The 67,901-nt window shown below is 41.0% G+C and overlaps 10 protein-coding genes across 16 annotated transcripts in view; 5 read left to right on the forward strand and 5 right to left on the reverse strand.

Moving 5' to 3' along the window:
- kitb (KIT proto-oncogene, receptor tyrosine kinase b) overlaps nucleotides 1-1,578 on the reverse strand; it is an 18,134-nt gene extending 16,556 nt beyond the window's left edge. For both annotated transcript variants that reach the window (XM_053417829.1, XM_053417828.1), the window contains exon 1: nucleotides 1,341-1,578. In XM_053417829.1, coding sequence (XP_053273804.1) covers nucleotides 1,341-1,395 — 55 coding nt within the window. In that variant the 5' untranslated portion in view covers nucleotides 1,396-1,578. The remainder of the gene's footprint in view (nucleotides 1-1,340) is intronic.
- Nucleotides 1,579-9,877: 8,299 nt separating this feature from the next.
- fip1l1b (FIP1 like 1b (S. cerevisiae)) lies at nucleotides 9,878-18,005 on the forward strand. 4 transcript variants are annotated; one of them, XM_053419231.1, is made up of 17 exons: nucleotides 9,878-10,157; nucleotides 10,413-10,467; nucleotides 11,312-11,378; nucleotides 11,485-11,597; nucleotides 11,951-12,015; nucleotides 12,096-12,206; nucleotides 12,382-12,512; nucleotides 13,189-13,307; nucleotides 13,581-13,631; nucleotides 13,723-13,776; nucleotides 14,259-14,355; nucleotides 14,715-14,871; nucleotides 14,993-15,074; nucleotides 15,447-15,502; nucleotides 15,938-16,127; nucleotides 16,875-17,024; nucleotides 17,359-18,005. In XM_053419231.1, the coding sequence occupies exons 1-17, from the start codon at nucleotides 10,079-10,081 to the stop codon at nucleotides 17,501-17,503; spliced, it is 1,722 nt and encodes a 573-aa protein (XP_053275206.1). In that variant the 5' UTR covers nucleotides 9,878-10,078; the 3' UTR covers nucleotides 17,504-18,005. The 4 variants fall into 4 exon arrangements, with proteins under 4 accessions (XP_053275206.1, XP_053275207.1, XP_053275208.1 ...); XM_053419232.1 differs by having other exon boundaries at nucleotides 17,362-18,005; XM_053419233.1 differs by lacking the exon at nucleotides 13,581-13,631.
- Nucleotides 18,006-19,726: 1,721 nt separating this feature from the next.
- On the forward strand, nucleotides 19,727-22,278 carry LOC128436826 (uncharacterized). The gene is made up of 6 exons (XM_053418713.1): nucleotides 19,727-20,010; nucleotides 20,484-20,626; nucleotides 21,412-21,473; nucleotides 21,562-21,675; nucleotides 21,838-21,936; nucleotides 22,041-22,278. The coding sequence occupies exons 1-6, from the start codon at nucleotides 19,903-19,905 to the stop codon at nucleotides 22,163-22,165; spliced, it is 651 nt and encodes a 216-aa protein (XP_053274688.1). The 5' UTR covers nucleotides 19,727-19,902; the 3' UTR covers nucleotides 22,166-22,278.
- A 3,512-nt stretch (nucleotides 22,279-25,790) lies between these two features.
- On the forward strand, nucleotides 25,791-29,371 carry LOC128432777 (uncharacterized). Of its 2 annotated transcripts, XR_008335538.1 has the most exons (7): nucleotides 25,791-26,020; nucleotides 26,147-26,292; nucleotides 26,464-26,525; nucleotides 26,637-26,747; nucleotides 27,898-27,996; nucleotides 28,110-28,343; nucleotides 29,154-29,371. XR_008335538.1 is itself a non-coding variant. In XM_053417733.1 (6 exons), exons 1-6 carry the CDS (start codon nucleotides 25,898-25,900, stop codon nucleotides 28,259-28,261), a joined length of 693 nt encoding a protein of 230 aa, XP_053273708.1. In that variant the 5' UTR covers nucleotides 25,791-25,897; the 3' UTR covers nucleotides 28,262-28,358. The 2 variants fall into 2 exon arrangements, 1 of the variants encoding a protein (XP_053273708.1); XM_053417733.1 differs by lacking the exon at nucleotides 29,154-29,371 and having other exon boundaries at nucleotides 28,110-28,358.
- On the reverse strand, nucleotides 28,559-37,098 carry chic2 (cysteine-rich hydrophobic domain 2). 2 transcript variants are annotated; one of them, XM_053417735.1, is made up of 7 exons: nucleotides 36,870-37,098; nucleotides 35,215-35,504; nucleotides 33,662-33,716; nucleotides 33,264-33,419; nucleotides 33,087-33,143; nucleotides 32,939-32,998; nucleotides 28,559-31,805 (listed from the first exon to the last, which is right to left on the reverse strand). In XM_053417735.1, the coding sequence occupies exons 2-7, from the start codon at nucleotides 35,343-35,345 to the stop codon at nucleotides 31,755-31,757; spliced, it is 510 nt and encodes a 169-aa protein (XP_053273710.1). In that variant the 5' UTR covers nucleotides 35,346-35,504; nucleotides 36,870-37,098; the 3' UTR covers nucleotides 28,559-31,754. The 2 variants fall into 2 exon arrangements, with proteins under 2 accessions (XP_053273710.1, XP_053273709.1); XM_053417734.1 differs by having other exon boundaries at nucleotides 36,812-37,098.
- Nucleotides 35,415-38,010, forward strand: rhbdd2 (rhomboid domain containing 2). The gene has a single exon (XM_053417731.1). It carries the CDS (start codon nucleotides 36,756-36,758, stop codon nucleotides 37,716-37,718), a length of 963 nt encoding a protein of 320 aa, XP_053273706.1. The 5' UTR covers nucleotides 35,415-36,755; the 3' UTR covers nucleotides 37,719-38,010.
- A 618-nt stretch (nucleotides 38,011-38,628) lies between these two features.
- On the reverse strand, nucleotides 38,629-41,154 carry LOC128432761 (OCIA domain-containing protein 1). The gene is made up of 8 exons (XM_053417732.1): nucleotides 40,956-41,154; nucleotides 40,675-40,759; nucleotides 39,930-39,983; nucleotides 39,782-39,829; nucleotides 39,460-39,589; nucleotides 39,219-39,379; nucleotides 38,920-39,087; nucleotides 38,629-38,800 (listed from the first exon to the last, which is right to left on the reverse strand). Exons 1-8 carry the CDS (start codon nucleotides 41,007-41,009, stop codon nucleotides 38,763-38,765), a joined length of 738 nt encoding a protein of 245 aa, XP_053273707.1. The 5' UTR covers nucleotides 41,010-41,154; the 3' UTR covers nucleotides 38,629-38,762.
- A 2,859-nt stretch (nucleotides 41,155-44,013) lies between these two features.
- On the forward strand, nucleotides 44,014-53,067 carry slc34a2a (solute carrier family 34 member 2a). The gene is made up of 13 exons (XM_053417555.1): nucleotides 44,014-44,037; nucleotides 44,890-44,947; nucleotides 45,064-45,171; nucleotides 46,476-46,604; nucleotides 49,047-49,190; nucleotides 49,308-49,419; nucleotides 49,970-50,162; nucleotides 50,649-50,744; nucleotides 50,981-51,101; nucleotides 51,641-51,808; nucleotides 51,915-52,031; nucleotides 52,124-52,248; nucleotides 52,501-53,067. The coding sequence occupies exons 1-13, from the start codon at nucleotides 44,014-44,016 to the stop codon at nucleotides 53,065-53,067; spliced, it is 1,962 nt and encodes a 653-aa protein (XP_053273530.1).
- Nucleotides 53,068-56,842: 3,775 nt separating this feature from the next.
- On the reverse strand, nucleotides 56,843-58,322 carry bglapl (bone gamma-carboxyglutamate (gla) protein, like). The gene is made up of 4 exons (XM_053419239.1): nucleotides 58,199-58,322; nucleotides 57,748-58,092; nucleotides 57,562-57,652; nucleotides 56,843-57,440 (listed from the first exon to the last, which is right to left on the reverse strand). The coding sequence occupies exons 1-4, from the start codon at nucleotides 58,257-58,259 to the stop codon at nucleotides 57,338-57,340; spliced, it is 600 nt and encodes a 199-aa protein (XP_053275214.1). The 5' UTR covers nucleotides 58,260-58,322; the 3' UTR covers nucleotides 56,843-57,337.
- A 5,222-nt stretch (nucleotides 58,323-63,544) lies between these two features.
- Nucleotides 63,545-67,901, reverse strand: part of LOC128437509 (endoplasmic reticulum resident protein 27) — a 4,645-nt gene continuing 288 nt past the window's right edge. The window contains exons 2-7 of the mRNA XM_053419693.1: nucleotides 67,186-67,271; nucleotides 65,927-66,064; nucleotides 65,717-65,833; nucleotides 65,153-65,278; nucleotides 64,493-64,690; nucleotides 63,545-63,646 (exon numbers count right to left, since the gene is read on the reverse strand). Of these exons, the coding sequence (XP_053275668.1) occupies nucleotides 63,605-63,646; nucleotides 64,493-64,690; nucleotides 65,153-65,278; nucleotides 65,717-65,833; nucleotides 65,927-66,064; nucleotides 67,186-67,271 (707 nt within the window). The 3' untranslated portion in view covers nucleotides 63,545-63,604. The remainder of the gene's footprint in view (nucleotides 63,647-64,492; nucleotides 64,691-65,152; nucleotides 65,279-65,716; nucleotides 65,834-65,926; nucleotides 66,065-67,185; nucleotides 67,272-67,901) is intronic.

A 67,901-nucleotide genomic window follows, 5' to 3' on the forward strand; every position in this document is an offset into this window, starting at 1 on the left:
TTTTAAGCTCGATCGACTCAATTGACTAATCCCATGAATTCTACAATGTGTACAAAAGCGACTAATGCGACGGTTAAATAGGATGGTTTGATTTGCCCAGAGCCCCTTAAGACAGGGTGCCATCTAACCACCACAGCTCAATTGCATGATCAATAATTATGAGCTGTCCATCCGCTGAGTAATCACACAATACTCAAGGCCCCTAGATTCCATTTGCTTAAGCTGAGTAAACTAAACTAACATTTTCAACCCCCCCCCAAGGTTTCCTTTCTTTTTTGTTGCAGGTTTCCACATGATAGGCCCCATTTCAAGATCGGGATTTTCATGTGACTGTTGTGCCTTCAGGCCTGGCAGGGGCTGGGAAAGCAGCAGGGCGAAAGGCATGTGGAGGCAAAGAGGCTCCCCCTCTATTCTAATACCTGTGGGTTTACAGGCGGTAACGTTTTAAAGATGATATCTGAAAGCCTGTTTTGAGGGCAATAACGGGATTTGTCTCAGTAGGAAAATAAAGGTTTTAGCACAGAACCTGAGGCTGTTACATGACTAAACAAATAGTTTTCATGGCAGTTGCCAAAGCTGGTAGATGTCAGGCTGCTGCAGGGTGTGTGTGTTTGTGTTTAAAGATGTGGCTCATCTTTCGTTCTGTCTTCTTTTCCCGGCTGCCGAGCTCAGGCCACACAACCTTTTCCTCTTTTATTTTGGTCGGATAAATAATGCATTAATTACACACACACACAATCACACACACACACACACACACACACACACACACACACACACACACACACACACACACACACACACACACACACACACACACACACACACACACACACACACACCTGTTGAGGCATCTCCTCCTCCAGCACCTCCAGACAGTTGTTATGCAAATGGATCCTGATATGATCAGTAAACTTGAGCCAGCAGATTGCGCCGTTAAACCACAACGTAAACCTCAACCACATTAAACAAAGAACACTGTATTTATGAGCTGCAGTAAAGTGAAATAGTTGAATTAATGGACTTCAAACATTGTCAGTGCTAAAACGTGATATAGTGATTTCTGTATCCTGGTTTAAAGACAGACTCCAGAGACAAATGTGGTGGAAAGACAAAATTGCCTCATCATAACAGGTGATGAGCGCATAAAGAATAATTTATTCACAAACTCTCTACTAGAGGCATGTCATACTTCCATGTCCCTGTCATAACGGCAGTAAAATACAATTATTTGTGAGATAAAGAGATAAAATAATGTCATTAATTTGAAGGCAGAGCGACGAAATCAACATTTTGGCATCATCACATTGATTTCTCTAATTTTGGAGCGGTTTTCTTACCTTCTAGTGGCAGCCAAAGAAGATGCGAGGCAAAAACAACCCAGTGGCACCTCATGATCGGGTGGTTTGTGAAGCCGTTCACTCTCTTCCAAGCGCCCCAACTGCAACAACAACCATCCTATGTGCTCTCAAAATAAAGAAAAGAAACAAACGGAAGACACGCCAGATCCCGTCCACTGTAATAACACGAGTCCCAAGTCCCGCCTGCGTAAAGCGCGCACTATAACACAATGGTCAGGCTGAGCGCGTCTCCAGACCCCCCCCCCTCCGCACCTCCCTGCTGGATTTCACTGGAGCTTAAAGACACAGCAGCAGCGCCTCCTCTCCCCCTCATGGCCCTGCCTGCACGGATCCCTGCTGCTGCCACTCCTTGCTGCCCCGCATCGGCTGGAGACTGGCCAAGGTGATGACTCGGATATTACCAGGAAAAACAAAAACAAAACACAACGCACGGCTCTCTCGCTCCAAGCCACCTTCAACGCCTTTTACGCAGCCATTACGCACAACCAAATAGTAAGGAGGTGTGAAGAGCTGATCCAATATGAACAACAACAAACAAAAGGGCACGATTTGAGGATTTTGTGAGATCAATGTAAATATGATACAGCTCACACACACTGTGATAAAGCAGTCAACAGGCCTCTTGTCGCATCTCCTGGGCTGCTGCTGCTGCTGCGGCTGTTGTGACGATGATGATGGTGATGATGGTGATGATGATGATGATAGCAGCTCGCACTTGGCAGGAGTTTCCCTCATGCAGAGGCTCCTTCACTTTCTGATGCACTTCACGGTCTCATGTTTCCGAACCAACTCTCTAATCAGCATCGTCTCAGTGGTCTCACTTTGCCCATGTTTACATCCTATAGGAGTCAATTAAACACTCACAGTGTGGTGGTGTGCCGTGCGCAGCCCCAAGCCTGTTTCCAAGCATGCAGGATTTGATAACCACAACGACCGCACTGGAGATTGAAGGTTCATGGTTTTACAATCACATCAAGTTAATACTGTCATAAAACTATAGTCAAATGTCGGTATGTAAATAGAAACAGGTTTTGCTCGCTGTAATCATTCCTGAGTGTTTTAAACATCCCTTCCCACAGGGCTCGCAATGTGAGCCATTGAAAAAAAAAAAAACTAAAGCTCTAATTCAGCTTCAGATAAATGCTTCAGGGAAAGTTAGTCAACTGGTTTAATTAACAAAGAGGTTTGTTTGTTGGTCGGTTGGTTTGTCAGCAGCTCAACACAAAGCTACTGAACAGATTTCCATGAAACTCGGCTCGAGTGTGTGACATTGGCCAAGAAATACCCCATTCAATTTTGGCACATTCGTAAGAACTGTTGGATCCGGGAAATATATGTTCACTTTCTTTTACATCCTGATGGAGAAATTCAGGCATAGTTAGGGAGCTGATATCTATGAGTGGGTGAACTTCCATGCATCTTGATTTAATGACTGTTAGGCCTAGGTGATGGAATGGTCTTTACTGAGTGCAATTCTACTTTATTTTTTAACGATCAGTACAGGCTGAAGATTTGGGCATGGGCATCGGACCATTGTGTTTAAACAGACTTTTAAAACGTGTGAAACTATCCTTTGCCAAAATGACAACATGCATGGTTCTAAATAGAAATTGAAGATTTGCTATAGTTCCCCCCCCCCCCCCCCCCCCCATGAAAATGAAAAAAAGTTGGTAAGCTCTTCATCAAGAAACCAAATGTATTATGGTGCAACTAAAGCCCTACGTTTTGATGAGGTATTTTTAAAACCACAAACTTTGCTGTTTATTCAATTGCTGTTTATGCACTTCATCAGGTTAGATATGGGTTGCACTAATGGATATTACAGATCTTTGAATACTGTAATTAAATCCAAAACAACTTTCTAGATTCTACAAGTAGTTGACTCTTTGCGGAGCCTCCTGGTGGATAATGGAGCCAAAGAGGCCATTTCATTTGCTTTGTCTTGTGTCAATGCTACAAATGTGGGTATTTGCACTGTTTTGGTTTTGTGATGGTTTTGTGTGCGTCTCATTTCTTGCTCTATGTGTGTGTCTTCTGTTAGTCGAGTTGAAAATGTAAAAAAAAATAAGAGTACACTGGGGTCATTGTGTGTGTGTGTGTTTTTTTCCCGTGGACACATGATTAATCTCGACCTCACTGCATTGCCCTACAGCCTTTCTCAGCACATGATAGAAGGACGAGGCTAAACAAACTCGAGTGGAGGCAGAACATCACATTAATTGATTTCTTTTGTACTAAATTAATTTGTTTATCCAGCCCGATTTTCTGGAAACATGCGAATAGTGATGGTTCCCTCCTCGACAGAGATATAACTGTAGGGGGAAACTCATTCGTTCTGCTGATCAACTTTGTCCTAGTTTTTGTTAACAAAGATAAGTGGGGCTACAGTCCAAATAGACACATCCATGTTTTTTGTTGCTGAAAATAGACTTTAAGTATGAGTAGCCTCAATATGGACCCTTTGTGGAGTGCATGAGGATAAATGGGGTGGAGTTAACGTAGTGAAAGAGGGGGCAGTAGAAACCAAGCACGAGCTTGAGGAAAGATGTTTAGGCCATCAGCGATGCTCTGAGGGGTTTTACATATTTGCGCCACAGAAAAGGTTTTAGGGTCAACTTTGTAATGTGGTCACACGCCTGATGTAAAAGATCATATAAGGATCATATAAGTAACACAGTGTTCTGTACTCGTCTGGGTCTTAGTCAAATTAAAATTACATTAATAGGCCGTATTCACAAAGAGGCCATTTTCCGACCTTCTCATTAGTTCACTGCCAGAGAATGAGTAAGAGTAATTCCCAGAATAACAAACTGCACTGCCAGATCAGATAAACTCTTCACCTTCACCTGGCGGTTAAATATTCAGCGTTCAGACAAAGGAGACCTGCACCTCAGGGTGTCAAAGTTCTCACACACACCTGTCCACCAGCGCACGGTCCAGCTGCCCATATGCTCTGTGAAGATGTCACCGCGTGTGTTTGTGCGTCCGTCAGGATGGTCCATATGTCCACCCTCCACTGGGCTTTACATGTCATCTGAGCAGTTTCTTTGGCTATTACATTATTCATTACTGAGGTGAGTGTCTATAGCAGCAGATCTGAGCTGACTCACTATGACTGTGTGAGTGTGTGTGTGTGTGTGTGTGTGTCTGTGTGGACCCACACCATGACTCACTCAGTGCTTTTAGACAGATGAGGACAGCGGTCTCACAAAGGGCAACGGAGGTTTTATTCTTGAAAAATAGCCACTTAGATCTGATTACGTAAGGAAAAACATATCTCTCTCACTCTTCTTCCCTCTCTTCCCTCTCTCTCTTCCTCCCTCGTTTCCCTCTCTCTTTTCCCTCTCTCTCTGTCCTCTTTTATGCCTTTACAGTGACGCACACACACATCCTGATTCAGTCACCTAATAAATGAAGCTGTATTTACGCTCCCAGGCCTTTCGTACATACACCTTCTTTGCCTGTTGGCGCCAAACCAAACACCAAACACACACACACACACACACAAACACACACACACACTAACACACACACACACACACACACATACACACACACACACACACACACACACACACAAATTTGTACTTCTAGATTAGTGAGGACATGGACATTCCCTAGCCCCTTACCCAAACCTTAACCATCACAACTAAATATTGTTTATGAACCCTGACCCTAAACCTTATTCTAACCCTAACCCTAAAACCAAGTCTTAACCCTCAAACAGTCTGTTGAAAAGTGAGGACCGGCCAAAGGGTCCTCACTTTCCAAAAATGTCCTCACTCTGTAGGGTCTATACTTAAAATGGTCCTCACAAAGGTATAAGTACAGGAACACACACACAATTCATCGGAAAGAAGACCTCATCCTTTCTGCTTGCGATGCTCAGCATGACCTTTTTTCCTGATGCAATCCAACACTTATCTCTCAGTCTGCTGACTGGGTTTATTATAAACCTGATATCTGCGTCCATTTATCTCCCCCATTTATCGTTCCTCTCCTTTAACCCAGTCATTGTAGTCAGGATTCTTTCTTTGACCCACTCGGTGTGGTTGTTAAGTGTCGTTCCTGGGTTCAGTTGTGGTGTTTCACATATCAATTATGAGCCACTGAACAGACTGGACTAAGAGCTCGGTTAGAAAAACAACACACTTCTCCAGGGGGGAGCAAAGTAAGGAATCAGATTCACTTTGATGTAATTTACTTTGACTGGATGTAGTCCAGTGTTGCAGCTCAGGCCATTTTCCTTAGTTGCGGTCTTGAAGGAATAGTTTTGGGAACCACGCTATTCTGCCTTCACATGTAGAATAAGAAAAGACTGATACCTCTCTCGTGTCTGTTTGGTTTTGTTTTCTGTTGAAAGAGTGCAAACAGGACACGTTACTCTTTTTGGGGGGGTGAACTATTTCTTGGCCAGACAGTAACTTCCTGGAGTCTCTTCTGGTTGCCTAGCAACTGTTCAGAGCCAAGAAGTAGTAAGGCGAATACCACCCCATAAACCACGTCTATTTTTACTCTTTGGTTTTTGTTCAGATTAAATAAATGAGATAGAATGTGTTCATTCGTGAGCTTTAGACTCTGGTGGACTTCTTTAAACACAGAGTATAATGCAGGCGCTATTTCCCTCTGTTTCCGGTCTTTATGGTGAGTTAAGATAAATACGCTGCAGACTAGAGCTTCATATTAACTGACAAACGGGTCAAATATGATGCTATAGCCAACAGCACTGGCTTTAGTACCATGTACTGTGGTGTACCATAGCACGTCATAACCAGGTTAATACAATTTATAGACTAAATGATTATCATATGCCATGGAATATGTACAGTGGTACAGCAGTATGTGTCCTGGCTATGTCTGAAGTACTGTTGTTGTATCTGATATGCCATGTTATGTACAACAGTACAGCAGTATGTGTGAAAAACCTGAGATACAGGGTAGGTTGCATGAATAACCTTGACCCCTAGGCAATCCTGGTCAAACTGAAGGCTAATTTAATCTAGGGTTAAGCTTACCTGGACTCCAGGGATTTACTGTCTGGACAATAAATATTATTGTATTTGAGGTACTGTGGTATGTACCAATGTAATGTCTGAGGTACACCATGGTAGGCTATGTGCTTGGGTTATATCTGTGGTACTGTTGTATGTTGTATCTGAGGATCCGGTACTATCTGAGGTACACAGTACCACGGTACTGTAGTTTGCCATGGTAACATTTATTATGGGCATAGATTCAAGTGATGCGTGAATCTCCCCACCTACCTCCTCACTGTCTCTTCAAATGTAATGTTTTTGTTTTAAACATTATCATACTCGGAAATCATATGTAGCTGTGTAAAAAAATGTTTTGGGTTCTTTCGAAAAATGTCAGAGCATTTATTTCAGTGCAGTCTCTCAGTTTAGTCCTTCATTGTCCTGCTGGGGGGAATAAATTCTGAATAAATAAAATCAATAAAAAAACAAATTTTTAAAGAAGTTCAATATGAGATAAAAATCTTGAGGTGCTAAAGTGTGTAGTGTCTTAAATAATAACCTGTCATGTAAATTGAGCAAGACATTTTTACTTTCTCTAAACACGTTTGTAACAATTAGCCCACACATCTGAATTATGAGCATGTTTCTCTCCACAACAGATGGATCTTTGTCTTGCAAAACAATCCATTACAGTTAAGCCGTCAAGTATGGCATCACACGGTTGAGATAAACATATGTTTGATCCAAAGACATGATGTGGATTGAAAATGTGCCAAGGCCCGTACAGTAGCTATCTGAGTAAGCTAATATCAGCGTGTGTAATTACCGATAGCCCAATGATCGCGCTCTGTCTGGATAAACCTGATTAGCATCGACTAGGCTGTAAACCGTCTTAATCCAGCGTAAGGCGAGAAGGATGGATGCAGGTACAGAGGGAGGGTGCCAACAAGAGATAATAAAAAAAAACATGGGAAGTAAGGATTACAAAGAAGAGGGTGGAAGAGGAGGAAAAGTCATGGAAAGAGAAGAAGCAAAATATGTCAGAGCAGGAAACAGCCTGAGGGAAAACGAGAGGAACAAACATGTAGCTGAACTGAGCTTTCATATCTGACTCCTTTAGATCTTTATTTATCCCTGTTCATGTATAGTCCTCGTCTTTATCTTTATATCAACTATTTCATGATATGCAATTGTTTAATATTCTCTTAATTTACTTTCACAAAATTGTTCCCAAAAACAGTGAATATACATAGAATTGTGTGTGTGGTGTTATTTATTTTTGTAAACAATGTATCTTTAAAAATAATATTTTCATTATGAGCAAGACTGTCCTGTGTGCAGCTTCAGATAATCCAGTACATATATAATCGTTTATTGTATTTCAATATGTAGAGTATGCATTTTAATCTTTCAGTTCATTTGAAAAATCTGTACATTTGGAGATAATTGATTTTTCAAGACAATGGTACTGCAATCTGAACCTTTGTGTTATATAGTCAGTTGTTTGTTCCTCTAATTGTATAACTTCTATAACATGCTATAGCAATACTGTTTGTTGTTATGGACATGCCAATAAAGCCTCTCTCGAGTAGGGAGGGAAGAGATATTGCGGGGATTTATCAGAGAAATGGAGAGGAAAAAAGCTTCACCTGGAGCAAAAAGGTGAGGGAATGTGATTAGTTTGACCAAAAGACAGAAAGGGGTAACAGAGATTGGAGGAGTGATGTGGTGGAGGGGAGACAGAGGGAATGAAATAAATGCAATTTGCAAGATCAGTTTATCTGAGAGACCATTAGCATCCCTCTCTCTACTGCTTCCCTTTGTATGTGTGTGTGTTTTTGTGTGTGTGTCCGGTGTGTGTGTGTGTGTGTGTGTGTGTGTGTGTTTGTGTGTGTGTGTGTGTGTGTGTGTGTGTGTGTGTGTGTGTGTGTGTGTGTGTGTGTGTGTGTGTAAGTGTGAGTGAGTATATCAATATATATCTTTGAACATATCGAGATCCACACTAAACCTCACACGTATGATGGGATACAGTAGATATGAACCCTGTGCTTCGCTCATATATGAACCAAAATCATCATTTTTTGATTCATTGACCCCCCCCCCCCCCCCTCCCCACCCTGTCAGCACATACATATTTAATCTCAGCATCAGATACACCTGTGTAGTAGCACAGTTAATATGTGATAACAGCTTAGGAGGTGGGAAATGGAGAGAATCCACCAGTTTCCGCGTCTATTACGCTAAAGTGGCTCCACTTAACTGGTCAATGGCCATAAATGCATTAATAATCCTCTTTGCTTTCACTGGAAACTTCTTCTGCAAACACAACCACAACAGCAATCACAAGGACTCACTTCAATGATGATGAGTCTGCAGCTGCTGTCTATTTCATTATATAAGGATGCACAGTCGTGGACAGTAACCACACATCTTCTCAAGTACTGGGCTTATGTACAATTTTTGGGGTACTTGTACTTGATTTATACTTCTACTCCTACACTTCTCAGAGGAGATTTGTTGTACATCATATTACACTACATTTGTGTGTGTTTTACTTGCTGGGTTTATATTATTAACACCAAATATAATGACTTCTGTATTATTTTAGATAAATGTATCCAGCAGTTTATCAAATGCCTTATATCTGCATGGTGAAAGTGATACTTACAAATGTAACTGTATTTGAGTACAGTAGTTGAACAAATGCACCTATTTACTCCACCCTTTAAGACTTTTATTATGTAGAGAATTGCACGGTAGTGCAGTGGTCCGCACTACCGCCTCACATGAAGAAGGTTCCAGTTTCCTGCATGGGTATTCTATGGGTTCTCCGGGCACAGTCCACGGGGGCTAGGTTGATTGAAGACTGGCCAAAGATTTGAATGTGAGAGTGAATGGTTGTTTGAGGATACTTTCGAAAGAGACCTGTTAAAATCCTCAGGATTTGATTGGTTCAAGTTGACAGGAAGACAAAATAATAGAAACCTTTTCAATCTATGGATGCGTGATCTCCAAGTGGAGATCCATACATTGTAATGAACCCTACACTAATGCACCTTACAGTGTATTACTATCATTATACATTGTAAGCGGAATAGCTAATGGATGGATGGACCGCCAGATCAGTAATGGGTGGAGTGTATTTCTTGGCATGCTTGGGATCTGTTTATTGGATATTGCACTTCTCAAATTTTCTGTTATGTTTTTATTAAGAGAAATAGTATTTAGACACTATAAGACCCACAATATGTAAACACAGCATTACATAAACTAAACAGCCGATTGGTTGAACTCCATCCAGCATCTTCTATCCGTTGTTTCCAAGCCTCTGTTTGGTTTATCTCACCATTTGTCCATCTCTTACAAACACACAAATAAAAGCAAAATCACATATTTTAATATAAGGGGAATCTGCAGTGATCACAGCACATGCATGTCCAAACCATACACTGTAAATAAACTGCACATTAATAAATACACTGTGATCCGAACCTGAACGACTAGACAAGTGCGTTGGCTGTCCTCCGGGGGGCGCTGTGTTCGCCGCAGCCACACGTTGACCCTAGCGGGACAACCAACAATCTCTTCCGGTCCCAGGCTGACTCGCATTATTTTTGGTTTGTAGTCGCTTTTCCGCGCCGAAGAGAAGAATTGCGCGTGTGTATAAACATCCCGGAGCTTTCTTAGTTACCCATCTGTTCGCAGCTGCAGCCGGTCCACGGCTCCGTGTGTTAGCCGAACATGTCTGCGGAGGAGGCGGACAAAACAACCACCACTGATGCCAGCGCCGGAGACGAGGAGGAGGAATGGCTGTATGGAGGTAAAACACCCAACTGCCCTGAAACCTCCTGTCCGACGGGGACGTGAACCAGGATATCACCTGCTCTCAGTATCCGCCGTCTCCCTTTAGCGTGAAGGGCTTAAGCCGGAGTTAGCCTGGAAGCTAAGCTAGCAGCTAGCACCTAGCCGCTTTGGAGCTTTAGGACTTCTGGGTGTTTGTGTCACGTTTGAGTGTTGAACCCCGGGAATAAAGGTGAGAAACAAAGATGCAATGATGCACTTCGTTCTGTTTCAGATGAGTCTGAGAGCAAAGACGAGGATGAAGAGGCCAAGCTGAACGCAGCAGTCAGGTGATTTCCGTCCACACTCATAACACATGTTCACTTCAACTTGTGACAACTGTCAGGGAATACAACACACTCCTCAGAACACACAATCAAAGATCGACTGAACGGAACCCTTCAGTTTGACATGTTTTAATTGTTACTATAGCTTTTACATGATACTTTATAGTATTTCATTCTCAGTGTTTTTAATGGTTTTGTCTTTATTCTTTGCTCATTAATCAGTTGTTAAGAACTTTGAATTGCACTAATCTGTATGAAAAGTGCTATACAAATGCATGTATCCAAATGTTTGCACTCGTTTCTTTCATATCATGTATTTTACCTTTTCATGAAACAGTTTATGTAAAACTGCAGTTTTACACTTTTTAATTTCAACTAATATATGATTGATTTAGCAATATAGCGATATACATGGCTGCCAGAAAAGCACACCAAAAAAAACAATAGTCGTTCAATTAAATGGATTTTACTGAATAATGAAAAATGAGCTTTATTTGTATCTCTCAACTAACTAAATGAAATTGGAGGCATGCTTTGCTGTGTTTACAGATGGAAGCAAGGACCAGAATTCGGATTCAGTTCGGATGTCAGGCTGTAGCTTCTATTGAGTTATTTAAAGAGAAATAACTTTGCTTGCTAAAAGTGGAAACGACTGGACTTGATACAGAGCAGGGGGGGAAATATAGGAGCTATAACCTAACATGCAGCATATCACTACCAGTGACTGAATGCTTCTTAAACACTTATGTATATATATATATACTGATATGTACTTGCTGTTGCCTGAGGATGTCTGCTGTTTGCAGCTTGAAGGAACTTTATATCTATTACTTCATTGTATCCACAGTGCACCTGCTGATGCTTCCATAGAGGATGCTGCTGAACACGCAACAGGAAATGGAGTGGCCTCTGAGGTAGGTCGCTTTCACGCACTCTTACTGCACAAGTTGCAAAGTGGTCTTCCTCCCTTTTTTTATTTGTAATCACACCCATACTTACCTCCCACCTTTGGGATCCCAGGCCACAGGTGAAGCAGCAGCTGAAGACGTGGACAGTGATAGTGACAGCGATGATGACGACGATGACGTCCGAGTCACCATCGGAGACATTAAAACCGGAGCACCACAATACACGTAGGTTTAATTTAAGATTCATTTAAGATTGTAGATTATAGGTCCAATTACTGGTTATTTGAATGAGCTACTAGTCAGATGGAATTTCACTGCAGCTACTGATTTGTAGTCTAACTCAATATGCTAAAAACAAAAGAAATAAGGTCTTTCATATAGTTTTCACACGTAATCTCAGGAAATCATCAAGCCACCTTATTCTACATCATTATGAACTTTACTTTGGTAATACATTTACGTGATAGTCTTCCTAGATAACTTTTCTTGAACATTCAAAAGACACATGATGTTAAAGTTTTGTTATGAAAGTTTTATTAAGAGTGAGCTTTGAACAAGATACTGTTTGTCCATTCTAGAACTTATGGAGCTACTCCTGTAAATCTCAACATAAAGACAACAGGCTCCCGACCTTATGGACAAGGTATGAGTTAAGACTTTACACAGAGAATATGCTGTATGTGATGTTCATGTCCAGTAACATATTGTGTTGTTTGATTTTAGTGAACTCAAAGATGAAGGGAGTGGATCTTGATGCTCCTGGAAGCATCAATGGGGTTGCAGTGGTGGAGGCGGACATGGAGTCATTTGAAGAGAAACCCTGGAGAAAGCCAGGTCTGTGTTTCTGCTTGTCACTCAATTTTTCAAACCAAACGAATAGAAACAGTAATATAGTAATATCATCATATCAGTCATGTCCGTTTACTGTAACTAAGTTGGTACTGATGAAGAAATCGAATATCTAGCGTGTATAATATATCACAGGATTCTTTTTTCTGTGTGTATGTAGGAGCGGATCTGTCCGACTACTTTAACTATGGCTTCAATGAAGACACGTGGAAGGCGTACTGTGAAAAACAGAAGAGGCTGCGTATGGGTCTGGAGGTCTCTACAGTCAGTTCAGGGACGAGCAAGATCACAGTAAGAAAATCCGATTCTCACATCGTCCCTTTTCTCCTAATACTCCGTACATTTCACCAGATTTCTGTTTTCTTTCGAAGTCTCTCAATCGTATTAGGTTGTTGAAATATCAGCAGATTACATCTTCATGATTGCAACCTTTGAGCCAAATGAGCCGCGAAAATGTAAAAGTAAATCTTCATTTCACATGTCTTATATATTCAGGGTTGCTGCAGGGTCCTTAACTCTAAAATTGTCTAAAGTCTAAACTGAATTTCTGGCCTTAAAGTCTTAAATATGTTAAAACTTTACATACTAGGTCTTAAATATGTTTTGGTAGGTCTTCATTATTTTTAACATTCACTTAACCCTACTTCTCTCAACTTATAAAAGTAGTTTTTAGGGGAAAGAGATTTTTTTTCAATTCATATTTTTAGAGGGGTTATAAAACTAAAGATTATGAGTATTTCCCATTTTGTGTTCTAGTTCTTTATCAATGATCCACATAATAGTACGTTAAATAATAATGATGTATGTGACTTTTGTTATTTTCTTTACACTTTGTGAATTTCATATTGTTTGTTTGTTAATAACTTTATTTGTTCAGCAGTTTTCAGTGTAAAGTGCTTCTCAAATAAAGTAATTTTTCTTATAATCAACATATCTATTATGATAAACTAATCTGGCTCGTTCTTAGGTTCAGCAAGGCAGGACAGGCAACGACAAAGACATATCCAGTTTGCCTGTTCATACCTCGAAGCCAGACTTCACATCTCCCATCAACATGTATAAGAATACCATCAGTCAGGTCACCAGGTAAGTCTTCCACTTTCTTCTACACTTGTAAAAATATCTGGGAATAAAATGCACACATCCAGGTTCCACTAGAATTGTCCAGTAAAGCTGATCCACCAGGGATATGTATGAGCAGTGGAGGGCTGGATGAAGATTAGCACTACATAGAGTTAACTTAAGAAGATAGAGTTTTAGTCATGAATGGTCTGTGTCAGTATGAGTTGATTATTTTAGAGGAAACCACACTGCAAAAAGATGACCTGTTTATTTTTCTAATTCAATTTTCTCTCACAGAAATACACCTGGACACCTCCAGGATTACCAGATTCCGCGTGGTGAAAATAGGTCACCATCCAATGGGCTGTGTGTTTCTTTGTGTTAAGGCCAATGTTTCTGTCATCTCCTTTACCCTCTGCCTTTTGTTTCAAAATGATAGGATCTCTCCCCCTCAGTGGACCGGCCCGCCTGTTCCGGACATGTCCTATTATACGTAAGTTGGCAGTGCTTAGTCCCTACAAGGGGAAATTGGCCTGACTGGAAATATGTGCAGATGTTAGAAACAGCAGGGCCCGGTGATTTTCCAAGGCTCCAACAGATGTTTTCTTTTTCACCCTGTTATGGGGTTCAGTGGCTGATGTGTACTTTAGTAGGAAAATGTCAAACTCGGTTGGAGATCAGTTACACATAGTTTCAGAATTACACAGGGGAGTTAATTTGTACATTGTAAAATGTAAGTATTTATATTGGATACTATTAAAAAGAACAAATCAGACAATATTGCTATTCAGTAGCAGCCTCAAGAGTCCAGTATCATTAGTAGCTGTAATTGTCATCACGTTAGATATTTAATTTATATATAGAAATGATGTTGGTTACTGTGTGTGTGGTAACAGACAGTGTGTCAATGTGATTGTGTCATTTGTATTGGATTGTGGTCAGTTCCTTAATTATTATTTTTTTCTCCATTACCAGGAAGAGCGGTGTCATAGATGTGATTGGTGGACAGACGGCCACCATCAGCCGGGTGGAAGGACGACGCAGACACAACCTGGAGGGCAACAATATCACGGTAAGCTGAAGCGATGGTGTGTTTTTCATACCACGGCGCCTTTAATTAAACACACAAAAAAATAGTATATTAGTACAGCATTCACTTGTGTTGATGTACGTAGCAGCGAACCTGGAGTCAGGTTTGGTTCAATTCCCCAGACTTTCACAGTTGGATTTCTAAGGGGGCATTGTAGATGTAATTTCCAACCTGGAAATTCCGATTTCCTAGTTCAGTTTGAATCTAACCCTTTTTTTTTTTCTGTGTGTTTTTTGTTTCTTTTGCTCTGGGGAAATATTTACTACTCGCATTGAGTTACAGTGAAATGAAATAGTTCAGACTCTGTGTGTTCTCATCCCGACCTCTCTGTCTGTGTGCAGGTGATCTCTGAACACTCCACGTCGGATGCTGAGCCCACTCCAGCTAAGATTCCCACCTTCTTCCCTCCAGGACCTCTTCCTCCGAACATACCCCCACCTCCATTTCTCCCTCCGCCACCAAATGTCAGCACTGCACCCCCACTCATCCCCCCACCCAGTAGGTTCACCTTTCTCTGCTCCTCTCTCTGTGTTTTTTTTTTGTATTTCCATAATTCCGTTTTATGTGTCGAAAACTGACTATTCAATTTGTATCTTCTTCCCCTCTTTCACCCTCGCAGGGTTACCCATTACTGTCCCTCCCCCTGGTTTTCCTCCTCCACCTAGTGGGCCCCCCCCTGCAATCATCCCCAATATGGACAGGTAACAAATCTTCACACAAGAAAACTAGAGCTCCAACTACAGATCACTTTAAAATTCAACATAACTACATGAAATAAATAGTGAAGATAAGGGGATTTTTAGAATGGTATCATCAATTTCTGACTTGGATTGAATATTGTACAACCACATTTACATATAAACAATGTTTTCCATTGCGAAATATTATTTTTAAGAGTGTCCTATAGACTTAAAAAGCACACAGGTCTGATCCAAGAGGTAAAAGTCCTGTTTAGCTGCTTAACTTAATTGCATATGGAAAAATAAACCTTCCAAAGCTAGACTTATTGTGTAAACAGAAACACACACTCTCATGTACGACAGCAACATGTAGTCTTTTCTCTGTTTCTACAGTGGCCACCCTGGAGGTTATGATGGACGCCCTGTTCCTCCGTATCCGTTCCCTCAAGGTGAAAAGCTTTGCTGCATAATCTGATTTTCTAACCCCAGCAACACAACAAATGCCACAACTTGATCTGTGTATATATTTTTGGAAAATATTTACAAAACGTCTGTATATCTTGTTAGTCACATACAGTTGAGACCACTTATAGCGATCAAAAAGCTTGGGACAGAATCGTTCCTATACAAATGTTGCTTGTTATCTGCTTACAGTGTTAATTTTAGTTCTTTATACATGCAGTGTATAGAGTATGGAGTGCACAATGTTACCTTTCACTTTAGTTCCTGGAATATTATACAGAAGCTAGACAATTTGTTTATACTAATTAACTCTTGGCCTGGGACATGTTCACCATAAGCGGTTTCCACTGTAATTGGGTTTATTATTCCTAAAGATTAAACGTGCATGTGCAGTGACAACCATGTCCCTTCCCTTTCCTCAGGTGCTTACCCTCCACCTATGACTGGAGGTGTGCCTCCTCCATGGCCCCCAATGATGGACAACTCGAAACCCTGGGATTATTATCCCCGCCGAGAAGAAAAGAGAGAGAAGGAAAGAGAGAGGCCCAGGGAGAGGACGCATGAGCGGGAAAGAGAACGGGAGCACAGTCCTTCAGCTATGAGCTACACTAGGTGAGACAGACATGCACCAGGACTTACTGGATATACTCTCTATGCTGGAGTGTGAGTTTACAAAGACACCAAATATGATAAACAAGGTGATGCTCAATGTTTCATGAATTTTGAGGTTGGATGTGATCTGAATCACCAGATAAGTACGCCACTGATCCAGGTCTTATTTAGTGAATAAAGTTTCTTACTTGACATGATGTAGTTACATTAAAAAGTTCTTTATCTGCTTCATTTTGAAATTCTTTTTCTACTATTAGTTGCATTAATTCAATCACAACCTGCTGCCAACTGTTTTTTTAATGCCATAGGAATCCCTGACCTCATGTTACACGGCATAAATATGATTCTAATAAGTTTCACCCTATGAAGTTTATATTAGAAAATACACTGCTTTCAGACCAGCCCTGAAGTCTGGACATTTTCCCGTATGTGACGCTAATGTCAGAGTCAGTTGATCTGGACATTTTCTGGAACTTTTCCCGCCAGCCCCAGAGGAAGCATTCAACACGCGCGTTTTGTGCCACCTCTTGCCTCAATGTTCTTGAAAGGGTACTGTTGTTGTGAAAGCATCTGACCAAGCCAATCTCCTGCTGGGTTCATGTATGATAGCAGCTATACTCACCAACACAAGAAGATAAAATATCTGTGGATTTTCTGTAAAATTCCACCATGTGAATGTGATTCTTTGCTACACATGCAATAACAATGCATTAAAAGGGAAATCTCTTGTTCTTTCAATTTCCACAGCGACGAGGAGCGTTATCGTTACCGTGAGTACCAGGAGCGTGGTGGTTACGTAGAGCGCCATCGTGAACGGACGAGTCGAGAGAAAGAGGAAAGACACAGAGAGAGGCGGCACCGAGAGAAAGAGGAGGGACGCCACAAGTCCTCTCGCAGGTTATTTAACACACAAATTCAAATGATAATTTGTTAAACCACTACCCCAAATAATAACTCAATGAAAAGATGCTCGACAAACTTTATATTTCTGGAACCGTACACCAAAATGTTTTCTGTCTTTGTTTTGTCTCTTTCCACTTTGACCCAACCTTTGTGTCCTGTCAAACACCTGTTCCTTTTGTTACTGGCACCACACTGTCTCTGTTATTCTCCTTTCCCTTGTGTCCCCTCTCCATTTCACTTCACCTTTTATTTTCTCCTCACCCATTGATCTTCTTGCCTTCCCTCCTCATCTGCTCCTCTCACCCTCTAATCCTTCCCCTTCTGTTAGCAGCAGCAGCAGGAGGAGGCACGACAGCGAGGAGGGCGACAGCCACCGGAGGCACAAACACAAGAAGAGCAAGAGAAGCAAGGAGGGCAAAGAGCCGGGCGAGGAGATCAGCGCAGACCAAGAGAACCAGGAGGCCATGGAGTAGTGATGCCTCTACACGTCTTTACTCTCTCTCTGTCTCCCTCTTTCCATCCATTCCCCCACCAAGATGAGAGAGAGAGAAGGAAAACGAGAAGATGAGGGCCGACCAACAAAACCAGAAAGTTGCAGAGTGATCAGTGTGTCCTGTCACTCCCCTCTCCATCAGTCTCCATCCTCCCCCGCTGTCGTTCATCCTCACCATCACTTCAAACAGAGAATTGATGAACCTCGGGGAGGTGTTGAAGGAGGGATGTTTGTCCTCTTTTCATCCATCTCTCCTTCTTTAGCTGACATCAATCTTCACCCACCACGTTTCTCTCCCAGATCTTTTCTCCCAGCGCCGCTGTAACAACTGTCCTGCTCACAGATTTCACTGTGTAGTCAGGAAGATCAGAGGAATTTTCTCTTTTCTTGTCATTTGGTTTGTTTGTTGTCCTTTCGTTCTTGTATAAAGACACCGTTAGAGAGCTGTCAGTCTAAGTTCAAGTAAAAACATTTTTGATAAATTGGCTTTTTGTGGCTTTTTTTGAATAAATACTCCAATAATCCTTCAGTTTCCCAGTAATGATTAATATTAATCGTTTACAGGCATTAAGTAAATGTAGTGTTCTTACTATGCATTGAAGAAATATCTTAATATCATCCCCTACTCAAATATGACTTTATATTTTTGCTATGTCTCTTGGATGATGGACCTTTCCAGTGCAGAAGTCGAGTCAATGTTTATAATGTAGCCTGTTGAACACAACCATAGTTCCACCGAAGTGCTGAACAGGCAGAAAATACAAAAATATCAACAAAAAGCAGAGAATAAATAGATGATACAAAAAGCAATAAAATGTTAAACATCTTATACATGTTTTTGAGAATTAAAATATTGCACATTATCAGGATATTGTATCTGCAGGTTCTAATTAACTCCATCAGCTAAGTGTCCATCATTTAGACCTCCAAAAATGTAAAGATTGACTTTATCATAAACTCTGCACCTTATTTAGGAAAATCGATTTTTTTGTCACACGGTGTGACTGTGGCGTGGCGTCAAACTTTGATTAAACGCCATCAAAACACGAGGTTCTGTATCTCGGACATATTTGGTCCAATCGAGTCCAAACTAGACATGTAAGACAAGAGTCCCGGCCTGATGACATCTACATAGAAATCCTGACTTAAAATCACAGCGCACCCTGGTGGCAACAGGAAATGTCTTCTTTTTTTTACGTCTTACACTTGGATGTATTCCTCTTCATCCATTGACCTCAACCATGTCAAACTGTATCAAATGGCTCTCAAGACATTGATAATGAAGAAATAAGATTACTGTGACTGTTCGTCAAACGCCATATTAATGGCGTGGCATCAAAGTTCATCAACTCGCCGTGACACACGAAATTGCTTTAACTTCCGTGTTAATGGGTCAAACTACATTTGTGTAATCGAAGACATTCAGATGGTTTTAAGGAATGGGCGTGGCAAAATAACTGACCCCCTATAGGGCAGCCCCGGCACCACGATTGTCCGACATGTACAAAAATCTATTGGGACATGTGTCTTTTCATAACAAACAATTAAGTCTATTGGATAGATATATCCTAGACGAAACAGGAAGCCCGCCATTTTGGCTTTTGTGGCCATTTTGGTAATATTTTCATTCGATGTTTTATTAATTTATTTAATAAATATTGACAGTGGGGGTATTTATTTGTTTTACCTTACATCGCCTCCCTAATACTTTTCCTTAACATTATTTAAAACATATTATGTATAAAGTTACTGTTGAAAACTTTGTCTTTATATACTTAGATACTTACCTTTACTATTTTCCACATCGTGACACTTAAATTTAACCCTTTTTTTGAGGCATTTATAAGTAATGCATTTAAATTAGGTAAATGAGTTTGATGTTTTATCACGACCTCCACTTTATGTATGGTTGCACACATTAACAAATTAAAACACACTAATGCTCACATCTTCACATCTAATGTATCACAGGGTTGTTTACCATGGAAATTGCACAATTAAAAAATATATTAATTAAATGAAAGCTTGAGAATTGGTTTAAACTTTTCTTATACTGATTGCGTGTGTTCATTAGTCTCATTGCACGATCAGAGAGGATTATGGGAGATTTAATAGAGGCCATTAACATATATACAGTGTACAGCAACAACAAAGCTCCTTGTTGTATGCGGTTGGATCAAAATTCCTCCCACAGGGTCAAAGTCTCCCTTCCCTCTCCCCCCCTGGTGCTGTTTGCTCTGGTTACATGAGCTCACACAGAAGAGAGTTAGAGGCCGTGGATGAAGACATTTACCTGGAGACGACAAAAATAAAAAGGGCCTCAACGCACACGAGCCGCGGAAGAAAATCCTGAGGAGAAAAGAGAGTAGAGCTATCTAGATGATGAAGTGTGTTGTTGTGTTGCTGAGCCTCCTCTCTGTGGGACGCTCGGCTCCTGAGAGCGGCTGCGACCGTCTGGTTCAACCAATCACCATCAGCAATGAACAGGTATGTGCTCAACTTTGCATCTTATATTTTTCATTTCAGTCCATAAAAAAAATGCAATATTGATAATTATCTCCTTAATAGTAAGAAACAAACATGAAACTTAGAATGAACCTGATCCTTCATATCAACGAGTGGATCCTCTTCCATGCTGCAACACCATGTTTCCATGGCCGCCAGCAGGATTTGATGAAACCCTATAGTTTCTTCTACGCACTTGGAAAGATTACAGGAGGATTGGTTTATTGTTTGCCATCTGCAACCTCAACATGAGATTTAGCTTATTGTTGCACAATGGTCCTTTAAAGATAGGGTTGGTAATCCTGGAAAAATCCATAGCAGGCTTCACCTTGACAAAATGCAACCACATGTATACATATGGCTATAAGAACATTAATGGGATTTCAACAAATAAGATTAAGAAAAGAGGTTGAGAAACACTGACAAATATGCCGTGCTCTCTCCGTGCGCTCCAGATGCTTGGTAGGTGGCTGTACATCGGGGGGAGCACTGACCTCCCGGGAAGCCGCTCTCTGGGCCACCTGCTGACCAGTGTCTGGTTGGACATCGCTGCCACTTCCCAGAGCAACATCCTGAACATCATCCAGACTCAGAGAATGTAAACCCCCTCCCACACTGACACCACAGCACTGTTATAAGCACCTCCGTCCGATAAGCACACCATGGGATTTTAAATTGAGTGGACCTCAGAGCAACTTGTAGCTGCAATCGTGAAAAATAAACAAGGAGGAAATATATTTGTTCTAACTTTATATTTTATCATTCCAAAAGTTCAGTCTGGCCCAAGCAAAATGGATTTGCTTGGGCCAGACTGACAGCTTTTAATTGTGTGCATATAAACATGTGTCATCGTTGCCAGTTTGTAGAGCCTCAGTTTCCGTCTAGTATTTAACATGTTTGTCGACAGATGTTTGCATGTATGTAAAGACATTGTCAGCCATAAACTGGAAAATCTCTGGACCCAATTTTCTGGACTTTTTCAATACTTTGCCAATTGCCTCTCATATGTGTAGAGCTCAGAAGTGTCCACAACAGCAGGACATAATGTATAAAATCGTTTGCGGAGACAACGTGTTTTTGTTGACATCACATCGACACCAGCGTTGGCCCTTATCACACAGAGTTCTTGAATCTCGTTGTCTTTCCAACTTGACATCTTTGCTGGCATCCTAGGAAATTTGTGCTCTTGCAGTTTCGCGTACGTTAGAAACGTCATCAACATGACCTCGGTTTCCCTGCTGAATTCTAACACGGTCTCACTAAGACATTTTCTGGACAAGTTACTCGAGGGCTGGCAGGGAAAGTTCCATAAAGTGCATCAGAATACAGTCGACTCTCTTGTGGTATTAACTTCTGATGCCGCTTTTATTTTCTTCCTCACAGATACGGTGATTGTTCGAGCTTAACCTACAACGTGACCTTTGAGAACAGCACGATGTTAATAGGTTAGTGATGAACAGCCATCATGTGGGTAAGATTCTTTCACCTGCATTAAAATATATTCAATCTCCTGAAGTGTGCGTGTTTTTACAGAGCAACCTTTCCACCTGAAGGAAGTCTATCTGCCGACTGATTGCTCCGACTGTCTGGTCGTCTATGAAGAAGTTATCTCTGGAACAGACACGTTTACCAGTCTTCTGCTTTTCAGTAAGAAATACTCGGCTCTAAAACTCAGAATTAACTCTTTTTGTACACAATAGTTTTCTGATGAAATCACTCTACACCAGGCAGCTATTATTTGGGAAACCTGATAGAGGATTAACAGCTTTTGTAAGAAATACAGATAAAAAAAAAGTATTTATTTTCCAGGCAGAAGAAAGAGTGTCTCTGCCGTCCCTCAGGAGATGCTCATGAGACAGGCACAATGTCTCCGCATGCAGTCGCCCATAATGATAAACCCCAACTATGGTGAGATTTTTTAATGTCATATTTTTGTCTTTCTCTGCTGGGCCTTTATAATATGACTCAGAGATGTTTGCTTTGCGACTTATTATTGTTTTTAACGTGCACAGAAATCTGTCCGGACAACATCCTGCCGGAGGAGGGACTCAGCGCCTTCAACTCCTTGTTTGAAGCCAAGATGGGACATCGAGTTGCGAGACTTCTGGACAGTTTTTTTGATATGTTTGTGAACTGATTTATAATTAGAGTCGATTTGTGTCATGAGTCATTTTGAATGAGTAAACATACATTTTTACTGATTGAGAGTAACAGAATGTAATAAATACAATAAATAATTGGTCAAATGTAGTAGCTGCTTTATTTTCTTCTCATTATTGTAACTTAATAATGAATGGATACAAAGATTTCATGTTTGAATATATCCAAATGTCACAAGTAAATTTCCATACAGTTAAAATGATGTTGTACTCTAATCTCTAATACTCTAATAGCGCCTTTATATTATATCAATAATATAAAGGCGCTATATTATTAAGGCCCTTAATAATATATCGCCTTTTTACCTTAAAGAGCTGTTACTACCTTATAAACCCAGTAGAGCACTCTGCTCCCAGAGTTTAGGCCTACTTGTCGTCCCTAAAGTCTCTAAAAGTAGAGTAGGAGCCAGAGCTTTTAGCCATCAAGCTCCTCTGCTGTGGAATAAACTACCACTTTCAGTTCGGGAGGCAGATACCATCTTTTCATTTAAGAGTAGGCTCAAACCTTCCTTTTTGATAAAGCTTATAATTAGAGCTAATTAGTGCGGCAGAACGTTACTTGTTCTATTTTATGACACATGACACACGGAGCTTCTTTTTCCAGCTTCTCCTTCCTCTTCTCCATCCCTATCCCCCTTCCCCGGAATCCCTTTGCTTTATCACCCGCAGATCCAGGGCCTCTGTGGCCGCACCATGGATTGCGGTTTGTTGATCGCGCGGCTCGTGGTGGGTGGCGGTGGACGGTGACTGAGGACTGGAGTGGCGTCTGGTCTGGATGGTGGATCGTGGTCCTGCTGGTTGATGACCATGGACTGTGATTGCAGCGGAACTGCTTGGCATGTCATGTTGGGGTTGTCCTTCCGGATGTTTACCCTCATCAAATGCTGCTAGAGACTTTAATCTTTAATCTTGAAGACTTTAATCTTGATGATGTTTTCCTGCACGTGGCATCTATTGCACTTCTGTCCGTCCTGGGAGAGGGATCCCTCACATGTGGCTCTATCTGAGGTTTCTACGTATTTTTACCCTGTTAAAAGGGTTTTTAGTAGTTTTTCCTTACTCTTGTTGAGGGTTAAGGACAGAGGATGTCACACCCTGTTAAAGCCCTATGAGACGAATTGAAATTTGTGAATATGGGCTATACAAATAAAATTTGATTGATATATTGATTGATTAATCAATGTGTACAATATATACAGTGCTGTGAAAAAGTATTCGCCCCCTTTCTGATTTTAAATTGTTTTGCATATTTGTCACACCTAAATGATTCAGATCATCAAATAAATTTTAATATTAGACCAAGATAACCCGAGCAAATACAAAATACAGTTTTCAAATGACGATTTCAGTTATTAAGGGAAAAAAGCTATCCAGCCTTCCTAGCCCTATGTGCAAAAGTAATTGCCCGCTAAAGCTAATAACTGGTTGTGTCACCCCTGGCGGCAACAACTGCAATCAAGCGTTTGAGATAACTGGCAATGAGTCTTTCAAATCGCTGTGGAGGAATTTTGGTCCAGTCTTCTTTGCAGAATTGTTTTAATTCAGCCACATTGGATGGTTTTCGAGCATTACCAGCTTTTTTGAGGTCATGCCTCAGCATCTCAATCGGATTTAAGTCCGGACTTCACTAGGCCACTGCAAAACCTTCATTTTGTTTTTTTTGAGCCATTCAGAGGTGGACTTGCTGGTGTGTTTCGGATCATTGTCCTGCTGCCAACTCAAGTGTGCTTGAGCTTGAGGTCACGAACTGAGGGCCGGACATTCTCCTTCAGGATTTTCTGGTAGGGAGCCGAATTCATGGTTCAATCAATTATGGCAAGTCATCCAGGTCCTGAAGTTGCAAAGCAGCACCAGACCATCACACTACCACCACCATGTTTGACTGTTGGTATGATGTTGTTTTTATGAAATGCTGTGTTAGTTTTACGCCAGATGTAAATGGACCGAACCCTTGCAAAAAGTTCAACTTTTTTTTGATCAGTCCACAGAATATTTCCCCAAAAGTCTTGGGGATCATCAAGATGTTTTTTGGCAAATGTGAGATGAGCCTTTGTGTTATTTTTGGTCAGCAGTGGCTTTCGCCTTGGAACTCTGCCATTGATGCCAGTTTTGCCAAGTCTCTTTCTTATAGCTGAATCATGAACACTGACCTTAACTGAGGCAAGTGAGGCCTGCAGTTCCTTAGATGTTGTTCTGGGGTCTTTAATGACCTCCTGGATGAGTCGTTGATGCGCTCTTGGAGTAATTTTGGTAGGCCGGCCACTCCTGGGAAGGTTCACCACTGTTCCATATCTTCTCCATTTGTGGATAATGGCTCTCACCCTGGTTCGCTAAAGTCCCAAAGCCTTAGAAATAGCTTTGTAACCCTTTCCAGACTGATACATCTCAATTACTTTGTTTCTCATCTGTTTTTGAATTTATTTAGATCGCGGCATGATGTGTTGCTTTTTGAGATCTTTGAGCCTACTTCACTTTGTCAGACAGGTTCTATTTAAATGATTTCTTGATTCAACAGGTCTGGCAGTAATCAGGCCTTGGTGTGGCTAGTGAAATTGAACAAATTTTTCCAAGAAATGTGGTTAATCCCAGTTCATTCAGGATTTATCAAGAGGGGGCAATTACTTTTTCACATAAGGCCAGGTAGGTTTGGATAGCTTATTTGCCATATTGAAATCATCATTTAAAAATTGCATTTTGTATTTACTTTATTTTTGTCTAATGTTAAAATTTGTTTGATGATCTGAAACATTTAGTGTGACAAAATGCAAAAAAATAAGAAACCCGGAAGGGGGCAAATACTTTTTCACAGCACTGTATATACAGTCCCTGTCACTCAATTACACACACTGCTTATTTCTTAGGCTTTGGCATTAGAATAAATGGACCCTTGAGGCTGCTGATCAATTATTAGCAAATTAAGGTATAGCTGATATGTGACAACATTATCATTCATTTCCTGCATATTTGGAGATGCTTTTTTGCCATTTAGAGATATCATATGTAACAATTCTTCATTAAAAATAGCCAGACCTATGATACTTCTTTTACTTGTGTCCTGTTATTGTTTTGATTGAGGGAGACCAAGAAGCCGAGGTGACATATTGCACATTTCAAGTCCAATAGCCACTCTCCGATTAGCTCTTTTTTGGTCTCCACCATCCTCTGGCGGGTTTTGTTCTGACAAACTTCTTCAGCTGGATCCAAAGCCAGCCATTTGTCATTGGATTTCCATCTCATGTAAGGGTGTACTCATATTAGTTGTAAAAATAAAAACCAATATACATTCCACTTATTCTAATTACAATAAATTACATAATTTTTACTGCCTTACATGCATTTGACGGCTTCAGTTTCTTGCAGATTCCGGTAAATTATACATGATATAAATAACACATTATTTATGATTATTGTTATGATCATATTTTGAATATGAACTTACAAGTTAAAGTGTGATAAGGAAAACTACCTTGAACTTTATGTGAAGAAATTAAAATCCACACCCTCTTGTATCAGGTATAATATGCACCATAAGTAATGTTGTTCGTACTCTTACTCCCCCGCTGACCTTCAACCACATTGCAACACAAGTGTAAACAGATGTCAATATTTCATTTGGAATGAGCCTCTGAGCCTCAGTTTTGTCCTGAAGAAGACGCAGTCAGCTTTAAACAGGGACCTGTGAGATACACAGACACAGTGAATCAGGAGCCATGATGATGGAGGTCGTTTATGTTGCTGTGGCTGCGCTCAGTCTTCTGTCTGTGGGACAGTCGGCTCCTGTGATGAGCTGTGAGACTCTAATCCAACCTCTTGTGATCCCGGGCAGAGACCAGGTAAGACACACTCTCTTATCTTACTGGCCCAGAGTGTCTCAAATTCTCACTTCTTGCGATATTGTTCTATTTTGAATGTGACCATATCTCATTTTACGTTACTGAGGTTGGGACTGTCTCTTTCAGCTGCTGGGGAAATGGGTATTTGTAGCAGAAAGCACAACCATTCCAGGGTCCAGGTTGCTGACCAATCTTCTTGCTGACAGCGCATGGAGCAAAATGACGGCTGCCAACGAGATTGATGCCATGGATCTTTATCAAGTTCAAAAAATGTAACATAAAGCTTAAATCTCATGAGTGAATCAAAAATACTGCTGTCACATCTTATCCAGGTCAAAGTCTTGCCTAGAGTGTGCAGTTCAGTTTTTTGGCCAAATTAAAAAAAAGGTGGTTGCACTATTTCACCTTTTTTTGTTTCTTTTTTTTATTTGTACTGGGGAAAGCATTGGCCGATGCTACTCTCTAAAAACTGAGCTGACCTTGCATAACAGCACTCTGACTATGGGTGAGTAGTATTGATGGAACCAGGTCTGTGCAAACAGATATGAACTTTGTGCCTAGCATTGCAACAGCCCTCTGTGTTGATTTGTGTGTTTATGTATTTGTGTGTCCATAGAGCATCCTTACCCTGCTGCTGTCATCCTGCTGAGCACTGGCTGTTCCGACTGCCTTGTTTTATACTCAAGAATCACCCTTGGAAGCGCATTCAGCGGCCTGCAGCTCCTGAGTAAGAATAACGACACACAGGCCGATGGGAGATGTAGTCACAGTCTGTTCTCTGCTAATCCCCTGAATGAAATACCTGATTAATCAAGGTACTTCATTATAATAGTGATCCAAAATTCCTATATATTCCAATAATGTCATGACACAATGATGGACTGTAAAGAAGGATGACATGATCCTCACAAGGGACGTCAAAGGGTCTCGATCGCCACCTGGTGGCCAGCTGCAGTGTGGGTCATTAACCCTGCCTTCCCTGGGACATGTATCAAACTATAAAGTCAAAAAGACTTTTCTCAGAGATGTTTTCTGCCAGGTTAAATAGTTCTTATCACACTCATGTTTATCCAAGTTCTTAATGTTCCACTAGTTTTAATTAGTTATTTAATGCTATAAAACAGGATGAAATGATATGATTGACAGCTGAGACTGACTCACGGTTGGTCGGGCGTGTGTATCAGCTCCATCCCCCGATTGCTACCTCACAAATTCTGGCTACTAGATGGCAGCGTTCATATCAGGGATATTTGTCACTTATTCCTGGATAGTGAGAGAAAGTGGGAGACGTGTTGCCATCTATATATACACCCTATGTGTTGGCCTGATACAAACATAGATGCAGAATAATTAAATCCAAGAATGTGTTTCGAGGTACTTTTACTACTACTCTTACTTCTGATACATTTAGTACTTTTTACTGATAATATTTTTTACGAAAGTGGGTTCCGACTGCCTTGTTTTTATACTCAAGAATCACCTTTGGAAAAAAAGCATTCAGCGGCCTGCAGCTCCTGAGTAAGAATAAAGAAACACAGACCGATGGGATATTAGTACTTTTTCCTGATAATATCTTTTACTAAAGTGGGATTTCACTGCGCTTTACTTTTCTATTGGAGTATTTTTGCATTGATAAATTTGAAGTTTTCCTCAATATGGTAGAGGATGTGAACAAACCACCTCTCCCACGTTCGTCAGAATATCATGTTGTCCTATTTCTTGACTGGGAGTCAGATTAATCACAAACTGAATTCCAAAGGAAGCAAGACTTTTTTAGTCAATTTAGGGATCAGCTTATTGTGTAATCTTTGGATTTCCTTGAATGACTGTGCACACACTCACCAGTTCATCTGCTTTACACCTGCTCTGTCCCACAGGCAGGAGAAGGGGAGTGTCTGTTGCTGAGAAGCAGGAGTTTCTCAAGCAGGTAGAGTGTCTGAATTTACCAGCACCTGCTTTCCTGGACCCAGAGAAAGGTACGTTCATATCAGCTATTCACTGCAGGTGTTTAATGCTGTTTTTTATTGCCTATTTATATTTCTTTTCATAATTTTTTGTAAATGAATTCACAATCCTCTTGACGTTGCAGGTTTGTGTCCAGATGATTCTCTCTCCCTAGAAAGCGAGACCACTGATATGATGAGTGCCGTCAATGACATGACGTCTAAGTGGTCTAGCATGCTTGCCAACATTACAAGCGCGGGTGGATTGGACACCCTGATCAAACTGTTCTCCAAGTGAAGAGCATGATTCAAATAAAATCAACTAATCACAACATAATGAAAACACAGAGTCTTTGTGAAGACAAGTCTTCTAATAAAAGGTAAGATGAATATGACGTATGACTGTTTGTTCTTCACTTTGTTATAGGGCCTTTTTCAACAATTGCATTTATTTCACAGAGAGTAACTCATGACCCGTGTTTAGGGGACTAATATCTATGAGTGTGCGCAATCCTTAGAAAGATCCATATCAGATCAGAGAATTATTGTCTCAAAATGAAGGATTAATGTTAAAAATCACACTGAGTTGACAGAGGAGGATGCTCAGAGCCTTGTTTATTGGTAGTTTATTACTGTACATACACTTTCTCATGAGTCATATGTACATATACCTTTCTCTCCCTCACACACACTCACACTCACACACACACGCAAACAAACAGCAAACGCAAGATTATATAAAAATGACTTGTTTTCTGTGCAGGGTTCAATCACAGTCTGAGATCTACGGAGAATATTTGCATCTGCACACACCGTGCATGCACACACACACCACAGATATCTGCATATGGCCACATGCCTCCATTTACACAGAACAGACCACAATCAAAAAATAGAAAAATGACTGATGAGCCGATTGCCGACCCTCTGGTATAACAGATAAACTAATCCAATGACCAAGATTTGTGGGTCTGTGGTATAAAAGTGCTTCCTGTCCTAACAGGAAGTCCAAAGACAGATTCAGATGTTTTTTTCTTCGGGGCATGTTTCAATTCCATAACAATCTCCAGACACATCGTTTTACAGCTGTTCAGGTGTGATGTCGGTTACGTTGTTACTTGACTCCCTGGTGGCACTTTAGAACATACCTGACACTGAGATTTGTCCAATGCTACATATTGTTTTTCTAGAATAATCCCCTGAGTGTGACCCATACAATCAACCAGAGCTGAGTGACCTTCATCTTTCCTGGCAACACACAATCTCACAGTGTCAGTCAGTGTCTGGGTGGTTTTGATAAATCAAGAGGTGGACTGAGTGGGAGATGTTTAATCCATATCTTCCTTCTGCCTTTTCTCCCACTTGATGGTAAGAGATTGTATGTTGAATAAAACTGAGATGTGCTATATGATGGGATCTGTAATATGTTGTCTCGGGCCTTAATCCTAAAGCAGGATTGATAGTTAGCCTGATAACTGAAACAGTTGTTTATTGGCACACCCTATAGATAGTGCAACATCAGGATTCATTGGATTGGGGCAGGGCAACAAATCAATAACAAGAATTATCGCAATATAACAGTCAATTAAAAAAAGGTTTAATATATACGGATATATCGCTTATACATTGTATAAGCATTGGCAGCCCTAGTTTGGAATCATGTCCAAACATCTGATTCATGTCCAATATCATCAAGTTTTTGTTGTGTGTCAGCTGTTTGGTGCTGGCCAGGTATCGTATTGTAGGTTCATCATCTTTGGAAACATCTACCTGCTGCTGCACACTAGACTAATGAGGGGAGTGAGAATGGGTCGGTACAGTTACAGGCCAGGAACCAAAAACAATGATCTAAACCATGGGAAGAATTTTCGGTTGACTGTTGGTTGGTTTGTTGACGCATTATCCAAGAAAAATAACCCATTAAATTAGATTGTTGATCTGATAGGGTGTCTTTTGATACTTTCCATGATTTCCCAAGGAACAATTCATGGATATTGAAAAATATTCTGACATATTTAAGGGGCTGATATTTGAGCTTGTGCAGTTTGGTCCAGATCCAAATAAAAATCCGGTGAATTTAAATGCTGCTTCATAAGTGGACTGCTTGTTGCTGGTGGCGTTATGCCTTTTACTGAGTTTCTAGTTTTCTCTGGATTCATTGTTAAAAGTAACACGTTTCATGTTTGCTAATATAAAACACAGCTTTAAAGACCATGATGCTGATCTGGGAGTAATTTTATTTTATTCAGTGCAGTTCTGAAGCTGATTTTAATAATCTTGCTTCATGATACAGAACGCTGGTATTACCCAGCGCCTAATAAAGAGGATCGAACACTGTTATGTCTCCCCAGGCCTCTCATACTAATTCTAAGACAGAGGAACTTTCGCAGAAAGGACCCACATCGTCAACTTGAACGCTCATATAAACAGGCCTAGGTTGGCAGATAAGGAAGAGAGGCCCATGTGAAGGTGTTAAGAACAAAGCAATTGTGTGCTTTAGTGTTGACACATGTCCAGAAGACAAAAAGGGAAACAACCATACCTTTGCAGAAAACAAAAAAACAACAACAACTGAGGCCTACCTCACAAACGCACACTCACATGTATAAATTACAACAAAAGTAATAAAGATCAGGTATGGCAAAGAAAATACTTCAAAGAAAGAACCCAACTTTGCGGAGTAAAGCGTGTCTTCATGTCTGATTTGACTTTTTTTGCATACGTTTTGCCCTCAGACTTTTCTCACACACACACACGGTGAACAGGTTAACAAGCACAGACTGCCCCCTTCACCAGAAGAGTAAACAAAACTTGAGATACTAAAAAAATATATAAAGAAACCAAGCGTTCCTTTCATCTACACCAGTGGCCTCCTCACATGTTCCACTGTGACTCAGACGCAGTTGCCTGGCAACCAGCCAATCACCTGCACACACACACTGGTGAAAAACACAAAATTGTTCCAGGTAAACGATGTAGCATTTAAGACCCAGTCATTCTAGGGGGAGTACAGTCAAAGTGTGTGATTGTCACTGGGTTAGGGTGACGCACAGTAAGTGTGCAGAGATATGAAAGGAGGAGAGAGGACAACAATGTCTGCTAGTTGATAAGAAGTGACTTTTTTCTTTTGTGAGTTTTGGCCACTGGCCCAACACATTTCAGTGTGACTCGTCGGTCCGTTACTGAGTTGATTTAGATGAAGATTCCTTTGGAGTTCTGTTATGTCACGTTGCCTCCACAGCCTAGAACCGAGAGCACCAGACCAACTGATACAAATGCACTGGGGTGTATTTTTTTGCAGGTGAAGTTGGCGGTGTGACGGTAGGCAACGTATGAAAGCGTTGGTTTTATCATGGTCTGCCTGCCATGTGCTTAGGTTAGGGAACATACAAGTGACAAAAAAAGAAATTCCAGTTGTAGCTTAGAGAACCCAGTTCGAGAGTCCAGCTCCTGGCTCTGAAATCAATAATACTGCCCGCGGCTGGGTTTCCTCTGACATCCCACAGGCTGGTACCGGCTCGCATGGCTAAACAGTGTGCCAGCTCGTCCGGAGGGGGAAGGTTCAACGGTGAATTCGCTCCCGTTCTGGAGCCGGGATGCTGGATTTGTAAACAAGGGTGAAGATGGAGTATGCGTGGGAGAACGAGTCAAAAAAGGATCGATGCTACTTTGTAAACAAAAATATTGTGTTGGTGTTTTGGGATGGGGGAGTCGTTAAGGAGCTTGACAGCCATCGTGGTTCTGTGGCCGAGCTGGGCAGCAGTGGTGGTTTGAGATCAGCCACAGTTGGGCTAATCCGGTCTGAAGATGGGGATCTTAGGTAGGAACTCTATGAGTATTACCTGCAGGTGATAAAGAGAAAAGAGCAGATTGTTGAAGACGAAGTGTGATGGCACTACTACCAATGTACACATAGACTGTTCATTCTGGGTCAACACTGACCTCTTCATGGTCCTACCAGATTCCCAGAACCTTTGCATTAACATGGTGAGGTAGCTTGATTACCTGAATGTTAAATTCACTGGATTATCCATAAACAGACATTCCATATTGTTTCTCAAATGAATAATCGCAATATGTGCGATGTCATAAAATATTGCTATTGGGTTTTAATATTGTTCATACCATGGTTAAGTATTTATCACTCATCCCTATGTTGACTGCGTCAGCAGGGGTGAGACGAAAACATGCAAGTCAATTCAAACCAATATCAGCATTGTGTGGGAAAAAATGCAGCCTCTTCATGTATTGTAACGCTGGCTACTATCCAAGTAGAAGTTGAACTTGCCTCAACTCTTGCAACAATGTAATGTCAGATCATGTAGCTGTGCATTGTGTGAGTGCACACCAGGTGGGATACTTCATAACATGAATGATGTAATTCTGTGATAGTGCTGTAGATCGTGGGGACTCAGGATAAAATACATTTAGCCGTGAGATATTTTCAGTTGGAATATGGTAACTGATGGGTCAAGATTTTCTGATACCTATTCTTCCCATCCCAATTCTGATACCTGTCCCTTGTCCAATATCAGCCAATACTGCGTACCATTCTAAACCCGAAATCTTGCACATGGTACAGACCACAGTGTTTTCTTGTGGGACCTTCCAGCATCAAATATTGCTAAAACTAAACCACCGGGAATTACTTTAAGAAATTGTGATTTCAAGGAAAAGAACATTGCAGTTTTAACTGAGTTAAACTAATGTTTTTTAAAAGACGTGATATCAGATCGGTACATAGATTTTCCTACTCGCCAATACCTCACCTGAAAGTTTGGGGAGTATCTAAGGCATTCCCGAGGCTCGGATCATTTCGGAATATTTCTATTGATGAGGCGACATATTATGGATCATGCATCATCACCTCTTCACAACCACAACATACTCAGCCCTGCACACCTTTTATCAACCATGTGCTGTAAAACCAGAAGACAGAAACAGAACTCAAACACTAACCACGGCAGATACTTACATATTCCATCATGTTGTTGGTTTCACACTTCCTTTTGCTTAGTCTCCAATGCAAACACAACTGTAAAGAGAAGGTGACAGGGATCAGATGGTGTATATAACATGTTACAATACTAATATTCAGATAGCCACAGGTCTTCTCTACTCACCTTATGGTAAAGTCTGGTGTTCTCCCACTCCAGGAGCTTCTCTAACGATCTTCTTGTCTGGAAAACAACAGTGATGTCAAATGATATTGTTTCCTCAGCCAACTAACCTTTGCTGCAAGTTGATTTTGGATACACTGCTGTTGCAAATGAGTGATGGACAGTGGGGGAACGTCTCACCCTCTTGCTGAGGCAGATGACAGGCCACAAACTAAAGCCCAACGTGCAGCAGCAGCAGAGGCAGCCGCACAGCAGCCATCGCACGTTCACCGGCAGCGTCTTCCTCAGGCAGCTGTTTACGCGATTGGTACTGGCTTTGAATTCCTCCGGCGCCACCTAAAGGAGGCCCATTTAGAAGGTGTAGTAAATAACCGTTCATGCCCGTAAATGGTAAGTTAATGTGGAATTTAATATGTATTTTGTCTTGGTGATGAGAAAAATGTGAGCGTTGATGTTAGTGCCAAAGGGGAAAAGGCCACAAACTGCACTGCGGAGGATCTAGACATTTTGATGTAAAGGTAATAAGATTCAAGTAAAATGTATGTGATTTAAATAAACTGAAAAAACATGACACTCACCTTCCCTGTAAGTGCTGAAGGAAATTCGGACTCAAATTTGTTACTAAGCCCAAACCTGAAGGGGAGAGGTAAAAAAAAAAGTATATGGTTATGGTTAGAAGTAAACGAGTGGATAATAAATGTGGATAATTGGCTTGAATAAAAACATTTGCCTTGTGGCATTACGTCTACTACTTATGTTTTTTTTAGCATTTTACTCAAATAAGTCAATAATTACTGTTCAGAACTACAACATGGGCATAGCGGAATGTCATTATAACTAATATCTTTCTACATATTTAAACTCTGTAGATTTAAATGAAAGCTGCTCTTCTCCCTACCAGACTGTAGTAGACTCCAAACATGAAAATCATAAAAGATAATTCCTACAGCCAGCACAGCGTAATGTTAATAGTCTGCTGGAAACAGTTCCCTTTCTCTGAGTAAACTTATCGACTTTAGGGTAAAATATGTTGAATTCAGTATAGGACAAAAACAAAAAGTCACGTGCATGGGTAATTAAATCAGAGGTAGGAACTGTTTAATAAAAGCTGTACTTTTTGTACAGTATTCTTATGATGGGATGCTTGCATTAACACCCCACATTGAGTCCAGGGCTCACATGATTAGACAATGATCACCTTTAAGTCAATTAATCAAAAACGCTGAAAGAAACTTGTCTAAAATAATAGATATGCTTATTCATCGGTGTGAAGAACAAACATTTTAAAAACCAGTGTGAATTCATAGTTTTTGGAAGCAGCCGCTAAAGGGTGACTTTGTTAGAAATCATGTTCACGATCGTGCTCTGTTAGGAGAGTTTAATGCTTGTTCTCTTGTGCTTAAGTTTAAAAACTCCTCGTTTCTATGCCTGAACTTTGACACGGGTTATAAAAAAAGAATCAATGGAAAAGCTAAATGGGGTTTAATGGGGTCACAGCTATTTCTTGACAAGATTTCCAAACTGTGTTCAAATCAGTTATCTTTGATTTCATTACTTCATAGAACCTCAGCAGACAATCAACAATCGGTGAATTATAACTATTTAAACAGAAATGTCATCGTTTACTTTTCGCATCTCCTCAGACATGAGCTGTCTTTAATAAACTGAACATCTCTTCAGTTTCGAACTTTTATTTGATTAACACACTGTCGGAAAGTAACTCTGAGAAAATGTGATGAGCCTTTATGTCTCGCCACCATTTTAGACAACAGACTAATTTTATTTATCAAAACCAAGTGACACATGCACCGATAACGTAAATAAGCGTTAGCTGCTGCCCTGGAATTGAAGCTAAACCTGAATACGAAAAACAATAACACTGACAACAGCTCATAAAGCAACCATCCGACCTAATGAGGCAGAATATGTATCAAATGATCCCCTTCAGCTAAAACCAGAGCTACAGCCACTCCTCGCTGAGTTAGCTCTATGCTAACGGTAACTCGCAGGCTACGGTAGGTCACCGGCGGCTAACTCAGCTAGCAGCCTGCTAACCACGGGAGCTCGGTGTCCCTTCGCGGTGACGGTGAACAAGCCCTCTCCCTTCCCGTGGGCCTCGCCGGTCGCTTACACAGTGACGTGGCCGGATCCTCGCACCACCACCGGGTCCGGAGCGTACTTGAGGAGCTGCTCCTCCGCGGCCCTGTCCTCGTCCTCCTCTTCCTCCTCCTCCTCGTATATCTCGTCAAAGTCCTCCATCATCGCACGACTCGGCCTCGCGCTTCCCGGGGGGGACACCGGGAGAGACACGGTGCCGGCGGACAGAGGGAGCTTACCGGGGAGAGAGTGTCGGGAGAGCCGTGAAGACACGCGGGGGAAAAAATCAGTCCGTCCCGGAGAAGATTCAGTTCACATCGTTCACTTCAGCAGAACAGAAACAAAACATCAACATCCGCCGCAGTAACCGGACGACACCGGAAGGGGGGCAGACGTGCTGACGTCTTAGCACGTTTTTACACAGGCGATTATTTGATATCAGGCACAACTCATCGTAGTTATTTTTCTTAAACACAAAATAGCAAAATATATAGTCTCTATTTTTTTTAATAAAAAAACAACTGATAATTGAAACAAAACAAAAATCAATATCCGCACAGGGAAAATAGAAAAGTCAAATAGACGTGTCATTTGTGTCATATGCAATGTGCCCTGTCTTATTTTAATCTGTTGATTGTTATCCTTCTTCATTCTATATGATATTGTACATTTATACATATTTCTACTTTAAAAATAAGAACACATTTAAAGTTAGTTTATGTGTTTAGGTATCATCAACCAGTGGACGGAGTATGACAATAAGTATTTATTATACATAGTATTTATGTACTGAACTATAACCTGTGTCAATGTGGATTAAGCTTTTACTACTGAAAAGTTAATTGTCAGTTATCTAATCAGTGCATTATACAAAGTACATTTTAAATATCTCAAATTGCACTCATACTTAAGTTTAGTCCTTGATTACTTCCCATTACTGTTGCTACTATACAATATATCATATTATGTTTTCACTATTTGCTAACAACAATTATAACAACCCTGGCGCAACCAGTCTACTAATACTGCTACTACTACACCACTGATAATAATAAACCGGAAATAAGTAAATACTACTTCAAAATAAGGTAAGAACCACGACAAGCAGTAATATGCAGCCTTCCCCTTGCCCCAGCAGGCTTTAGAGAGCTGGGATTTTACAGTTTTGACTCACTTGCAACTCATATGTGTGAACTCTTTAACTAATCCACGCAGTCACAAGTAACATTTAATCAAGAATCTGCCATCATTCTGTTAAATGTACTTTATTTTGAATGGTTTGACCGGACATACAGTCGAACCAGCCTTAGTCTAGTTTGCTTCGTTTACTTCTCTACAGTCGTGTTCATGCTGCCATCAGTAAAATGATTTCTCTGTGATTGTAGAAGTTGTATTGATCCAGATGCATCAGTTCGAGAAGTAAACAGCGGACACCACGTGGATGAGACAGTACTTCCTGTTTCAGAAGGAGCGTGGAGACGATTGAAGCGCTGCTGGTTCGGTGATTTCCTGGTTATCGCTGGAATCAGCTCAATTAGCTGTGAATGACTGTAGTTAAATAGTTCAGTGGCAGCTATGGATTACTTTAAAATCATATCAGAGGTTGTAAAAGACATGGTTCCTGTTCTCACCGGTGGTGTTTTCACTCTGGCCCTGCTATCATGTGCTTTATTCTGTATTGAAACGTACTTCAGCTTAACTCAGGGGTTCCTCAGTGTCGGTGCCGCTGTCTTCCAAAGTGGACACATCCACAGACTCTTCATGTTCCCCGTCTATCATAGAAGTTTAGCTCAGCTGCTCCTGAACATCACAGCCCTGGTGTTCCTCTGTGGCAGCCTGGAGAAAGGTGTGGGCACCGTCCGCTTCCTGTCTGTCTTCCTGCTGCTGTCCACCACCACCGGCCTGTGTTACAGCTTCCTGGATCTGCTGCTGCAGGTCGACAGCAGCCAGACTCACACCCACACCGAGGGCCTGGTCCCTGTGGCCCTGGCCTGTGTGGCTCTCACCACCATGCACACGAAGGTGAGCAAAGGGTTCCTGTGTGGAGTCAGTTTCCCCGCCATGGTTCTCCCCTGGGTGTTCCTCCTCCTCGCCAGCGCCCTCTTTCCTCACTGTGTGCTCCCCTGTAATGTCATCGCCATCCTGGTCGGGTGGATGTACGGGAAAGGATGGTTCTCTCTTCTGGAAGTGTCAGAGGCCAGGGCAGGTGTTGTGGAGAAGCTGATGCCATTCAGGCTGCTGAGGAGCATCTGCGGTGCCCTGTTTGTCCCTGCCTCCGCAGAAGAAAGGAGGAGGACCCTGCTTCCACAGATCAATCCAACACCAGGCTCCTACCCGGTCCAGGCTTACGCTCCAATATCAAGTGTTAACTCTGCTGCTACTGTGTCGTACGAAGGCTGGCCCAACTCAAAGAGCGCTCTGTCTGGTCCCACTCCTCCTCTTCATTCTCATGGACATGGACCGACACAGAACTTAGGACTCAATCACGGCCACAGCTGCAACCACAGCCACCACGCTCATAGCCATGGTCATGTTTAGTCTTACACCCCACATATGCTTAGAAGCCATATCTTGTACTGCTTTATTCTCCAGAACCACAATAAGTGATAGTGCATCTGCTGCATCTCTCGTCCCTGAGCTGTGTGGACTACAAAGTAAAAGAAAAAGGCAACTGACAAGATTATCGACCTTCTTGAATGATTAAATGACATTGAATGTTTTAATGTGTCAGGTGACATTTGTGCATACTTTTAAATTTTGACAGTCTTTTGTATTATTTGTTTCTTATTTCTGCAAATAAATACGTGCGTGTTACGCCATGACCAATTAACCGTCACCAGATAAAGTCTCTAATATACCTGTTGAAAACTGGAGTTGTTGCAGAAAGTCAATCGTGTGCACATTCTGTGATTGGAAAACCTCAATGGACTGGGAAAAACAAATGTTTCAACCCTACCACATCTTTATCATATATGATAGAGGACAAGGTGTAACAATATATGGGTGAAATGCTGAGGTTGATTACATCCTGCTGATGTCATAGGCAAGTGTTTTTGATATTTATACAACATAATTAGTATCAATATGATGCAATGTTTTTACCAGTATTTCATCTAATAGGTATCACTGGATCTTGATGTCAGCTAAATGGATTTTTTGCGATTTGTGCGATGTAGACACTGACTTTAAAGTTTTTAGAGCTTCCATACATGTTTTCCCTTTAAAACTCAATTGTTTATATCTTGTTGGTTTATAGCCTTTCAACAACTAATCTAGTTGGTATACATTCCCCTAAACCAATGCTCATATTATCGACTAACAAGCAAAAACTCAATATACCATCACTTGCTTGTGAAAAAACTATATTGAGTGCATGCAGCTGTAAGATGTAGCTTCAATATTGTTTTTCTTTTAATTCAACTTAATGCCTAAGCAAAGATAGAGACAGTTCTAGTCTTCAAGCGGTTTGGTTTAATTGATTCACTCACAAATACATACTGATCACAAACTCATACATTTTCATGTCTCCTGAGGCTTAGTCAGACTCAAGTGTCGTATAATCACATCAGCGCAAATAAGGACTCATTCGTCCCAGGAGTCTCCATAGGCATTTTTCTTTGCTAAAAGACGAGAGAGAAAACGGATAAATAGGTTAAAAACATCAGATGCACCTGAATATAAACCCCTCCACTTTTCCTAATCAGCAGGGGATTAACCCATTTACACAGCAGCAGCTTACCCTCTTTCTTGGGTCTGTCTCGCTCCTTCTCAGGTGTTGTTTTGAGCTGTGTCTCAGCCTTCTGGGTTAGTGCAACCTCGTAGTTCTCTCTGTTTTTGCCCCTTAGGTCCTCATAGAGGATCGACTTCCTGCTGGGCTCCTCCTCGCCCATATATGACTGGCCTGACGCTGATGGGGACAGGGACAGAGAAACATACACATTATGTTGATTAGCAAAATGGTCTGAAGGGTTGATTTGTGCAGAATACAAAAATAAACAAATTTGCACATTACAATAATCATTATTCCGTTTTTTTTACCTGTGGCGCTGTGGTCGTCTGCTTTGGGTGCCTCGGTTTTGAAGCCGTACTCATAGTCTCTGCTGTTGCGGGCCATTGGGCTGGTGGCATCTGCTGGCTTGAACATGGGGTCAAATGACTGGTTGTCTGGGTCACTCATCTCTGTCTGGGGACCCCTGGGACTGTGAGAACACAAGAATGGTAAAGGGGAAGTTCAATAGATCAAAACACGCAGTAATACAAACAAGTGTGTTATGCTCACTTTTGTGGAGGCTGCCCTGTCCTCTGTCTAAGAGCTTCTCCCAGAGGAGAGCTCTCCAACCTCTTGAACTTCTCCTGGCACGTCTTCATGTACGACATCTTCCCAACCAGGTAGCCACAAAAGCCAGCAACTGGAGACAAGCACAGATATAATAACCCATGTTAGAAATTCAACACATGGGACATTTTCTCTCTCTCTATATACATTTGTTTAATGTTGATATGATGATAGTTGTCTGAGGGGTTGTTATAACAGTTAGTCGACACATTGATTTAATGCTTCTGAGTTTGTTTCTCTCCAATCTTAGCATTCAGGAACTCACAGGCCACTTTGGGTAGCGATCCAAACCTTGGAGATGCAGTCAGGGTTCCTGCAAATAAAACGGAATAGGGTCATGTTAAAGATTCAACACGTGTTTACATCAGTTCACTGATATTTGGTTTAATACTCGACATTGTGCACAGTCTTACCTTTGGCAACCAGTGCTTGGGTGATAGCCATGCCGACCACAGAGAAGGGCACCGCTGTGAAGGAAGCATGTTGGTGAATACAGAGGAGACACAGAAGCACATTTTCACCAAGTTAAATCAAAGGAATAGTTTAGCCAAAAATTAAAATTCCCTCATTATCCACTCACCACTTTGCCGATGGAGGGGCGGGTGAAGTGCTTGTGTCCCAAAACCACTTTTGGAGTTTCAGGGGTAAACAGTGTTGCAGCCAAATCCAATACAATTAAAGTAACTGCTATGGTAACGACATATAATGCCTCCATACTGCTCCTGAGGTGTCATCCAAGTGTCCCTAAGCCTCGACATTCAAATCTGACTCAAACAGCTTCATTTACACCCTGTTTTAAGCCTAAATGTCCTCTGATATCCTTCTCTGGAGCCGCCATCAGGCGTGGATCACAGCAGACATCTGGTGTAAATTAATTTGAATGTCAGGGCTTCCAGAGACTTGGATTTCACCTGTTGTTTTGAAGTAGTGGTCACCAGTTACTTCATTGGTTTGGATTTGACCTGAAACTCCTAAAGGGTTTTGTGGACTCAAACACTTCACCCAACCCCTCCATCGGCATTGCGGTGATTCGAAAAGTGAGTGAATATTCATTTCTTGGTGAACTATCCCTTTAAAAAGAGGAGTCTGACGTGTGTGTGTGTGTGTGTGTGTGTGTGTGTGTGTGTGTGTGTGTGTGTGTGCATGATATGAACTTACATCTGTACCAGAAGCTCTCCTGGTTGCACTCCTTGAACACATTCTTCTCCTCTTCCGTGGGGATGTAGTCAACACCAACTGGCATCTGCACATCAACACACACCACATGTATCAGTATCCATGTTGAAGTCATTAGTTAGTTGACACACGATGGGCTCGTTGGCAGACAGCGCCACTTCCCAGACTGACTGATGAGATTAGAACAGCAGGAGACACAACAGTATCATACGAAGGGAAGCTAGCTCCGGAGCTAACACGTTAGCATCCTGTAGTTTGTTTACCTGCGCTCCTCTGCGCGGCTGCTCCTCTGAATAACCCGAGGCGGCGGACGACATGTCGGACACAGATTCAGCGCTAGTGTCCGGGTTCAAACCATGTGGGATAACAAAGTTTGTTACGCCACTGTTTTCACTGACCCCCTCACTATGTCATTGGCCCCATGTAACACTGACACACACCCCGGAAGTGAAAACAAGACGCATGTGTAGGTCACATGAACGGATAAAGTGTTGGTGTCATAATTTATACTTATGAGCGAGCACTTAGAAAGAATAAGCAGGTTCATCATAAACCACGGTTTTAAATCCTAGTAGAGCCAGTAAATTCTGCGGATGAGTTTTAAACAGGATCTTTTATTTTGAAAGTTCAGGGTTTTGAAAAGTCGACGTACGCCCACTACTGGCTATACATATAATGATCGTTTCAGCATTATTACATTGCATTGTATTATATTATAGACTGTATATATCATCTATGTATCACCATATATATTCTAAGTGCAGTTATATTGTTTTTAAATGAAATAATACGGCACATGTTTTATACAAGGTTTATCGATCGTATTCATACCTTGTAGCAGAGCACATTTATTCAAGCATTGAACTTAATCACATGAAGGGTTTTACTTCAATGTTACTTTATACTCCACTCCACTACATTTCAGAGGTTTTTCTACCCTGCGTAACAGCATTTACAATAAATCAATAAAAAGATTCCTACAAAAAGCAGAGCTACTATAGGGTCAGGTTTAAATAAGTGTTTAATGCTCAAATAGGTCGAAGTAGTTTACAATAGTTCACAAAAAAAGAGTCAGAGAAAAGTACAGAAACTGAAAATATATTTGTTTATCATATCTTAATTTTTTACTTTTCTTTTTCATCTCAACACCTCACTACCCCCCAGGTTTATCATGTGAACCCCTAAACTGGCATCCTCTGAACTCAACTACCCAACTGTGTACAAAGTAGCCCTCTAGCTCCACCCGGAGCAGCTGTAATTGTGACTTACTACCTAGCTAAATTGACAAAGCCATATCAAAGCACATCCTAAAGAGGATAGAGTATAAATTAAAAGAAATCCAATTAAAACTGATGGCACATAAAAGCAATGACGATAAACATCATATATGACCCCCAATAATCAATTGGAATACACACTGCACGTACATCAGGTTCACAAAACAACCACAAAACTAAAATCGCAACAGTCCACCATGGGTTTGATGCATCTCTGAATCAGTTGGAAGTGTTTCCCAGTCATGTGATGCTCAGGAGGAAGAATGCATGTTTGTATAATTTGCCAATAAGAACAGGACGATAATGGTGTAATAGCGATGTATGGTGCCTAGGTGATACTGTTGCACTTGCCCACTGAAACTAAAGACTTTGACTGCTTCTTACATATGCTTTTATAACGTAAAACAAATCTGGGTTATTTGTGTTAAAAACTCAGTAAAGTTGAGGATTTAATAAAGTTCAAATGTTTTTTCCATTCTAGCTCCCGGCAGGAAGAGACAAGATCACAATCAATAGTCTGACATTGATTGATAAACCTAAAAATAGAGGGGTATTCCCCCCCTTTGTTGCCCCAGTTATCATCAGTTCAGCTTTACAACATGACGGGAGAGACCAGACAGAAAATCATCTAATTTGTGTTGGCGTGTGCTGCACATGCAGTACCTCCACTTTAAAGTGTGTTATCGTCAGCGAAGGTGACACAAGATCAGAGCAGCATTTGAGCTCATCAGACCATCAGGGGGTGGGGGGTCATATGGTTCAATCAGACGGGCACTTGGCTGCAGAGGGTCACTGGGGATGATCAATAATGGCAGGTGAGGTCATGCTGGGGGCATTTGAGCAAACCTGATGTACACCCGGGTCACTCAAGTACCAATCTGTTGTGGTGCATTGGTACAATAACCCAGTAAAAAGATCACAACTGAGTATAGCCGATATTAGGAGAGAATAAAAATTGAATTGAAAGGAACACCTTTATTGTCATTGAACAAAAGAAAGCAGTACATCATAATTAGAGTTACTATTTCTGAAAAAACTGTGCAAATCTACATATAAATATACATGTATATATAAAAAAAGTTTAAAATCAAACAAATGACCCAAACCAATAAATACACTAACTTTAAAGCCATAGTCTGCTACGTCGATACAGGCCATCATCTTTCCCCTTTTTCAGGATAAATGAAATGAAGTGAAGAGAGAGAGAGAGAGAGAGAGAGAGAGAGAGAGAGAGAGAGAGAGAGAGAGAGTGGATTCCCCTCATGGCCACTCTTCACTTGGTCACGTCACAGCCTGCATGGAAACTCAGTGCATCAGTTTAACCCAGGTCGACTTCTCTCATCAACATCCATAACCTCAGTTCACTGATGTGTTTCTAAACATACCGATGGGTGGTTGTATCAAGAGGATCAATGGACTTCCACAAATATATCCCTGTGCTCCCAATATAGAACACACACACATACATGAAGTCTGGACGACACACTTCCTGTACGCCCCCCCTCGCAAACCGGCCAGATGTGATCGATGTGTTATAGTGGAGCCATCCTCACTGCCACTCCTCTCCGATGACGAGTCCCAGGGTCCACGGGCTGGAGCTATCATCACTCGGAGGCCTGGCCAGATGAAAACTGATTATTATCTAGAGTTTTTGATCACAATGAATGAGGACGTTTGATCATTGGACAAAGGAGTCTTGGAGACAGAATGAGTAAAGTATTGAGATGAGGAGTACAGGTTAACAACAGCAGGTGTAAAGGTGCAGGTGCAGGTGGATACAACCGTCCTGAGTCTTATCTGGAACAATGTGAGCGGGGTTGCGACAGAATTGAGAGATTACAGCAGTGTCAGGGAAGACGGACCAAGGTTTGAGAGAGGCGTGTTTCGGCTTATCTACGACATGGAGGAGTTCCTGGTGATGTGAAGGTGGCACATCACTCGCCCACCAACAACCCCATCCCCATATACTCCAACCTTTCACACTACCTCCGTGGAGGCAGCAGTTCCAAAGCTGAAGCCCAGGTGAGCTCACCACACACAGAGCATGGAGTCTCTACATCGGCCAGAGGTGAGAACAAGCATGGCTTCTATCCATCTGCATTAATCACTGCTGCCATTACTGTAAACTGCTAGAAAGCAAAAAGCCTTGTGTGCAAAGGTTAATGAAATGTTAAATTGCAAATGATAGTTATTATTTGTAGTGTTGCTATTATGATGTAATGAAGTAAGTTATTGCTGCATTACTAGTTATTTATTGTAAGTCAGAATAGAAATGATGTAGTTCAAATGAAAATACATAATATTACTGTATTGTTATATATGAGTAGTTACAATAAACAGGGCTTATTATCTAATGTAAAGGAATAATGTATGTAGCGATCAATACTATGATTTAATAGTAGTACAGTTATCCATTAGATCATTTGAGCGATACTAAACAGCAAACTTTTTATTAGATAATATCTGGATGTGAAATTTGAATTATTATCAAATTAGATTTAACTGATGGCATCATAGTGTTGTGTGAATGGAATTTTACTGCAGCTCCACCATGTGATCAGATCGATACTGTGGCATGTGAGGGAAATAGTGTGTGTGTGTGTGTGTGTGTGTGTGTGTGTGTGTTTTGTGTGTGTGGTCACAGTTCCTGGTAGAGTGGGTAACTAAAATAGTTTTTTCACTGTGTGTGGACAAGCCGTAGTTTTGATTAAAGTTGAATTAAGTTCAGTAAGTCACCAGAAAAAATTTAAGAAAGTCAAAATTATTTGGCAGATTGTATTTGACTGCATTGCATCGTTAGGCATTTAACAAAATGAGAATTCTATCATCTAAAACCATCATGATAAATTCACTTACATAAATTTCCTTGAAAAACTATAATCTATAACTCTTTATGAGCATTTTTTTTCTTTTTTTCCAGCAAACGGCTCCTGAAAACAAAGAAGACCACAATGATAACCAAGGAAATGAAAAGAAAGGTGATTTTTATATCATATACCACATATAAGTTATATGTGACGTATACATATATACGTATACAGCCTCACAAAAATTGCAGCAAGTGTACTTTATTTTGGCGCTGTGTGTGTGTTAGAGGCCCAAGCGAGTCCTGCACATTCCACTCTGGCGTTGGTTGAAGAGCCTGAGGACACAGACCCATGGGACCTGCCAGAGCTGAAGGACTCCGGGATCCCATGGTCAGGTAAGAGCTTGTTATTGGCTTGTGTAACAAATTATTAATATGAGTGTTGTCTTATCTTTGTATTATAAAGGACCACATGTGTCCTGATAAGATATAGACTTGGAGAGTGAGTAATACTGATAATTTGCACTTATTTAAGGAGCGTGTAGATATGATGAAGTGTCTCATATGACATTGTTTCACAATCACAGATGAGTTGGCAAGTCCATTATTTTGGGTAGTTAAATGACAGAATACATAAATATACTTTCCACCTATTATGAAACACACAGTGTTACAAGTCTGCAAAATCTCCTAAATCTAAGGACCATACTATCTTTATAAATGAAGAAAACATCAGTCAAAGCTAACAAATTAAATATCAGTAAAGCCGTACAAAAAATAAAAACAAAGATATTAAGTGAAATGAATACAGAAAACAGTGAAAAGCAGGGATAAAGGAAAACGATAAAAACAAACATACAAGTTTTGAGAGATGATTTAACGTCTAAGTTCTAAGATCTACGTTCCTCGATTCCTGTAAACTCTACTAGATCAATATCAAATCACTTTTCATCCTGACATTAGATGTTTATTTTATGTTGATGTCAGTAACGAGAACTCACTGAAATCATTCAAGATTCAGTGCTGTAAAACAAAAGAAGATAAAACTTCTAAGGGTTTTATTCCCACTAGCTCTTTATTTTGACCTCATTTGAAGAACCATAAATCATTGTAATCAGTGTTAATGATATGATTATTTAGAAAGCACAGAGGTCATAAAAAACAATGTATGTAATTTAGATAGTGGGCAATACTCTGTATAGGCAAGGATAGGTAACGCCACTGTTCAGTGAAGACATTATACTTTTTAGGTATTGTGACTGCAGTATACTGCAAGGTAGACTAATCCAATAAAGCAATATGTATTTTCTATGAACACTTAAACAGGAGGAATGGGACATCCTATTGATGATAAAATAATTAATATATATATATTTTAGAATCTGAGAGTGCCCGGAGACCCCTTTTCTTTTCCAACGTTTCCTGAGCCTCTGTGGACTGAAGCAGTTTTTTACAGCAGACATGTTGACACATCACAGCAGGAAAAACACATTTGGAGTTAAACATATTAACAAGTACTGCAGTCATTGACATGACATGCTGATACATGTAAATGGAACAGGGCCATTGTAAGTGACATTATTTGAACCTGTGGTGTCACAATTAGTGCTTGACCTTGTATCTTATCGGCAAACTAAATAAATCTTTTACTAATGTTTTTTCTTAATTCTGCGTTTAATCCTATTTTATTACTGTGTCAGCTCTGGATACGAGAGGGAAGGTGACGAGGGTGCTGGTGTCACTGGGGAAGCTGGTCCTGCTGCTGGGTTTCCTCTACATGTTCATCTGCTCCCTCGACATCCTCAGCTCAGCTTTCCAGCTGGTTGGAGGTAAAGATGCTCATCCTAACTACTGTGTGGGTAGTATCATGCAATAGACCTTGAGACACACTAGACCTTCTGACTTAAAGGATCAAACAGGCAGAGCTTATAATACACGGTTTCCTCGTTGAAATCATTCAGACTGTTCCTTCTAGACATTTAAAGAATCAGTGGTAAACCATGATTTGCTTTTTATCATGTCACTCTCCTTTATAAACCGTTGTATGAGGAAAAACTACAAGAACTAGGGCTACGTTGTAGCACTTGCGGGCCCGAGCACCCGCACGTTGAAGCCTGTTGCGGTCGGTGGAGAGAGCGATCGATGACCAAGCGCACATCATCGATCGAGCATGCACTTCTCCACGTTGCATGCGTTTTGCGCTCTGCGGCAGTAGGTTTGCCAGTAGGTGGCGCCATCACTATTATTACACACAGACTTATAGATCTGTTCAAGTAGCCGCTCTGATGTAGCGTGAGCAGTTTCGTGTCAATTGGAAAATTTTACCACAATGTAATTTTCACACTGATCAGTAGGTGGCGCTATGACCGTGAACTAATGTTTATATATGGAGCTGTTCAGATCAGGATTGTGATCATAGGTCAGAAGTTTGGAGCCGGTTGGATAAGGCAGTGTGGATTAACAAAGTACTTCCTGTTTCCTGGCGAATCAGTAGGTGGCGCTATGACACTGAGGAAATATTGAAAAATAGAGCTGTTCAGGCTTGGACTCTGACCATGTGACAGAAGTTTTGTAGTGATAGGACAATGCACAGTGGAGTTATGATAACATCGTGTCCTTTGGCGAAGGAAAATCCTTCGCCGCACATCAATGTTTACACGGTTTGAGGAAACGTCACAATTCTGACCATGATCTAATGACTTGACTGATCTGATTTGAGCTGTATATTGTAAATCAGCCAGGAGCAGTTCATCAAAGTATAAAACATGTCACTTCCTGTAGCCACCAGGGGGCGCTGTAATTTCAAGTCATAATTTCTGTGTAGATGTCATCAGGATGGCACCCTTGTCTTACATGTCTAGTTTGGACTCGATTGGACAATGTATGTCCGAGATACAGAACCTCGTGTTTTGATGGCGTTTAATCAAACTCAAGACGCCACGCCACGGTCACACGGTGTGACGAAAGGTCAATCTCTTAATCACTTTTTATCTCCATCTTGTTGTGATGGCACTGATCTTAATTTGAAGTTAATCTGATGAAAGCCCTGGGACAAGTGCATCAAGTAAAAATGTGGAATATGGAAAAAAAATGGCCACTTAATCCAAAATGGCGGCCTCCCTGTTTGGTCAAGCATACCTATCCAAGATATTTTTTTGTTTGTTATGAAACGACACATGTCCCGATAGATTTGTATAAATGTCGGCCATCGTAGTGCCGGGGTTGCCCTATAGGGGGCGCTGGTCAGTTTTTTTGCCACGCCCATTTCTTAAAACCATATGAATATCTTCAGGGGGGGGCTGTTGTTACACACATGTAGTTTGAGAGAGATAGAATCATGAACACTGAAGTTACAGCAATTTCGTGTTTCACGGCGAGTTGATGAACTTTAATGCCACGCCATTCATATGGCGTTTGACGAAAAGTCACGGTAATCTTATGTCTTCATTGTCAATGTCTTGGGACCCATTTGATACAGTTTGACATGGTTGAGGTCAGTGGATGAGGAGAAATTCATCCAAGTGTAAGACAAGCAAAAAACAAGACATTTCCTGTTGCCACCAGGGGGCGCTGCGGTTTTAAGTCATCATTTATGCATAGATGTCATCAGGCGGGGACTATTGTCTTACATGTCTAGTTTGGACTTGATTGGAACATGTCTGTCCGAGATACAGATGCCCGTGTTTTGATGGCGTGTAACCAATTTTTAACGCCATGCCACGGTCACACGGTGTGATAAAAAAAAAATCCCTCAATCATTTTTTATCTCCATCTTGTTGTGATGACACTCATCTGAATTTGAAGTTGATCTGATGAAAGCCCTGGGACAAGTACGTAAAAGTAAAAATGTGGGATATTGCCAAAATGGCCACTAAAAGCAAAATGGCGGACTTCCTGTTGCGTTTTTCATAATGCTCCATGAGACTTTTTTTCATGACTGGTCACGATACACCTATATCCAGATTTTGATGAAAATCCGTTATGTGGAAACCTAGGGGCTGGTTCCAGGGGGTGCTGTAGAGCCATTTTGCCACGCCCAATTCCAATTACTCCAGAATACTAAAATATCCGCAGACCTTGAATTTCCTGCAAAGTTTCATAACTTTTTGAGCATGTCTAGACCCTGAAAAAGCCCCCCAAAGGGAAATAATAATAATAATAATAATAATAATAATAATAATAATAAAAATCCTTACAGATTCAATAGGGCCTCTCACCATTCGGTGCTCGGGCCCTAATTAAGTAAAATGTATGCTGCTGTTTCCACCCAGGTAAAACAGCAGGTGACATCTTCCAGGACAACTCAGTCTTGGCCAACCCGCTGGCTGGTCTGGTCATCGGGGTTCTGGTCACTCTGCTGGTGCAAAGCTCGTCAACTTCCTCCTCTATAGTTGTCAGCATGGTCTCCTCTGGACGTGAGTATGAAGCTTCACTTAACACCGACACACTCATCCATGCACAGAAAACATACTTTGTATATGAATTATGATGATGAAGATGAAGATGATGATGATTGAGCTTTGCTTTGACAGTGCTGACAGTCCAACTGGCTGTTCCTATCATCATGGGCACCAACATTGGGACCTCCGTCACCAACACACTAGTCGCAATGACGCAGGCTGGCGATCGCAGCACATTTCGGAGGTAATCATTTTGTGTTTCGTGGATAATAACTCTCACAACTTTCACTTGGAGTTCAAGATCCCCCCCCACCCCCCCCACAAAGAATACAGAGAACACTGTAATCTGATGTGAATTACTAGAATGCGCAGAGCTAATGGGAGGAAATGCGACGTGTTTACATTTTACAACAGGGTGTCACTCCTGACCCCAATAAATACAATTTTATGGTTGCAGGAATCAGGTGAAAACACTGGCCTTTGATAAAGAGGAGCCATGAATGTTCTACTCAAAAGAACTAGAACACGCTGATATATGTGTGCAATGGTAACAAATTCAAACATAATATGTACCACAACATGAAAACAAAAACTTCCCTACATCCGAAAACTACTATTGTTCTATATTTACCTGAAATATAACAAAAATCACAAAACTTGTAGAGAGCTTGCTTTACTAGGCATATTATAAATGTTTGCTTACTTACTCGACTTTTACAATGACATTCCCTGGACAGCAATGAAATGAACCTCCCATTAATAATAACCACAGATAATTTCACTGTGCATTTCAGGGCTTTTGCCGGGGCCACAGTGCACGACTTCTTCAACTGGCTGTCTGTGCTGGTGCTGCTGCCTCTGGAGGTGGCCACTGGTTATATGTTCGTGGTCACTAAGCTCATCATCGACTCCTTTAACATCCAGAGCGGAGAGGCCCCAGACCTGTTGAATGTGATCACCGATCCCCTCACCGATTCAATCATACTGGTAAAGTCCCGTTCTCGTGATGATATCTGTGACAGTTCAAGTCTGAAGAACATCAATGACATGAAGTCAATAGAGGCCACCAAGGAGGTACTGTGGAACTTATGTGTGAGAAAACTGCACATGGTACCTTTAACTTTATTGCGGTTAAATAAAAGGAGCCTCAGTTCGTTAACCTAGTAAGATCAGATCAGTAAACTTTTACAAATTATATTGGAACTGAGCTTTAACAAAGGACCAAATTAACCAAGTAGGTGAACATATTGACTGAAGCTGAACATCTGAATTTCCACAGTTGCTTAAAATGACTGATACTGTATTACACTGTATATACTGTACTATGTACATCTGAAAATCAATATGAGAATTTGCAATAATTAGAAATGTGTTGTTTTTACTTAATTAAAGAAATCACCAGTGTAATGAGAGATATGATGCCAGTGTATTAGACTGTTATCTTTATGGTCCTTCTCTTTCACTTTGACTTAGTTGGACCAGACTGTCCTCACTGGGATTGCCACTGGAGACCCCTTAGCCAGGAATAAGAGTCTCATCAAGAGATGGTGCCAAACCTTCACCAACACGGTAAAACCAAAACATCATTTCATTTCATTTTAAGTGTTTTTTTGTGTTTGCATATATTTTACTGTATGTAAGGTTCTTTCTTATTGCAACATCCACTTCAGCTCCGTCATGTCTCAGCTTTTATGTTTATTATATCAATTGTTGTCAGATATGAAAAAAGACTCAAACATGTCAGCTATAAAACAAATATTCAAAACCGTCACGATTTAAATGTTCACTGTCAATCTGTGTTTCAGTCATTGATGAATGTTACAGTTCCTGGTCCAGAGAACTGCACCTCTCCGTCTCTCTGCTGGGAAGATGGCAACTACACCATCACGCTGAAGAACATTTCTGAAACATTTAATGTCCAGAAATGTAAGACAACACTCATTTCACTACATAGTTTTCTACAACGCTGACTTCACAAAGGCTGGCTGCAATTTAGGTTAAAAAAAGTTTATATATGTGAAGTATTTCTGGCCTCATGTGAACTCAAATCCATGTTGAGGATATTTGGAGAAAAAATTGTTTTTCTACACTTTCTACAATGGCTTAAAAGTGTCACTTATTACATACAAATCCTGTATTTGTAATAGATATATCCAAGTATATTAAGTGTTGACTACACATGTTTACAGTTGTAATTTTGTAAACAATTTTAAATAGATTTAAATTTAATAATACACAATTTAGGGGGTAACACAACATTCCAGTATATATGAAACAACACTTGAATAGAATACTCAACCAAGTCATGAGGTAGAATTATCCGATCACTGTAGTTGATATGAATCAGTGTTGAGGTAGAATATTCAACCCATCTCCACTGCGTTAGATTAACCCAGTATGGGTTGGTCCAGTGGTTTAGTTAGTTTAACCCAGCCTTTTTCTGTGTATTTTCTTGGTGACCTCAGGTAAACACCTCTTCGTGAATGTGCATCTTTCTGACCTGGCGGTGGGTCTGATCCTGCTGGCTCTCTCTCTGTTCGTGCTCTGCTCCTGCCTGATCCTCATCGTCAAGCTGCTCAACTCCATGTTGAAGGGTCAGGTGGCTTCAGTCATCAAGACCATCCTCAACACGGGTGAGAAGCACTGCACACTGTTCATATATTTCCAATACATTGCAATCCCAATGGTAAGTAAATGGATGAATATCTTGTTTACAATTATGTGTCTGTTTTTGTGCAGATTTCCCATTTCCATTCGGTTGGGTTACTGGTTACATTGCCATTTTAGTCGGAGCTGGCATGACCTTCATCGTGCAGAGCAGTTCTGTCTTCACCTCTGCAATTACACCACTTGTTGGTGAGTTACATCCTCACCAACAATACATGCCCGAACAATACATGCAAAGTAACAAATTTCCTGATAAATGTGTGTGTTCTTTGTTTGAAAAGGTATTGGTGTCATCAGCATAGAGAGAGCATACCCACTGTCCCTGGGTTCAAATATTGGTACGACCACCACAGCCATCCTGGCAGCCATGGCTAGTCCTGGAGACACACTGGCTAATGCTCTACAGGTCAGAAACTCACATTAACGCATATAGAATATACAATCACCAGATTAACTTTTCTGAAAAGCTGTATAGTAATTAATTTTGAATTAGCAGAGATATGGGATCTGTGTAGGAAGGTAATATAGTAGAGTCTGATGTAGATATCATTCAAGAGAGTCACATATGCTATGATTGTAGTTATTTTTACTTGTAGATAATAGAGGTGTTTTTATGTGTAGAAGAATAATGACTGTTGTTTGTCTATGATCACTTCAGATCGCCCTCGTCCACTTCCTGTTCAACATCTCTGGCATCCTCCTTTGGTATCCGATCCCTTTCACCCGCATCCCCATCCGGCTGGCTAAAGGTCTGGGCAACATCACCGCCTCCTACCGCTGGTTTGCAGCTGTCTACATCCTCTGCTGCTTTTTCGTTTTTCCACTCTTTGTCTTCAGCCTGTCGCTGGCTGGCTGGCAGGCACTGGTCGGTGTGGGTGCACCTTTAGTTCTCATGTTAATCATCATCATCGTGATCAACGTGTTGCAGAAACAGAAACCTAGGTGTTTGCCTGCAGTACTGCGGTCCTGGGATTTCCTCCCTTTGTGGGCCCACTCCCTGGCTCCCTGGGACAAAGTGGTTGGAGTGATTACTTCCAAATGCTGCTGCTGCTGCAAATGCTGCCAAATAGCTGCTGAAGACCCGGAACACAATGAGAAAGAGTGTTTGGAGAAGGATCAGAAGACACACACAGAGGTGTACGATAACCCTGCAATGAGTGCAGAGAAAGAGAAGGAGAATGAGATAAAAATAGAGCTGGAGATCTTGAAGAAGACGCGGTTGTGAGGTTTTTACATATACACTGAATGAGTGTTTGATTGTGTGTGTGTGTGTGTGTGTGTGTGTGTGTGTGTGTGTGTGTGTGTGTGTTTGTGTGTGTGTGTGTGATGTAAAGAATCATTCTGCTCCAGGCAAAAGAACCAAAAACATTGCCACAATATTCATGTTCTTACTTTGAGTAGATCAGTTGGTGTAAAATGAGAAATAGTTTTAAAAAGACTTGTTGGTCTTCCAAATAAACTGAAATGGCCTTTAAAGGGTAAGGTGGCAATATACTATATATTTAAAAGCAAGGTGCCCCTCAAACCCCTGGTGCCCTTGGAAGAGAATATTTTCCAGACGCAACAGTTGATGTCGGCATGAGCAGAGGCCAGATGGCAGAGAGGAGTCTGATGTCATATCCGCTTCTCAACAATTCTTCTTCCTGTAATGCCTATGTTAACAAGTCTGATTCATTTAAAACTAAATCTCTCTTGTTTCAAAGCTACACATATGTAAATAATATTCATAAGTTTGAATTATTAAATTGAAATGTTTGCAACATTTTAAGATACTCACTGATTCTAAGACATTTGACTAAATAACTAGTAATAAAGTAGATATTTACATAAAATCAAATCAATGCAAACACTTAATAATAAATCATGCCAGAATTTATTTTTGAGTGCAGGGAGGATTAATCTGGATTTGACTGCATGGTCAATACCAGGATTAGCAGGATACATCCATTGTTGGTTTTCATACTTTCATGTGATTTGTGGACAAAACATTTTTTTGGCAATATTACCAGACTTATCATCTAATGTTTCTAACTTAAGTGCTAACAGGCTGAAAACCATGGAAACTTAGACAGACCTAAATGAAAAAAAAAATGCATATTGTAATTAAAATGATATAATAAGAATGAAGTGTATATATACATCTAATGTTATGTCTTACTGAAAGAGCAGAGCAATGCATCAAAGTGAATGTCTTGAATGTGAAAGTGCCATGGCCTCTGTCAAGGAGTTTTTGCAGTAGATATAGTCACGATTGGATCTGCAGCGACCTGCTGAGCATAGATGTGACAGAAAACATTTGTTTTCATATGTTTCAACAGGTTGGTCAGGTTTTGTGTTTTGTATTTTTACAGAGAAAAGAAAATGACTAATAATCCACTGTATGAGACCCACTGAGATCCTTAACACATCGTTTTGAGGTGTAAAAAATATTTTATAATTGAGACGGATAATTGTATTCAAGGAATATGTCGTTTGAAATGAGATGAATGTGCATCTGACTTGTTAAAGTTGTTCACTGTTGATGTTTATCTGGCTTGTATATTGCTTTCCCATAATATGAAATAAAAAATAAAAGATTATTTAATTTGTAAACTACTCTGGTGAAAAACCTGTAGACTCATCGTTTTTTAATGTTCCTGAAACAAAAAACGAATGTGTAGCTGAACCTGTGTCAAAGGTACGATGAGAGAATATTTACTGCTCTCTTATCAGCGTTATCTGAAGCGCGGTGGGACAGAACTATTGTGATATGAGGAAGAAACTGGGTTGTGTGTAGAGTTCAGAGCTTTAACAGTAAAAAGCATGGCCTGTATCGCAACAGTATGATAAACCCTATCAACCTAATCACTATTATTTATATCTAACACATTAAGTTACAGCAGAATTTCTTTATTTTCAGTTTTTTTTAAATGTCACAGACAAACCAGGCTGTGCGTGAGAAACGTGCACGTTGTAATGTCACATGTCAGGGAGCCACGTATAAAGAACATAAGATGGATTATCAATATGTCAATATGGAGGGCACAAAACTATCTGTGCCAAACTGTATTACACAACAATCACGAGACGCTGGAAATGTCACACAAACACACAGACACACACTCACGTTTGAAGGTGATTTACAATATACTAATATACGTGACCTATCACAGTTATTATTTTTCTGTCAAGGCACATCTGACGAGATATTCAAATCCCTCTGTGCTGAATATTCTGTGTACTTAGTCAATGGTTTTATAAATGAGTGTCATCATTAGAACATCTAATCAGAAATGTCTAAACTAGAATGGAACTATATTCTCCTGCCAAGGCCAAAAAATTGTTCTGGATTATTAGCCTATGTGGACGCACACAAAACTGTACATTCTTACAAAGATGTTAACACCATATATGTGTCATTTTAACATCATGATCCATACATGAGAAACTGTGGAAAATGTGGAAAAATCCTTTAAAGATAAAAGGTCCTAAGATTTTATGGTTTCTACCCTGGCCCACACTGGTTCAGTTCTACTTTACATAATGCTACTGATTGTGATGGTGCAGACTTTAAAGGGACAAACTAGTTTCATTTTGTGAGGGCCAAGTCTCCTCTTATCATAAACACCTGTGCTATAATAGATATGAACTTGAAAGAGGTTCTGGTCTTTTAATGTGCGAAAAGAGAATAAAACCTGCTCCTTCAGTTAATGAGGAAACTTTGTCTCAGTACAAACGGCTACCTACAGGCTACATGTCACAAGGTGTGCCTCAGCTGGGACATCGCAACACACACACACACACACACACACACACACAAACACACACACACACACACACACACACACACACACACACACACACACACACACACACACACACACACAGACACACACACACAGCTTATCGGTTCTCATATATTGTAGCTGAATTTTTATAATTTTAAAATCTAAAGTTTAAGAGATTAAATTAGCAGAAAGAATGAGATTTAAAATCTGAGACCCGCTAACTAGAGATAATTGAATGGAAATCATGGAAATGCAAACAGAGCTATTGATAGACCACTAGGGACATAATTAGGATATAACTAATGAAATATGTCACACCAAAATGCAAGTAGGTGCTTGGTTGACATCATGTTTTCCACACTGTCTGACAGTATCGCACATATTCTGTATCAGCTTCCAACAATTTAAGGTTGTGTAATGTTTATGACCAGTGACTATGCATAAATATTATCGCTGCACCATTTTATCAACTGAAATTACTGTTTGTTTAGCATTTTAAGCACTAAAAGGTTCTCTGAATCTGAATGACGTCTGGCTGCACTGCATGAGTTTGTAACGACTGAATTAGACATATTGCTGATTGTTATTTTTGGATGTCCTATGGGAGATATTTCTGTTAATTATGTTGTTGTATGTTTTGTTATATGACCAGTGACTCTTTTTTTGTTACTATTGCCACTGCACTCCCTCTGCTATTAGGAAATGAGGAGGGGGTGCGGCCGATTTCCCTTTCAAATCGCCTGCTGCATGTCATCAAGTCCTAAGTCTTCAAACTAAATTTCCAAGTCGTTTGGAATCGTGTCCGGTTCAGATTTGAATCTAATGTTGACTTCTGCATTTGTTTCACTGACCAACGCTGCCCTTTAGTGGCAGATATGAGAACAGCACCGAGCCAGAGGCGTGCAAGGACAATTTACATGCTGAATGAAAGAGAGGAAGAGAGAGGATGGGGCTACTTTTACTGTGCATTAAAGATCGGATATGATACAGAATATATATCAACCAGCACAAAAACAGTATAATATGTATAATCAATATTTCTATGATAAGACATTTGTCTCTGGATTGGGTGAAGACCAAAAACAGAGCTAAAAGTGAGTGAAAGGTCACCAGCTTTAAAACCATCATAACATATGAACGACAACACAAAGATTCCACAACACAAAATAATTTATTGTTTCCAAACCCAGAGGCAATTTGTGGTTACAGTCATTACAAATAACTGATGTGCATTTAACAACCACTGTACACTACCACTATCAATACATAATACATCTAAAAACTGCCGTACCTCTAAGAAGTAGTTACTACATCCACTACTCACTACAACTACTACGTGTAAAATTAAAAGCATGATATAAAAACATTGACATATTAACATACAATACATTTGCATTCGTAGCACCATTTATTTATTTTTACCCGAGAAATGAGAAGAATATTTAAAATTCTTGTTGGTGTCTGCATATACTTCACAGACTCGTGTTTCCATGTGCCTCTCTCTAAAAGCCTGGAAGACGCCTTTTTTCATACTGGACAACTAATGCTGGTCAGATTTGCAAGGATCGGTGCCTAAATAAAATCTCCATCTAGCATCATAACACGGACCGAACCCATTCTTTTTTAAATTGTCTGCTCCTTTTTTGTATTTCAGGGGGTTATTGCACCATTATCTCAAAAGAGGACAAAGAAAACTCCACACATGGATGAAAAGAAAAAGTCTTGAACTTAGAAGGGGACAGGTCCATAGTAGGCGGTGTACGCAGCCACGATCCCCGCGGTCTCAGACATCTCGTCACAGGCCACGCTCAACTCACACACCTCCTGCAGGCTGGAGAGAAATGAAGCTATGTGTCACTTTCCAGTGCAAAAACAAGCTAACATGAGGTTATCCTGTGCAACATTCATAGTTTGTTTCTCACTGAGTTTACAATGAGAATAAAAAGCTGTACCTTTCCAGCTGCAGAGGGGTGAGGGGTCCTGTCGCTCTCCTTCTCCTCAGGAGAACAGCAGCCAGGTCTCTCTTCATCACCACTGGAGGAGCTGAAGGGGGAGAAAAATCCCAAACTTAGAATTTCTTGAGTTTTTTTACTTTTGACTTTAACAATGCAAAGATTCTCTTTGCATTTTTTGCATACCCTCAGTGCTAGCTGACTCCGATGAGGATGAGGAGGAAGAGGAAGAGGAGGAAGACGAGTCAGGGGAAGAATTGGACTCGGAGGAGGAGGATTCGGAGGACTCAGACGATGACGACTCAGAGGATTCCGAGGAAGAGGAGGATGAATTGGAGGCCGACGAGTCAGCGCCTGAGTTGGAATCGGATACTGAGGAGTCGGAGGAAGAGTTGGAGTCGGACTCAGAGGAGGAGGAGGAATCGGCAGGTGCAGTAGGTGCAGCATCAGCCTCCGTGTCAGCATCAGCATCCGTGTCAGCATCAGCACCCATGTCGTAATCAGGGTCCACGACCACCTCTGGTTCCACAGCTGGTGATCACAGAAGAGAGCATTGGTTAAACACGCTGTATGTGCAGATACCAGAAGGTCATGTGTGAAGTGAACGCCAGCAGTGACGAGGAGAGTCTGTCCTTACCTCCCATGGACCAGCACACTGACAGAAGAGCACAGATGGAGAGCAGAGTCAGAGTCTTCATGATGCCTGGGGATGAGTTTCTTGCTGCAGAAACAAGTTGCTTTCTTGATCGCCTGCTCTTCTTCTCGACGGTTTGCTCTGTTTCTTTCCCCAGAGTCGAGGTCAATATATACAGCAGTCCACCTCCTGTGTCAGACCGGACCCACAGACGGAGATAACCCTCTGATTGGACGGGGAATCAAATGTCAACGTTTCCGCTTCCACTTGTCATGAAATCTCCCTCAAACACCCACGCTGCCCCTGGCACCGAGTCCAGAAACTCATTCACCCGCACAGAGACTTGCCCAGCCGCAAGACTTCCTGGCTCTCGTCTGCATGTACAGTGCATGGAACTGTATGTCAACCTAAATATATGTATACATGTGTGTATGCATGTATGTAACCATCACTTCACATCGACAGCAGAAAAAGGGAAACATGAGCTCTGAGTCATTTTATACTGTAAAGGATTCCCCTTCTCCAGGATGCACAACAACTTTTTTTAAAACACAGAAAAGACTCTGTGTAAATGCACATTTGACTTTAAAGAACTTGTTGACCTGTACTGTAGCTAAACAGTCAAACTGATTTACTGAATCTTAAAATACTTCCTCTCGGCCCACTGGGTAAACTGAAAAAAAATGTTTTGCCGTACATTCAACGAAATCTGCCAACGTTTCTCTGTCTATCAGTTTCTGAGCTCAAACCAATAATTGTTTTACTCGTCTTGTTTACCAATCCTTCAAATTCCTCCCAGTCCACCAGAGTATAAAGAAATGAAGCAAAATGTTTCTTCCATGAAATCTTTGGATTTGAATCTGGGAGACCCGCTGAACGGCTGCCTCCTCACCAAGCTGCACGTTATGCCCGTGCTGTTATGCTACAACCGTCCTTGCCCCAGATGTGATCTCCCACCCCCGTAAACCCCAAACTATAGTCTGAGCCGACCACAGGCTACTAATCGAGTGACACGGAACAGCAGTGAGCCTCATTATGCGACAGAGCTTAATTAGAGTGTTGCAGAGTCCCACCAGAACCACAGCCAGTCACTATTTACAGATCCATCTCGCTCCAGGTCCCGCTGGACAGATCCAGCGGAGCAGCCACGGCCTTCCAGCGCCAACCAACGGCCCAACACACAGCCTCGCTTGATATATTTCAGCATGTATACAGCTAAATATAAGAAAACCCCATGTGTTGGATGCGCAGCTTTTATGCATGCGGGTTTGGATGAAGCTGTTTCAGCGATATGGTTCAAATGTGGCCGCAGCTGTGGGTTTTTGATCGAAAACAAAAAATAAGATATTTGGAAAAACCATATTGCAACTTAAATACTGTCTAGATAACCAAACATTTATGTGCAAGTAACACTTCACGTATATTTATCCCGGCTTAATTTATCATGTAGGCCTGCAGTGAGGAAGGTGGTGCTGCAGCAGGGTGACCTTGGTGTCCTTTGTGTTTCGGAGTCTAGCGTTATTCCTGGTGTCAGGGATTTGTCTTGGACCGCGTGCCGTGTAATTTCAATGTCTGGTTCCGCTGTTCGTTTTGGTGGAAACACTGTAGAAAACAATTGCAACAACATCTCAGAAGAGGCAGGAAACACAGAGTCTGGAGCGTCTTGGACCAGTCGCTCTGTTGTTGTTGCTTCTTGGCAGTGAAATCCCTTACTGATGTTGTGGGTTTACACATTCTCCTGTGTGTGTGCAGCCGACACTGTCCCAGGTATACAATGCCCAGGTGCCTCAGAAGCTGTTGGCCAGTCAAAACCAAAACAGTGACTTCATCCATATTAGAATATCTGTATTCACCAAAACGTCACATATTGTGGTATATTTTTGATTAATAAATTGAGCTGGATATGCCTGAGGTGGTAAAGCGGGTCGTCCACCTACCAGATGTCAGCGGGTTCGATTCCAGTCTATCTTAACCGTTGTGCCTAAGTGTCCTTGGCGAGATACTAAACCCCAAACTGATGTATGATAGAGAAAGTGCTGCACATATAGATTCTCTGTGTGAATGATTGTGTGACTTGCAAAGCTATACTGTGAAGTGCTTTACGTGGTCATTGAGACAAGAGAAGTTCTGTATAAACACAGACTATTTATTTCCATGTGTGTTTTTTCTGTAATATTCTAAATCAACATTTTCTATGAATTCTGCCTCTGGAGTGTTTTCCCCTCATAAATGCTGAGGATTTGAACATCGACTCTCCCCTTGTTAATCCTGCCAGTGGCATATGCTTGTCTCAAAGATTACACCATGCAAGTGTGAGTACACACGGCCGGTACAATGAAACCACAAAGAGCTCATTAATCCAGTTTAGGAAATGATGGTCCTGAGTTTAGTTGAATCACCAGGAACTGACTGAAAAGGATTCGTCACATGTGGACTCAGACAAAACCCTCCATCAGACACTGGACCAGCAGATCTGTTACAATGACCAATGACAGTGGGTTAGATATGAATAAAAGTGTACAACAAATACAACTGAGAGGCCGCAACAGGAGCCAGTTCTATTGTGATGCTTGAATGAAGTGAACTGTCTTGTCCTCGCCAGCTTTTCTCCTCTCCCATGATACACATGCACGATATCACTGCAACAAGCAGCCTTCAAATCACCAGCTGCAGACGTGCATTCAGCATTTCTGTTTAAACCGTTACCTCAGTGTGCGTGTGGAGGCTCTCAACTAGACAGAGAGTTTCCCTCCTGTCATGCTTTTGTTCAGAGTGTGACATCACTAAGGTGCTGGGGACTTTATGAAAGGTGTTTATATAGAGCACTTTGCTGCAGGAGGTCCTGTAATGTGAATTTTGTTTTTTATAAGATTATTTTAATATTTCCCCCTGTCCACTTGTTTATTTGTGGGCCAAACAAGAACACATCTAACATGGACCCTTTCACTTTCTTTAATATTACAAGTCTTTTTTCGGTTTTTGTTTTTACATTGACTCTCACTTAATTCAAGGGGACAGTTGGGTATTGGTGGAGGTGGAACTACCGAGTATTATTCTAGCTTTATTATTATCTCCGCCAAGGAGGTTATATTGTTATTGTTTGTTTGTTTGTCAGCCTGTTTGTCAACAGTATTACGCAAAAACCACTGGTTGGACTACCATGAACGTAAGTACAAGGAGTCAGTATGGGTCAGGGAAGATGTCTTCTGTTAAAATAGCTAAATATTTAGAATCTTACTGAAAATAAACCAGGCTTTTATTGCATGTAAATATAAGTAAAATTCAAACTTACATATTTCATAGTGGAACACAGGGGATAGTACATAGGTGCAAAGGGCTGGACCTAAAAGTGTATTTTGCATGAGATGTGAAAATTTTTTTTGCTGTGTTGTTACACATATATACTGCATGTACTGTGTCTATCAGCTTATCAGACAGAGCAGTATTTACTGTCTTCACATGTTCAGATCTCCCAACACACAGTGACAACAGTGACAAGATGGAGCCGTTAAACAGCCTTCTAACACAATCAAGTGTTCTGCATACTGAGTTTCAGTTTTCTGTCAAATGCACCAGGACGATCTTTTAGAAAGATAAACAACACCAGCTACAGTTTGACTTATGACCCAGTTCCCCCGCTGCTTATTTATGGGACGAGTCTTACTTAGGGACCGGTTTCAGAGGAAGATTTATGACATTTCCTTCTTGGGACCGAGAGCAGCCAAGTTGCTGCTCAGTCTAGCACAACGGCACAGTGAGATCTGTCGCGGTTTTCACTGTGTTCTGGAGAACAGAGAGATTTGTGTTTGAGACGGAGATGAAGGAGGAGGAGGAGGAGGAGGAGGAGGAGGAGGAAGAGAGGTCCTTCACATGTCACATCATGAGAAAAGCTGTCAAGGCCTCATGATCATTCATTTACCACACACAGTAGCTGCAATTACAGAATACAACTGTCGGATCTCCGTTATTAGTGTTTCAACACTCACTAAATTTACACAACAGTGATATGGTGCCTTTGCAGAATAGAACCCATAATGAGTATTTCCATGTAAACTACAAACTAGTGTCAAATCAGTGTCTTCCATATTGTGACACTAAAGTGTTCTGCTCACCAGGTGGAGTTCCAACACACTTTTTAATTACCTCACAGGTTTTCTCACTTCTGTCCATATGTGTGTTTGTTACTTTGCAGGATAACGCAAAATACCACCCGACGGCACCGTTGTGGAATCACATGGTATGGGTCAGGGAAGAACCCTTTTGATTTCAATGCAAATCTGAATCAGCATGCAGATCTAGGATTTTTCTTTGCCTCATAAATCACATTTCTTTTGATATTCTCATTGATTTCCCAGGTATAATTGAGTGAAGCCATTCTAGCAGGGAGAACGCAAATTTCCCATTAAAGTTATATTCATTGACTGGTCCTAACTCTTTGATGAAGTGGCAGCAGCAGCTTGTAATTTGCTCCGTTGACGGTGTAAAACTAAAACACAGTCATGTCTGTCGCCCCTTTGAATCCCATCATTTCACACATTGATGTAAAAGCCGTCTCATCTGTCGTCTCAGTCGCAGGCGGAAACAAACTGGGGCGGGCAGCTCTCTGTGTGTATTTCCATCTGGTCTCTGAGAAGCGTCCACCTGCCAGGCTTTCCCAGTTCCGCCGGATGATTCCACTGGGCAATACAACACCACTAATTATCCTGATCCAAGTCTGGGCCTCGACATTCCCATCTCGCTTGAGAAAATATTTTTGAGACTAGCTCGGGACTTTTTCTCTCTCTCTGCCTACACACCATCTACTGTTCTTTTATAGATTTTATAGCGAAATACTTTGAGTTCATGTCATTTTTTTGAAAACTGTGTCTTCTTCTGATTCTTCCGTCACTGGGGATCTTCGTGTTAGTTTGTCCTGCACAGATGAAGCTTCTCACCTAATTTGAACGTACTTCTTACCCAGCGTGGCTCACATGAGAAAGTACCACTAACTGCTGTATCTTAACTGCCTGGGGTCGGATCTTCCCTGCCTGCTCTGTGTCAGTCTCCCTGAGGTCCTTGTGTTGTGGTCCTGACAATAACATTCGCGGACAGACGAGCAAACTGAGCCGGATCACTACGGCTTGCGGCCGGTGACCTGCGGTCGGGCCACAGACGGGGCTCGCACTCTGGTAAACAGACAAAACATAACATACACAGGGTAAATAAGTGAAGACGCATGATAGACACACGCACACATGCAAACCTTCACTTAGCATCGTCTCGGTTGAGCTCATAGAAAGAAGCTGCACAGAGAGAGAGGAATGCAGTTGGGTTTTTTTTTGTACAAAAGAAAGAATCCACATGAGATGCTTTATTCATTTAAGTATCTATTTAATGTATAATAATGTATTTACATTTGATGGTTGAGTTTCAGAGCTCTGTTTTGGGTTCGGCTCCGGCCTGTTTCACATCCTGGAAAATAAAAGTTCACATGAATTACAGCAGACAGAACAGCACTAAATATAGCACAAAAAATATAGACTTGTAGAAATCAAGTTTATCTCAAGTTCCTCTATTTTATATTTGCGCTGAAACAAACACTTGTAAACGTAAACTGAAATTATTATTTATTAATTTGAACTTACTCCTGCTGAGGTTTAAGGGCAGAGGATGCTGCACCTTGCTAAGCCCATGAGACAAATTGACATTTGGGAATATTGACTATCGAACTTTAAATTGATTGATTTATTGAATTTCCCTCTGAGAAAAACTCAAAGAAATGTCTCAGTTGAGGATTTAACTGCACCTATATGTCGATGACAGTTGTGTGTTAAGAGATTCATTCAACTCTTGTCTTAACCCGGACATACACTGAGATGGAAACCTAAATTACAATACAGCCAATAAACAAATCAGTCAAAGACACGAAGAAAACACAAATAAGAATCAGCAACATTTACTAACTAGCAAATGCAAGAGCGAAAGTAAAAGCCTCAGCAATAAATACATTGCATACAATGTAATTTAAATCAATTGAACACCTAGAGGTATAATAAGGTAAGATTAAACACCTAAATTGTCCTAAGGATAAAATATCCATATATTTGAAATATTCCAATTTCATATATATATATATATATATATATATATAGCTTGATTTATTTAATCATATTTATTTTTTAGTAGATGCGAAAAAACTGAAATAAGGAATTGTATTTCTTACTGCACTACATGTATGCCCTGTTTTACTTTTACTGATACCTTTACTCATATGTTGCAGGTCAAAAATATCTCATCAGGCAAATCCTGGCGGCTCACCTTCAGTTCTCCTCGCAGGAACGACTGGCAGAACTCCCTCACTCCTTCGTTAGAAATCTCCCCCGCAGGAAGGAGCCACTTCATGTCCGAGCTGCCGTCGTAGATGCCAACTCGTGGGAGGTCTTGAGCCTTGATGCCAAAGTAGCCGAGTGACCGAGAGTTGGACTTCACGGCTCCATTAATCAGCACAAACAAGAACTGGAACACAGACTCATACTTTAACCTATTGTACGGTCAATCAAGTAACTGCAGATAGGAAACTGCTTCCAGAGTTTTACAAAAAAGCATTTGGTTGTGTTGGATAGAATATGAATACACAGGGTTTCTGCATAATTTATTAAATTGAAGTCTGAAATTAGATGTGGTTTCATAAAGGTCTCTCCATGTCCGGACTTTGTTATGTGAAAGAAAATTGATAAACCAATTCAAATAGAAATAAATTAGTTTTTGTACATCATGAGTCACTGAGCTCCTTGACAGCTGTTTTCCCCACAACCACATATTTTAAACTAATATTAATGTCCACATCAGGCAAGATAAAAACTAAGACCTAAATCGTTTTAGAGGTAAATTAATTTAATCCATTAGGGATTCACAGACCGTTACTTACTATAATTAGACACGTCATAGCCCTTCTGTTCCTCCAGTTGTCATTCTCACCTTGCCTGTAAACTCAGGGGCCAGAGCTCTGAGCTGCTCATTGAGCTCGGTAAATTCTTTAGTCCCCCTGTTGGCGAAGAGCAGGAGGTGTGACTTCACCTCCGAGTTGAACAGGCCCACTGCCGACTGAGAGAAAACAGGGGGGGGGTCACATACACACAGGCACACACACACAGGCACACATGCACACACACACACACAGGAGTTTTTAATCACTCTCTCTGATGAGACCTGTCAGGTTGAAATATGTGGGACTACATTGGGAATTTATGATGTCACAAATCTCGATGTACCAGTAAGAATGATAGTAGGTCAACAGGTCATCCCGCCCTAACGGGTGCTACTAAATTAACTGGAAAATGGAGCTGTCAGTCAAATTAACTTTGTCTTCACCCACAAGTGCTTTAATGGGGACAGTGAATTTGCATCTGTCCTCATTTGTCCTCATAGCTTTTTTTTATACAAAGTAAGGCTTGGAAAGAAGAGAAGACAGGAAGGAAGTCAGGAGCTGTTGACTCCATGCAAAGCATTTATGTGTCCGTGATGAAGACATGGCGCTCCTACCACTTGGTTGTATTCTGTGATGTATCGGATCTCATTGACGCTGATGAAATTGACGAGACCATCAGCATCCAGCTTCTTGGCGTCCGCCACAACAAGATTGTCCTGGTGGTTATCCGCCTGGATCACACAACACACAGCCACATGGTTATCACCGTTTGACTGCTGGTACATCATCAACGTTGGATGATGAAAAGTGAAGATGTGAAATACCTTCCTGAAGATGGTGATGGTGTCTGAGGAGAGCTTGTAGTCGGCCCACACCTCCTTCTCTGTGACAATGGCGACAGGGACGGTGGGAACTCGTCCTGCAGCTTCAACGAGCTCTGCATACCCACGACTCTCCTCTCCCTGAGCAACCAGAGTGAGAGACAGAGTGACAGAAGGGAACTGTTTCACTATCTCATCTCATCACGTATAACCTTTCACTCTTTTTTCCCACAAGTTGCTTTTCTGTCATTATCACACATATATATTGTAAATCAGTAATATACAAAAGAAAATGATCCTAAAGATATGATGTATTTTATTTTATCAAAAGTACCCAGCAGTAAATGAAGAAGTTTAACTAGGCTCCACTTGAACCAGTTACAATATTAATATACTGCTCACGTGTTTATGCTTCAATGGTATAATGACAATTATATATCACACTTAAACAATTATGTGAACCAGTCTGCTGCATAATTAGTAGTTTTAACATTTTATGTGCATCTTGTTAATAATTATTAAATATAAAAAAGTGCAGGTGCCACAGACAGAGACAGAGACGAGGACCAAACAAACACAGTGGACCAGGGAGCTGACCCACAGAAGGTGAATCATCTCTATTTCTGACTATTACATGAGCTCTGGCACTCTGTTTTATTACTTTGCAGCCTGTAATATGTGTTCATTCCCAATGAGTCACAGCATCAATATTTTGGTCTCTCCTAGGCTTCAGTAGGATGATCCAATTATCCTCATGAGTTATCCTCGTGTGGCCTCCTCCTCTCTCCTCCCATGAACCTTTTCCCTGCTCCTGCACTTGTTTATGCGAGGTTCAATGGAGCCAATCCCACAAGACTTCAGATATGCATGTATTTCCTGTCGAGTGGCCGGCCATCTTCCCCCGGCACACTGCATCTGGCCAAAGGGCCGGCCAGCCACCCCCGGTCCCTCGGTCCCTCGCAGCAGCAGCAGCAGCGGCAGCAGCGTTGCCAAAGGTGTGGCCACAGAAAATAGATCCTTCTTTGAGATCTATTCGTGACAACAGCATCACAGAGACCAGGCTGCAAACAAAGGCTGTATTTTGGGAGCTCTCACAGTCAGATAAAGATAATCTGTCTGATCATGGTGTGCTGCATGCAGGTTAACATAGTAAACCAAACCATAAAACAGTGCCTGTGGGTTTGCTTCGAACAATGTCTGGAGGCTTATTTTGAGTACAGGTTTTTATTTTTTCTCCACATGTGATTTTTATATTTTCTGACCTCCAGAAATCCGATGACCACCACCTCGGCAGAATCGATGAAGGCCTCGGCAGCGTTGGTGTCATTCAGCCGAAGAAGAGCAGTGTCTGAGGAAGAATAAGACAAATCAACATAGTTTGGGCCTCGCAATCCCAGTCATTGTCCCAATAATACTAAGAATACATTTTAAGGTTCATAATTTGGTGCTTAAAATTGAACTGAATTGAATACCTTTTATTTAAGTTCATTCATTTTTTGCCATGGATTTTTATGAAGCACTTTGTAACCTGGTTTAAAGAAGTGCTATACAAATAAAGCTATCATTATTATAAGCATTATTATATTATTATTATAAAAGTCTACACAGTGTCAGCAAGTCCATATGTTCACAGGTATCTAGGAAAATGTATTTGTACAGCACATTATCACACCGAGGTCGTTCAATGTGCTTCCAAGAATTACCTGAAGCATTAAAGTACAGATCAATAATCTTAGTTTAGTATGTCAGCAGGCTAGAATGTCCAGAGTAGTAAAACACACAAAGTACAGCAGAGGCTGAGGGGCCTATTTTTCGTTCGGCCGCAATTTGATCATTAACCAGAATATTGATTTGTGGAGCTATTCTGTTAGCAGGTCACAGGAAATTATCATATCCAGGTTTCGTTGTCTACATTTAACGAAAAGAAGAGCCAAGATGATAAGTCAAGAGAAAAAGGACAGCAAAGTGAAGTTAAATC

The sequence above is a fragment of the Pleuronectes platessa genome, chromosome 3 (genome assembly GCF_947347685.1).
Source record: "Pleuronectes platessa chromosome 3, fPlePla1.1, whole genome shotgun sequence".
Classification (NCBI taxonomy): domain Eukaryota; kingdom Metazoa; phylum Chordata; class Actinopteri; order Pleuronectiformes; family Pleuronectidae; genus Pleuronectes; species Pleuronectes platessa.

What these genes read in the sequence shown, in the direction of transcription:
- slc34a2a (XM_053417555.1), top strand. Translation starts at nt 44,014, where the DNA reads ATGGAGTCTCTACATCGGCCAGAG. An exon ending in AGCTTTCCAGCTGGTTGGAG is followed by an intron (nt 46,605 to 49,046) that starts GTAAAGATGCTC and finishes GTTTCCACCCAG; the next exon opens with GTAAAACAGCAGGTGACATC. An exon ending in CACTGGCTAATGCTCTACAG is followed by an intron (nt 52,249 to 52,500) that starts GTCAGAAACTCA and finishes TGATCACTTCAG; the next exon opens with ATCGCCCTCGTCCACTTCCT.
- LOC128432777 (XM_053417733.1), top strand. Translation starts at nt 25,898, where the DNA reads ATGATGATGGAGGTCGTTTATGTTGCTGTGGCTGCGCTCAGTCTTCTG. An exon ending in TGATCCCGGGCAGAGACCAG is followed by an intron (nt 26,021 to 26,146) that starts GTAAGACACACT and finishes TGTCTCTTTCAG; the next exon opens with CTGCTGGGGAAATGGGTATT. An exon ending in TAACAGCACTCTGACTATGG is followed by an intron (nt 26,526 to 26,636) that starts GTGAGTAGTATT and finishes GTGTGTCCATAG; the next exon opens with AGCATCCTTACCCTGCTGCT.
- rhbdd2 (XM_053417731.1), top strand. Translation starts at nt 36,756, where the DNA reads ATGGATTACTTTAAAATCATATCAGAGGTTGTAAAAGACATGGTTCCT.
- chic2 (XM_053417735.1), bottom strand. Translation starts at nt 35,345, where the DNA reads ATGATGGAGGACTTTGACGAGATATACGAGGAGGAGGAGGAAGAGGAG. An exon ending in CTTCAGCACTTACAGGGAAG is followed by an intron (nt 33,420 to 33,661) that starts GTGAGTGTCATG and finishes GGCCTCCTTTAG; the next exon opens with GTGGCGCCGGAGGAATTCAA. An exon ending in ACACCAGACTTTACCATAAG is followed by an intron (nt 32,999 to 33,086) that starts GTGAGTAGAGAA and finishes TTCTCTTTACAG; the next exon opens with TTGTGTTTGCATTGGAGACT.
- LOC128436826 (XM_053418713.1), top strand. Translation starts at nt 19,903, where the DNA reads ATGATGAAGTGTGTTGTTGTGTTGCTGAGCCTCCTCTCTGTGGGACGC. An exon ending in TCACCATCAGCAATGAACAG is followed by an intron (nt 20,011 to 20,483) that starts GTATGTGCTCAA and finishes CGTGCGCTCCAG; the next exon opens with ATGCTTGGTAGGTGGCTGTA. An exon ending in TACCAGTCTTCTGCTTTTCA is followed by an intron (nt 21,676 to 21,837) that starts GTAAGAAATACT and finishes TTTATTTTCCAG; the next exon opens with GCAGAAGAAAGAGTGTCTCT.
- bglapl (XM_053419239.1), bottom strand. Translation starts at nt 58,259, where the DNA reads ATGAAGACTCTGACTCTGCTCTCCATCTGTGCTCTTCTGTCAGTGTGC. An exon ending in AGTGTGCTGGTCCATGGGAG is followed by an intron (nt 58,093 to 58,198) that starts GTAAGGACAGAC and finishes TGTGATCACCAG; the next exon opens with CTGTGGAACCAGAGGTGGTC. An exon ending in ACCCCTCTGCAGCTGGAAAG is followed by an intron (nt 57,441 to 57,561) that starts GTACAGCTTTTT and finishes ATTTCTCTCCAG; the next exon opens with CCTGCAGGAGGTGTGTGAGT.
- LOC128432761 (XM_053417732.1), bottom strand. Translation starts at nt 41,009, where the DNA reads ATGTCGTCCGCCGCCTCGGGTTATTCAGAGGAGCAGCCGCGCAGAGGA. An exon ending in CCAAGCACTGGTTGCCAAAG is followed by an intron (nt 39,830 to 39,929) that starts GTAAGACTGTGC and finishes TTTTATTTGCAG; the next exon opens with GAACCCTGACTGCATCTCCA. An exon ending in ATCGCTACCCAAAGTGGCCT is followed by an intron (nt 39,590 to 39,781) that starts GTGAGTTCCTGA and finishes GCTTGTCTCCAG; the next exon opens with TTGCTGGCTTTTGTGGCTAC.
- fip1l1b (XM_053419231.1), top strand. Translation starts at nt 10,079, where the DNA reads ATGTCTGCGGAGGAGGCGGACAAAACAACCACCACTGATGCCAGCGCC. An exon ending in CTCCCGACCTTATGGACAAG is followed by an intron (nt 12,016 to 12,095) that starts GTATGAGTTAAG and finishes GTTTGATTTTAG; the next exon opens with TGAACTCAAAGATGAAGGGA. An exon ending in TCCGTATCCGTTCCCTCAAG is followed by an intron (nt 15,503 to 15,937) that starts GTGAAAAGCTTT and finishes CCCTTTCCTCAG; the next exon opens with GTGCTTACCCTCCACCTATG.